The sequence below is a fragment of the Cottoperca gobio genome, chromosome 8 (assembly GCF_900634415.1).
Source record: "Cottoperca gobio chromosome 8, fCotGob3.1, whole genome shotgun sequence".
Classification (NCBI taxonomy): Eukaryota; Metazoa; Chordata; class Actinopteri; order Perciformes; family Bovichtidae; genus Cottoperca; species Cottoperca gobio.
In genome coordinates, this window is record NC_041362.1 from 21,752,779 (window position 1) to 21,822,138 (window position 69,360).

A 69,360-nucleotide genomic window follows, 5' to 3' on the forward strand; every position below is an offset into this window, starting at 1 on the left:
TCATAATGGGCCTTTTTTTTAATGCAGAACTTTATTGACTTGATATGTTGGTTCTGTACAACACAGGAACGATGGTAACCATTGGTGACACACTATACTGAGTTCAGCTTTTCAAACCTCTTCACACAGTCGGCACATCAATAGATCACTTTTTATTTGACACAAAATGCATTCAATTACCACATCTTACAATATTCATGAAATTACTTTTAATTAGTTCCTCTTCGTACACTTCAAGACATTGGGCAGCATCACCCCTCAGTTTCACATTACATTTGATGATATATTTTATATCTGTAGCAATACATTTGAACAAACACGTCTGAATACCAAACACAGTTCAGGAATGAGACAAATGTTGGTATTAAACTGTCCTGTCAGCAGATTCTTCTCTCACATCCTGGAGGTGAACTCCACTCTCCTGACCAGGGACCTGCTCACCTCAGATACAGAACGACAACCTGCATGCATACACACACACACACACACACACACACACACACACACACACACACACACACACACACACACACACACACACACACACACACACACACACACACACACAGAATTGAGAAAAATTGTTGATAGGCTCCCACAGAGTAGATGCCCTGTGTGTGTGTGTGTGTGTGTGTGTGTGTGTGTGTGTGTGTTACCTGACAGAGCCATAGCCAGTCGTAGCTCCTCTTTTAGAAGTTCCAGAATCTCTGAAACTCCCTGTTCCCCCTGGATACAGACACACGCACACACACGTTTATTTAGTTGTGTGTCACGTTGTGTAGTTTTGTAAATTACATTTAGATGAAGTTCTTAATAACAGCCATCTTTGTTCTGTTACACGCTCATGACTAAATAACAAATGTCAAAAAGGTGAAGCGCTCAGTTTCTCTGCATCATCAGATTTGTTGGGGTTGGACCACTGAGGCTGTAGATGAGTGTGGTGCGTCACCTGACAGGCGAGGCCCCACAGCACCGGTCGGCCGATGAAAACAGCCTTTGCTCCCAGAGCTAAGGCCTTTAGCACGTCTGAGCCTCGCCGCACTCCTCCGTCCATGTAGACATCACAGCGACCCTGCACAGCCCTCACCACCTCCTCCAGGACATCCAGCTACACACACACACACACACACACACTTTACTTGACATTTATATTGACACATGAAGTACATTTAAAAGGCGTCTGGTGATACTCTATGTTTATGTTGTCAACAAATTAAAGGGTTGGGGTTGAGGAAAAATAAACTAAAGCACTAACAAGCAGGTTCTGTGTGTCCGTGGACGTATATATCATATTCCTCTGTGTCATAGGGTTCCACTGTTCCAAACTGCAATAATTAAATAAAAAATAAAAACACACCTTTGCCTGATTTTTGGACTTTGGATTCCCCTTCCTGCCCCTTGTCAGATATGTTTGCTTGAACTTCTGTGACCCCGGCTGCCTTTGAATGTAGTAAAGCTGAACTTTCTACTACATTGATTGATCTCTGGGTCGGCTATTTGTCTCAAGTCATTGCAGAAGTGGCTTTAGACCGTTGGCTAATGGAAAACAAAAAAAGAATGGTTCCAAGCCTGTTAAATCGAGTGGAGCCGTACCGGTCCCATGCAGTTAAAATAGAGACATAACTGAATGAGGGTGAAGTAAGTAGCCCAAAGTGTGCAGCCAAGCTAGCTGATTGTGTTGAGGTGGCTCACAGTGGCAGGACTAAAAGAAGAAACCTAAAGGATCACAGGAGTGGACAGAACAGAGCAGTGTACCTGGCAGGGCATTGAGGAAGTAACACACTACTGATTTTTCTGTTTTGAAGAGATTTGTTGACAATAAGAAAGACATAGAATAATACCATACATTTTCTTTGAAGAGTGACACCTGTTATTAGTGTATGTGTTAGCAGTCTATATATGTACTGTGTGTCTCCTGTAAGTCTACAATATGGAGTAATTGTAGTATATAAATGTCCAGATAGGTACAGTATTATTAAAAAACATTTTTGCAGGGGAATTTCTGGACTGTTGCTGATATGATGGAAGAAGTCCATCACACATACACACACACACGTATGTACAGACACACACAGACCGTGGCAGGAACCCCATCCAGTTGTCGAGCTCCGTGATTGGACACCAGGACACCATCGACACCATAGTTTACAGCCAGGACGGCATCCTCACCTGACCCCACACACACACACACATACACACACACACAACATCAACGCTGCTGAACAAGTTCATCCTGAAGTCATAATGACTTTGATTCTAATATTTGTAGAGATATATCAGCATAGCTAATAATTGGGATCCATTTATTTCCTTAAAAACAGGAAGGGAACACTGACTATAATAACTCACTTTCCCTTTAATGTAAAGCAGGGGTGGGGAACCTTTTTCCTATCAAGGACCATTTTTTTTTTTACAACATCCTTCGAGGGCCGTACTAATTATTGAACTCATAACCTCTGCAAAATGTTTTTAAGACACAGCCCATTCATTTCCCCTTTCTTTTATGCTGTGCAAAAAATACACTTTTTTATCTATTATTGATTCTTAAGACTTCAGCGAAAACATGTCCCACTAAGGAAAATGCTAATTCCGTTGAAAAGCAATAACATTTTCATCCATCCATCCATCCATCGTCTACCACTTATCCGGGGTCGGGTCGCGGGGGCAGCAGCTCCAGTAATAACATTTTCTCATTTAAAATAATCAGGGTTGATCATCTGAGGGTCTTTTGCACAAATGTAAAAAAAATGAATATGTTTGTCTTTAATTTTATAAATTATATGATTATATGATCGCCCAATACCCAGAAAACCAGTTGTCCCTAGACAAGAAATTGTCATTTCAATTCGATAAAGAATTGTGAACAACTAATTTAAAATGTATAATATATATACCAAATGAAAGAGTAGAGTCCAATATTTCTTTAAAACTAAAAGCAATGAATGTTCAAATATATTCACTTTATTTTGTGGTTGCTCAAAATGTGTCCAAGACCGTCAAATATTCATAAAAAAGCAATAAAAATCAAGCAACCACATGATGAACTGTACTCCTGAGGACTCGCTGTCCACCCTCCACATCTGCTAAATGCTACAAGAGCATTCAGGCTCCTGTAAGTTTGCTATTTTTCCAAGAAATCTTACATATTTATTGATGTTGCTACTGTGACAACCATGATGTGTCAACACTGTCTCTTTTGTAAAGAAATAATTATTTTATATTATGACATAAATGTATGCATTTTAAGTAAAGGCTAGAGGCAGCTAGCAACAGAGAGGAAACAAGATGGCTCCTGTTTACAACTCATGCATGACATGTCAAAACGTGAGTTTTTGTCACCATCGTCAGACGTCAACACTGTCAGGTTTTCTGTCTTATTTATGCTTAAAACATTGCAGTTGTACTGTAGTTTTTATCTTACTGTTCACCATTGTTAATGTTTACAGAAAGATAACATGTACATAACAAATACTTTGTTGTAATTAGGCCACCGTCAGGTCTCAGTCACCACCGTCAGATGGAACTTTCTTTGTTTTAAATGAATATGACTACAATATGTTCCTCCAATGCAGTTGATGTATTGAAGTAAATGTCTATTTAAAATCAAAAGAAATATTTTTTTTATGTCCACAATTATTATTTTGTATATTTAATGCTAATGATGATACTAAGCAATGACAGGAAAAACACATCATTTATGAATAAATGACAAAATCAGGAGGTTGCCCAGAAATATTGCTTGATTGCTGAGACCTTGTCTTTAGATTTCTTAACAATAAATATATTTTCTTTTCAAATTTAAAACTTGTTTTATCCAAATTCTCAAGAATCAGTGCCATGTATCTTTCCGTTTTATCAGAAAACAATCCTTTATTAGTCCCACAACGGGGAAATGTATCTTGTCACAGCAAAAGAACATATGAAGTAAAAAGGCAGTACGCAATAATTAAATAGAATAAAAAATAATATAAGTACCAAGTGGTTGATAGAAAATAAAGTGAGTATTGCACATGGCAGTGATAAATGCACAAATTATAAAAAGTGAGTATTGTAAATGGCAGTGATAATTGCACAGCAGTGGTGGAACAGTCTGTTCTTGGTGTGGTGGTCTACCTGTCTATCTTTCCATGTTTGTATGTTACGCTCTGGAGAGAGCTGCTTGTTGGGCCAAACTCCGCCGAAGAGCGTTAACTTTATCCAAACACTCGTCCTTTCAGCTCGTGCAGTTTGAAAAGGTTTTGTGCTGTATTGACGCTCAAGATTATTTTTCACCACCGCAAGTACGTCCACACAAACTAGGCACACTGGCCTTTTACTTCTGCAAAGAAATAATCGTTTGTCCATTTCTCCTGGAAAGTGCGACATTCCACATCCAGCTTTCTCTGTTTTACACTCGCCATGCTGCGTTCACTGATGTCAACGATTTAATATTGAAGTTTTTTGACATGACGTGACCATGTGATGACACGTTCCACTTGTGTTGTGTTCAAGGACCCTGACCTTGGCCAGGAAAATCAGTCAGTCGCCCGTTTAAAATATTGCCGTCTAGTTTTTTTTGCTAGTGGATTTTTTTGCGTGCGTTTTACGAATTACTCGCGGGCCGTATATGGCCCGGAGGCCGGAGGTTCCCCACCCCTGATGTAAAGTAACAGCACTTTGGCTGTAAAACCAATGGTAAAATCAATTTTGCAGATGAAATCTGACATTTTACTTTTTTGAGAATCCCATTTAAATGTATTAACTAACTTAATTATATTATTGGGGCAAGCAAAAGGTGTGTATGTATGCGTTTACCATTAAGAACTCCTTTCACGATCACAGGTAGGTGTGTGTGTTTTTTCAGCCATGTGATGTCGTCCCAACAGAGAGTGGGGTCTATTGCCTTTGCAGCATAAACAGCCAAACCACTGTCGTTGCCATAGTTTCCCTCAGAGAAAGCCAGGGAGGCTGATGAGAAGTTAGACATGCTGGACGCACACACACACACACACACACACACACACACACACACACACACACACACACACACACACACACGCGCACACAGTGAAGAGTTAGAACATTGTGGTGTGCATGGTGTAATCTGCTGTGATTGGTTCCTACCTCAGGTGTGGGGGCAGTTTAAAGTGGTTGCGCATGTCATCCAATCTCCTTCCCAGGTACGGCGTATCCACAGTAACAAAGATTGCCTTATAGCCCGCCTCTTCTGCCCGGCGGACCAATGACAGTGTGAGCTCTCGGTCTTTATAGATGTAAAGCTGCAGCCACATGACACCGCCTACTGAAGCTGTCATCGCTGACATCACTTCCTCTATAGTGGAGGTGGCCCAGGAGCTCAGCATCATCCCTGTCCCCACTGCTCGGCATGCTGGGTAGACACAGATTACTGTTGTTAATGGTCCGATGAGGAGTGGTTTAAAAAGAGGTCTAAAGATAACTTGGAAACATATGGGACCCAGAACCTCTTCAAATAGGATCAGTTACCTTAGAACAAGTATTGTTTCTTTTTCTTTTCTTTTTTGTCTTCGTCAACACAGGACAGAAGGTGAGGATGAGAACTTTGGGTGACCAGCTCTGTTGTCATACCTTACCTAATATGTAGTGAATATGTACAATACGTTTTGTATTGCATTACTGCTATTACTTTAGTCTTATTTGTGAAACAAAAAAAAGACTATAAATCTGACTGTAATCTATATAACAGTGGTTTACTATTGGTAGGACACATTTCTCACAGTCCACTCACTCTTCACACAGTCAGCACAGCACACGTCCATGTGACTAAACTGATCACAAATACATCCAATGAGCATGGTCCATCAGCTCAGAGGTTGTGGCAAAATCAAGAGAGAAAGAGAGAATGTAAATAAATACAAAGTAAGCATGAAGATAATCTTCCTGATTGAACTTTGCTGAGCTTCATTGTAGATCTATATACACTAGTTACAATATATACTCTCAAGATCTATGTCATATGAACGGGAACCCCACATTTTATATAATTCTATATTCCTATTTACATTCTGTATTTCTCTATATAATCAAAGCCCTTTCGCTATTATTGTTTACTCTCTAGTTCCATTCTATATTATTCTATTTTCACAATTTCCACTCTGTATTAATATATACTATCTTCTCAGGTTATATTTGGTATTATTATTAATTCCTAAAGTGTCATTCTGTATACCCTGTGTGTGTGTGTGTGTGTGTGTGTGTGTGTGTGTGTGTGTGTGTGTGTGTGTGTGTGTGTGTGTGTGTGTGTGTGTACCTCTCACTGTAGCTGTCTCTCCCTCAGGATGAGCCATCCTCTGCATAGCTGTGGCTGCAACACAGATAGGCATGCTGAGCTTCTGGCCCAGCAGAGAAATGGAGAGATCCACTGTGGAAACATCCCTCAACACCCGAGGGATAAGATGCCACCTGCACACACACACACACACACACACACACACACACACACACACACACACACACACACACACACACACACATATGCTCACTCAAACTGTACCACCACCAAACCTCTGTGTGTTTACGCTGCATTTTTCACATTTATTGTAACAACTCTTAAATGTTCCATTCAAAACCAAACAAAGTTAGCGAATTTTGCTACATTTACTTCTAGAAAAAAACCCACAGACGATTCACATTTTAATTGGCAATTAGGTGATAATGCTTTTCAGTTTACCAATGTTACCAAGGGCCAATATTTGGAATATTACGTTTATTACAATTGCTATGTCACATTTCTCTCTATGAGTTAAAACCTCTTCACACAGTCAGCACAACAGAAGTCGACGTGGACCAAACTGTGGATCACATTTAATTTCTTCCACACAGTCATTGACAGCGTCTTCCAAAATTCATACTCAACCACCACCAAACCTCTGTGTGTTTTTTGCACGTTTATATACTATTGTAAAAACCATTACATTTATGTTTAAAACCTTCTATTGCACGGTGTCGCCCTCAGGCAACCTCACACCGCCCCTTCAAGGTGTTTAAATAAATACAATATATATATAATATCACCAGACTTGTCTGAAGTGGGTTTGACCTTTAGACTGGGGGGGGCAAGTCCTTTCAGGAAGTAAAGCTGCATGGGACACACTACCATAAATGTATGTTTAAACATTGTGTGGGCAGAAGGTACAGGATCCAGTGGACAGTGAGTCAGGACAGTGGATCAATAAATCACGTTAGAGAGACAAATGATGGGTTTATTATCAGGGACCCCAAGTTCCAAGAGTGAAATATTTTTTCACACCAAAATAAAAATTCATGACATACAGGACTAACATGTTTAAAACATGTTTAAAACATGCATACAATCCTAGTTGGGCCATTATTTTTTACCAGCTGTTGTCATGTCTCGTCGAATTTGTTGAGTTGTTCATGTTGTCTTGTCACTTCCTGTTTTATTTTGTACCTACCTCTTGTTTCTCAACCCAGATCCCTTTACTTCCTGTCCTGGTGTGGTGTCCCTCCATCGTCAGCGTCTGCCTCGCCCCTGATTGTTTCCACCTGTTCCCACTCACCTCTTGTATAAATTGTCCTGTCTCCCCTTGTCGTGTGCCAGTTCGTCTAGTCATATCCTTGTAAGAGCCTATGCCTGTACCAGCGATCCATGAAGTGTGCTTATCTAATAGTTTTGTATATCCTCCTAGTGAGCGTTTTCATTTGTTGTTTTGATTTATGGAAGTAAAGTTTTGTTTATTCTACACTACCTTTGTGTCTGAAGTCGTGCAATTGAGTGTTCCTTCCCTCTGTCTGAGTCGTAACAGCTGTATTACATGTGGTGTGATGTGGATGAGACGCTTGACTGACCAGCACTGTTGTTCTCTATATCTGTAGCTATCCTGTACAAGTATGTAGACTGACTATGTACAGGTTGGGACTGGAGTTATAGCCATACACTGTAAGGTAGCACAATCCATGCACTAAAGAAGTGCCAGTCTTTTGTTTGTAGTAATACAGTGACACACATTGTAATGCTACATGTTAGTGTTTTTAGGTCATTGTATAATGAGTGTCCTGGTACCACAGCTGATCCTGAGACGTGTATCAAGTGTTTTGGACATGAGCTGCATGCTTTGTGTATCGGTTGAGTGTTTGACATGTAGTGACACTACACCAGGGGTCGGGAACCTTTTTGGCTGGGAGAGCCATAAAAGCCACATATTTTTAAATGTATTTCCTTGAGAGCCATATATTTAATAAAATTGAGTTTTAAGTATATCACGTCTCCGAGCACTAAAAGCGGTATCAGTGTTTCCCCTACCATTGTCTGTGCCCCCCCCAACGGAACCCCGCGCCCCCCTCTGATTTTTATTTACAGTATATCTCAAAAGTGAGTACACCCTTTAGATTTTTGCAAATATTCTGTTATATCCTTTCAGGGGATAACATTATCCTACTGAAACTTTGATATAACTTAAAGTAGTCAGTGTGCTGCTTGAATAACAGTATAGATTTATTGTCCTTTGAAAATTACTCAGTACACAGCTGTTAATGTCTAAACAGCTGGCAACAAAAGTGAGTACACCCCATAGTGAACATGTCTAAATTGTGCCCAAAGTGTCAATATTTTGTGTGACCACCATTGTTATCTAGCACTGCTTTAACCCTCCTGGGCATGGAATTCACCAGAGCTGCACAGGTTGCTTCTGGAATCTTCTTCCACTCCTCCACGACGACATCACGGAGCGCACGGATGTTGGACACCTTGCACTCCTCCACCTTCCTCTTGAGGATGCCCCACATGTGCTCAATTGGGTTTAGGTCTGGAGACATACTTGGCCAGTCCATCACCTTAACCTTCAGCTTCTTCAGCAAGGCCGTTGTCATCTTGGAGGTGTGTTTAGGGTCATTATCATGTTGGAAAACTGCCCTACGGCCCAGTTTCCGAAGAGAGGGGATCATGCTCTGCTGCAGGATGTCACAGTATATATTGGAATTCATGTGTCCCTCAATGAAATGCAGCTCCCCAGTGCCGGCAGCACTCATGCAGCCCCAGACCATGATGCTGCCACCACCATGCTTGACTGTAGGCAAAACACATTTGTCTTGGTACTCCTCACCAGGGTGCCGCCACACACGCCGGACACCATCTGACCCAAACAGGTTTATTTTGGTCTCATCAGACCACAGGACATGGTTCCAGTAACTCATGTTCTTGGATTCATTGTCTTCAGCAAACTGTTTGCGGGCTTTCTTATGCATCGGTTTCAGAAGGGGCTTCTGTCTGGGGCGACGGCCATACAAACCGATTTGATGCAGTGTGCGGCGTATGGTCTGGGCACTGACAGGCTGACATCCCACTTCTGCAACCTCTGCAGCAATGCTGGAAGCACTCGCACGTCTATTTTTGGAAACCAACCTCTGGATATGACGCTGAGCACGTGGACTCAACTTCTTTGGTCGACCCTGGCGAGGCCTGTTCCGAGTGGAACCTGTCCTGGAAAACCGCTGTATGATCTTAGCCACTGTGCTGCAACTCATTTTCATGGTGTTGGCAATCTTCTTATAGCCAAGGCCATCTTTGTGAAGCGCAATAATCCTTTTTTTCAGCCGCTCAGAGAGTTCCTTGCCATGAGGTGCCATGTTGTCCAGCATTCAGAGAGAATTGTGCCCAAAACACCAAATTTAACAGCCCTGCTTATCATTTACACCTGAATCCTTGTAACACTAACGAGTCACATGACACCAGGGCGGGAAAACAACATCATTGGGCACAATTAGGACATGTTCACTATGGGGTGTACTCACTTTTGTTGCCAGCTGTTTAGACATTAACAGCTGTGTACTGAGTAATTTTCAAAGGACAATAAATCTATACTGTTATTCAAGCAGCACACTGACTACTTTAAGTTATATCAAAGTTTCAGTAGGATAATGTTATCCCCTGAAAGGATATAACAGAATATTTGCAAAAATCTAAAGGGTGTACTCACTTTTGAGATATACTGTATTTAATATTCACAACTCACTTTTCACATTGAACAGGTGATCTTTTATTAAATACTTAAAAACTAAACGCTTATGTTATTTATCTAATTTATGTGCACGTTTCTGTGTCTACTGCACAGGTGTCAAACTCAAGGCCACAATTATATCCAGCCCGCGAGAAAATATAATTTTTCTATCATAACTGGCCCGCCTGTTTTGGTAATTAAATCAATGCATGGCACAACCACGGGAAAATACATATTTGAGGAAGTATCTAAATGTGTGAATGAAATGAAACTGCCCCGGGACAAACTGACGGGACTGACGATGTGATGAAAAGAGCGGATTAGTGCAGGATGCGGGAGAAGATGCAGCGGGAGAACTGTGCAGGTGAGCTGACGGTGTATCACCGCATCATACACCAGGAAGTGTTGTGTTGTAAAGCTCTGGAGATGGAACATGCAATAAGCACCGTAACACAGACAGGAAACTTTATAAGAGTCAATGTAAGTCTTTTCCTGAGGAGATACATTCTGAACATGACGGTGCGATGGCTGAGTCGATGGCCTGTCCTGGTGTGGTGTCCCTCCATCGTCAGCGTCTGCCTCGCCCCTGATTGTTTCCACCTGTTCCCACTCACCTCTTGTATAAATTGTCCTGTCTCCCCTTGTCGTGTGCCAGTTCATCTAGTCATATCCTTGTAAGAGCCTATGCCTGTACCAGCGATCCATGAAGTGTGCTTATCTGATAGTTTTGGCGGTGCGATGGCTCAGTCGAGGGAAAGTGCTGAATAGATTTTTCGAGTTGCGTGAGGAAATCTAGCCATTTTTGGAAGCAAAGGGAAACACACCACAGATCTCTGGGACGATGTGAGCTGGCCTGTTTGTGCGACATAACGAAGCATCTCACTGTTAAACCTCCAGCTTCAGGGCCGTGTGATCACGGACATGTATGATGCAGTGAGAGCGTTCCAAGCCGAGCTGCCTGTGGGAGACTCTGATGCAGCAAGGAAACTTTGGTCACTACGTGTTTCCAAACACTGACAAACCATCTCCACCGCTGTGTTCCCGACTGCGCATGAACTGCTCAGCAATCCGTTTGCAGTTGACGAAAACAGCACATGTGAACATCCAAATGGAGCTGATTGAGCTCCAGTGTAACGACACACTCAAGGCAAAGTGTGACTCTGTGGGCGCTGCAGTTTCCAAGCTTCACCCCCGAAACGATGCCTTAATGTTGGCCCTCTCTGTGATTGAGTTTGACACCCCTGGTCTACTGTTTCTCCTCAGCTGTTTCGCGAAGGGCAGGGCTCCGCCCCCCCCCACACGTGCACACATAGTTACAGTCAGAGACAGAGTGGAGGAAAGGAGAGGGGATAACTAAAACAAAATCCGCTGCTAAATGTTTTACTTTAAAATGACACAGTATAATTATTTATTACTTGTTCAACATGTTAAAAAATGTCAGCTCAAAATTGTCTGCGAGCCATATCGCGTCATCAAAAGAGCCATAGGTTCCCGACCCCTGCACTATAGATCGTGTGCATGTGACGTCACGCTTACGTCCCAACCCGTAAATCAGCCATGTTCGATGATATACACAACCAAGACGGCGCCCGTTCACGTGTGTGTTGCTGCAACGCTTCGTAATTTTCTTTGTATTTAAACGTCTAAGATTGAAAGAAAATGCCAATCATGTGCGCAGTGTATAATTGTGGTAATAACGCTACTTGTGACCCAGAGAAACAGTTCTTTAGATTTCCTACAATCATCAAAAACAACGATCCACAAAAGAGGGATGAATTGCTGTCTACCGAACGCCGTAAACTGGTTTAGTAACATAACTCGTAAGGATTTAACAGAAGAAAAAGCACAATTCACTCGTGTGTGTGTGGCGTCCACTTTATATCTGGTAAGAGCTCATGCTAAAGCTATGTTTTCAATGTTTACGTTAAACATTTGTGCTTATGATATACCCGAACACTGTAAGACCTTACTTCTCGTCACTAGGAGAAGCGGCAAAGCTTTATGATAGCAGCCATTTGCTCTTTTCTTCTGTGCATGTTTTTGTTTGGCTTATTCTTGAGCCTACTACACTTGCGAAAAGCAAAGCACCAATGTGAGAACATGCTTCGTTTAATCCAGCCATATAATCACAGTGTGTAAGGATAACATCGTCTCACTCACAAACCACGACTTGAGTATCTCGAGCTCTTTGAGAGTGATTTACACGGGCATGGACGAGCACCCTGTCATCTTTCACTGGTTTGGTAAGAAGACTACCAACCCAGCCAGAAACAAAGAAATTATAAGCATCTAAGCTCTTGTATGCCTTCATTTGTGCGTTGGTTGCCCACGACGTTTGTAGCACAAGGTAGTTCACAATATCCGAATATTCAATCGGCGGTAATGAATCTAAATCCTCAATATGATCCGACGGCTTTAGCGTGTATGGGTCACGGCCGCAAATTTGGACTTTTTCCCTCTGAATCTTGCCTTTGCAGAGGACTCCAGAGAGTCAAAATACTTTGAAGAAGTCGGAGTTTTAGACGCCATTGTTGATTTGTATATTATCCAACATGGCGTCGCACGCATACGTCACACAGTTTTGTCACGTGTTTGCACACTATCTATAGGAACCCTGAGACTGTCGAACACCTGGGTCCCAAACAGTTGAATGTTGAAACGGCTGGTTTTGACCCGCTCAGTGTTGTGACGACTGCCCTGTCCAATGCTTAGTATTCACACAGCGTTCATCAAACTCACTGAGCTAAATCATGACTGCTTAGTTATCAGTCTGGCTTGAACTCGTCACATGAGACATTATCATTGGGATCAGTGTACCAATGTTGATGTTTGCTGAACCAGTGATGATGTAACAGTCAGAGTTCAGCACACAAAGTTAGAGAGTGGATTTTAATAATTCCCCGGACGGAAATGAAATGGCTTGGAGTGGAGCCTGGACACAGTAAAGTGTGACAGATTGATATTGTTGAAGCCAAAATGATAAGTTTAAACATTTATTTGATTTTGATTAATTATGTATAAAAACAATCAAATATAGGAAATAGGAATAGGCAGAATATGGTGTTGATTGTTTATTATCAGCACGTGTGGTGCAGACGCCACACCCCTTTTTTGACCATCAGCTGATTGATCGTATCAGCTGGTGTATATAACAAGGAATCATTAAGACAGTGTCTTTTTTGGTTTGAAGTTATACAGTTTTGTGTTACACTGAGAAGGAAGGAGGAAGGAGCAAATTCGAGGAAAGAAAAGTTGCTCCAATAGATATGTTCCACAGAGATATTTGTTATTAAAAGTTCAGGCAAACATGTCATCTCACTGTGTCCTCACAGGACATTTAAACAGTTTGTTTACACTGTATACAATGGCTCAGATACAGTGGGACTATGGACCCAACGCACACTTAATGAGTGTAGAATAGTCGGAGCTGCTGTTATTATATTAATCTTCTTTTTAAAGTTGGATGTTTTGATGTGGGGTTGTATGAGGTACATATCCAAAGTCTGTGTGTTCCCTGCAGTAGATGACGGTCGGCACAGCCCAGTTTGCAGAAGCAGTCAGGAGTTACTGCATGGAAGCTGAACAATGTCCTGCTGTGGACAGGAGCAGCAGCTACATGTATTTCAGCCAGCTAAAGACACAGACTGCACAGCTGTCTCACATCAAGGTAAAGCAGAGAGAATATCCCAAATAGATTATTATTTTTGGGCCATTCTTTCAGGTGGCTAAAATAAGTTTTGCTGCTGCCCCCGTCCACAGCCGTATATTGCTTTGCTCCTGTCCGTTTCTCCTAACTGTAGATGATACACTGACTATGGATAAGTACCTCATACAGCCCAACTTCAAAACCTCAGCACTTTCCCTTTCATCAGGACTTCTGCTCTTCTAGAAGTGTGGGCATCATGTCCTTTTGTACCTGTATATCTCCACATATACTCACATATCCAGGTACACACACACATGTATATACTGTATATATATTTATACATAGTGTTCAGTGAGGAACGTTATTTAGGGCTGCTATGGCAGATAAACTCCAGCAGGCCCACTATATATATTATATGTCTTGGTATTAAGAGCTATACAAGATAGATGCCAACATCGTTTAAAAACATACAAAATCTCCTAGATGATCTCATTAAATATGCATATTGTATTAATAATAAAGTTATGTACTTCTTTATGTACAAACACAAGAATAAAAACAATAGGAAGAAGTAGGCATGAGTGTGACTGCTGCTTACAGAAATACAAAACACATCAGTCACAAACTTTACATTGTGAGGCCCAACGCTGCGTAGCTTTGAAACTTCCTGCTAAAACAGTGTCTCAACATGTGTGTGAGTGTGTTGTACCTGTTGAAGGCAGCGACATTGTCGGCCAGTGTGTTCTGCTCATCAGCTCCTGAGCGGTAGTAGTCATAAACAGCTTTAGGAAGAACCTTCTTGGCTTCCTCCTCAAAGTCCGACACACACACACGCTGCCCTGACATGGCTGTCCTGCGGAGCACCTGAAGAGTGAGGAGACTCCCCGTCTGTCCCTCTGACACACGGGACAGGGTCGGCTGTGAGAAGCAGAGCTGCTGTAATCATTAACCTGCTGCACGCTTCATCAGCCCGAGCCTCGTCTCTTAACCCTTCTGAGGGGGCTCCTGTCAGTTTACACAAGATAAGAGCAGAACAAACCCAGAGGATTGTGGGCAGTGTGTTTATGACATGGACCTTTATACAATGTGTGTTTGGACTGGAGAGTGCTGGCTGGTTTTATTATTTATTTGTTTTAACAAATCATTATATTGTGACATTAATGAGGTAATATAGGTCGATGTTTCCACAATGTTATACTATAAATCCTTAAATAGACTTTATGAATCCCATAAAATTCTTGGAAGTAAAAGAAAAAAGACATGAACCAAAAGGGCTGCAAGATGCTAAACTACTCGTTTCATGGTAGCATTAGATTAAATCAAACATCCACTAATGTAAAGTGCTCATAGGGGCCTCTAAAAATCTTACAAATTAAACAACCTAAGAAAGCCAACTGTCCACACCTAGGACATAACCCGGGACACTGCTTCACTTTAAACTAAAGCACAGTTTCAACCCAAAAAACAATTAACGGTGGAAAAAAGTGGAAGAAATCTCAGAGAGAGACTGAGGAGGGATCCCTCTCCCAGGACGGACATACGTGCAGTAGATGACGTGTGTACAGGATAAACAACATAGTACAAATACAACATCCATGTGACAGAAATGATGGTGTGATCATATATAAAAAGATGGATCCAGGAGGAAGTCAAAAAGCTTCCATGTCCAATAATAACAAAAACAAATGTCTAAGAAAAGGAATGACAACCATAACTATAAACATACGATTAATAATAATAACATTAGCAGTGGGACTGTGTTGCAGGACCATGGCAACAGGCACAGAATTAATTAAACATGGCGACCTGCAGGACGAGGCGTGATGTCCCGCACGCAGTTAGTAACATGTATTTATGGGACCAGGGGTGAAACACCAGATTCAGGCCCTACACACAAACAGTCTCTCTCTTTTTCTAAGTCCTTATGATTTTGCATTCACAGCAGAAAAGTGAATACCAAAAGACATAGGACCTCATTTATTTTACTATTGGACTGCAGCATAGGTCCAAGTACAGAACCTTGCTGGACTCCAAGACTGACTTTGGCTGGCATGGAGGATTCATCATTAACACATACAAACTGAGATCGCTCAGATAAATAGGACTTGAACCAGCTTAGTGCGGTTCCTTTGATGCCAATACAATGTTCCAGTCTCTGTAGTAGAATGTCATGATCAACAGCATTGAGGTCGTCTAACAAGACAAGAACAGAGACAAGTCCTTTGTCTGATGCCAATAGAAGGTCATTGGTAACTTTCACCAGTGCCGTCTCTGTGCTATGATGAACTCTAAATCCAGATTGAAAAACCTCAAATAAACTATTATTATGTAAAAAATCACATAACTGTTTTGCGACTGCTTTCTCAAGGATCATAAGGCCCTGTCACACATATCCGTATGGCGGAAACGTATACGAAACATAGCTCACAATTTGTCAGAGTCCAAATACGTCCAACTTTTCATCGGCTCGGAAAAGTGAACGTATACAGATACACGTCTAACCTATTGATAGCGTATCACTTACTTATACAAAATGTATCAGACGAATACCCAACGAATGCATAACGTATACAAAAATATGGCGTATACAAAATATGGGCTGGTGTACGTTGATATAAGGTAAGGCATAAGTAGTATTCGTGAAGAGCTCACTGTGTTACTGCTGGGGTGCGTTGTTGAACGCTGATGTTTTGAGCATGTTCAAAATTACCGGACGTACCCGACATGTGCTTCATAAGATATGCAGATGTTACGTTAGACATACGTGAATACTTACCTACGTAAATATAGTACGTGAATACTTACCTACGTAAATATAGTACGTGAATACCTACGTGAATACCTACGTGACTACGTTAGAGGTATGTTATAGGTTACGTCGGCAGACGGTGAACCCTACGGCCAAGTTATTGATAATGAGTGGATAACCTATTCCTACACGATGTTAAGATTATCCCTGACGACGGAGTAACTTATTAAACGTGTTTCTACAGTACAGCTAGTGTTCACCTAGCGTTTTGGGAGCTTATTGGGGTTTGAATACAGTATATAGGGTCCCTGTGAGTAGCTCATCCTCACTTCTTCACAGCACGTCTTGATGAATACATCAGCCCATCATCAGAGAGCATGGAGGATGCTGAGAGGCTGCGACAAGAGTACATTCTAGCCGTTCTCCAGCATCAGCATGACGTGAACCAGATGGCACTTTTCCAGCTCCGTTGGCCAGACGCTCTGATACGTTTTATATAAATAAGTGATACGCTATCAATAGGTTTGACATATGTATAATAATTTGTTATGTATAACGTTATGTATACGTCAGCTACAACACCGCTGTGGAAAAGTTGGACGTATTTGGATTATGAGCAAATTTTCATATACGCCGGCATATGTTTCTGCCATACAGAACTGTGTGACAGGGCCGTATGTCTGGCATGTTCGGCGTATCGTCTGCGTCCTTCAAACGATCACAACTTACCCTTAATTTATATCAACGTATTGCCGATATTTCGTATACACCAGCATACGTTTCTGTCATACGGATATGTGTGACAGGGCCTTTAGTGAGAAAGGGAAGGTTAGATATCGGCCTATAGTTGGCTAAAACCTCTGGATCAAGACTAGGCTTTTTAAGAAGTGGTTTTATTACAGCTACTTTAAAGGATTGTGGTACCTAGCCAGATAATAGAAACAGGTTGATCATATTTAATAACGAAGTGTTAATTAAGAGTAAAACTTATTTTACAGCCCCTGGTAGACCACCACACCAACAAAAGTCTATTCCGACAGTGTGCAATTATCAATGCCTTGTGCAATATTCACTTTTTATAACTTTTGCAATTACACTATCATGTGCAATATTCACTCCTACACTTTTTTTCGCTCCAATGACTGTACTTAGAGAAGTGGATCAAATCTCCATCTCTGTGTGGTATGCTGGATGTTCAGCTGTGGACAAGAAAGCCCAGCAGAGAGTGATTAGGATGGCAGAAAAAACCGTTGGCTGCCCCCTGCCCTCTCTGGAACACATCTCCACCTCCCGCTGCCTCAGCAAAGCAAACAAAATAATAAAGGACAGCTCTCACCCAGGTCACAGACTTTTCTCTCTCCTGCCTTCTGGGAGAAGATACAGGAGCTTCAAATCACGGACAAACAGACTAAAAAATAGTTTCTACCCCTGGGCCGTCAGGCTGCTTAACCACCAGACCTAATGCAATAACCATAACCATCTTCTCACACATACACACTCTGATTGCACTTTAAAAAGTATAAACTATTTTTATATCAATATTTCTAACTATTTATTCCCCCCGTATGATTGCTTATGTTGTCTGTCCTACTGCCATGTTTTTAATGTTATGTATGTCTTTGAATTTTTGTATAATGACAATTAAAGGCTTTAACTTTTAACTTTAACAAAGATGGTCGTCGTTAAATAATACACTCAACACTTCTCAGTTCCATGTTTATTTGTCATCCAACAAAATCCAATAAAAGCTTTAAGAAATAACATTTTGCACCATCACCAAAAAGATAACTTCTCCCACTAAAAATGTAAAACTAGAAGATCAAGATTAATAAAATGTAAGCATTAGGGCTGGGGAGTGAATATGTATGAGGCAAGAAACTGCTTCTGACAGGCAATTCAAAAAAGCCAGAAATCTACTGGTACAGTTGTAAAGAAGGACTGAAGACAGCTCAACACAGACTAAAGATACACACCGAAGAAAAAGAGTTAGACGGAGGTTGTCCATCGTCTAAGTGACTTCACCTTTACGTGGCCGTTGTACGCTCACAAGTGAGGCATCCAAAATTATTTCACATAACAGAACGTTTCACTTTTATCCACAAAAGCACAAAGAACCTTCCTCAGAAACTCCAATTAACAATTTTTTATTCTTTAAAAGTCTTTACTGTTTATCAATCAACATACAGTTTGATTGTTTTCCACCTTCATTTCCTTTCATTTCAGGTTTCAGGTGAGTGTCCATGTAGCCTTAAAAATCCTGTTGAACCTTCGCTCTCATCATTCCTGCCCAACCGTGTAACCCACTGGCCAATCAGAATCACAACGCCATTGAGGAAAAGATTAGAGAAAAACAAATGTGACCATATGAACGGCCCATCCATCTGAGCTTTAGCCCCGGTGAAGTCCCACCCACAGCGCGTTAGCTGTGTGCTTCAGAGGGAAACGGCTCACTTCCTGTTTCATCCTGCCCTCAGGTGGAGTTTGATTGGCTCAACAGGATGCAGTGATGTTTATGGGTACAATTGACAGTGAGCTATGCAGGTGAGGGGGGAAGGTATTTCTAAGTCGAGGGTGAGGAGGCCTTTGCCCTCCTTCCCCCCTCCCCCATTCGGCGCTGCGTTGCCTGGTCAAACCCCAGAAAGGAAGGCGGGGCCGCAGGCCCACTAAGCGTTGTGTTAGCCCGATCGCCGGTGGTTGGGGGAGTGTGGTTGCAGCGGTGCTACGAGGTCGCTGCCCCAGTTTGGGTGCCCAGGAGTTTGGGAGGGCGGACTAAGCATCCGCTTCCCATTTCCTCCCCCCAGTGTGGCCCGGTGCTGCTGTTCCGACACCCCAGACCTGCTGGACTCTGGTGGATCTCCAAGCCTTCGCTGGAACAAAGACATGAAGTAGCATGGCGTTCACACCCAGGCAGTCCAGCCCTCATACAGCTGGGCCAGGTTGTCCATGTTGGTGGCCTCTTTGATGACGACGTCCACCTGCAACGAAATAGGGCACAGTCTTAGCCCAATCACAGATCCACGCCTCGGTCTTATTATGACAACGCTTCTGTCATCACAGCGAGTCACAGTGAACGTTACGATCATGACTCACAGTTCAGTGTATTTAATATTAAATACTGGCATATTGCCAATAATATGAGTCGCTTAACTGTAAGACTCATGGCCAATGTTGAATGTAAGGTGTGTGTGTGTGTGTGTGTGTGTGTGTGTGTGTGACCTGCTCTGTGACGCTCATCCTCCTGTTGGGATCGATGTCTCTGCCCTCCAGCTTGGCTTTCACCCTCTTCCACACACTGACTGCGTACGAGTTCCTCTCCTGGACAGCTGCAACACAGCAAGCAGTAGGTTCAGAGCAGTGCGGTGGGATTTCACCACAATACGTTCATTCACTTGAAGTTCAATCATTCTCTCGCAAGCCTGAAATCCAGGTTGATAAATCCCACCCGTGTTTCAGGTAAAGTCCACCCCAAACATCTCTAACTACCTAATGACCTGTCAGCCTGCTCAATGGCAGAAAACGTCTGCAAGCCAATCACTATTAATGTTTATTATATTTATTGATTTACTCTACAGGTGTAAAAATAAATATAACTTTAAGGTCATGTGATGCCTGAGGGTGATAGACATGTAAAACGTATTGCTTCGTAGTGTTAGCTACTTGAGCAGGAAAGATTAGTAACAGAAGCCGTCATTGTGGAGCCGCTGAAGAACAGTACCTCGTCCTGTTTTGGGGTCTCGGACAGCCCTCTTGGGGCTGGGGTTGAGGCCTTTGCTGTTCATCAACAGAGTGCTGGGTGGGGTATCAGTGGGGGTTCCCAGGTTACGTGGCAAAGCCTTGCGTGCATTCTGGGACATTGAGTCTGGCTGGGTCTTCACTCCACTGCATTTAACAGCTGAAGTCAAAGCACATATGACACGGTGTAAGAAACAGACACTTGATTAGTATTCCATGGTGGAGAACATCAGCTGTGGTCAGCTCAGAGTTCCTTTTGCACATTTGCTGTTAGTGTTTCCACCAATCTATAATCTAAAGTAGGGCTGCAGGATATACTGTATATCTTTTCAACATGGACTTCCCAATAGTCACATCACAGGACGTGCGATGTCAAGTAAGGCAAATCAAACATCATGCTTCAACATCTTTGCTGCTTTTCTGTTGATACAAAATGGAAAACTTGCACAGTTCTCAATTTGAATAACTAATCTACAAGAGAAGATCATTTACTCATATTTTAGTGAGTTGTTCGTGACGTGGAGGTTCTGCATGCACAGCGAATGCTTTCTAACTGAAGACAGCTGCTGTTCTAAGCGGAGAAGGAAGCTGCAGTGTGTCTCACCTGCTGCGAAGCTCGTCTGTGCGGCAGAAACAGGACTGGCACATTCACCTTCTCTGTCTGTCACCAGCGGGGAGGCAAAACTCACCAGGCCATTATACACACTGTAGTGAAGCACACACAATATTAACACAAGATCTATACAGTGTGTGTGTGTGTGTGTGTGTGTGTGTGTGTGTGTGTGTGTGTGTGTGTGTGTGTGTGTGTGTGCGTGTGTGTGTGTGTGTGTGTGTGCGCACCTCTGGCTCTGGGAGTGTAGCTCCTTCAGGGTAGCAGGAATCTCCTCCAGCAGGACGAGCTGCTCTTGGTTGCGAGGCTGCCCGCTGGCCTGCACCACAGTGAATAAGACCAGCTGGATGTTGTCCTGCCAGGCCTTGTACTCCAACAGGAAGTGACGCACGCTGCCTTCATAGGTCACCTCTTCACCATCCGCCAATGCCGCCTCCTCATCCTGTATGTAGAATCAACACAAGAAGATGACTCCTCGGTCACAGCTGAAACAGACTTGAGGTCAGAGACGTGTACTGCACCGCACGGCTAACAGAGACTGACTGTGTACCTTGGACATGGCTTTCAGCAGGTGCTTGACGTCGGCCAGTTGGCGGTTGTGGTTGGACAGAGTAGTCTTGATGGAGTCGACCAGGAGTTGCAGTGTCTCTCCGCAGGACTCCAGCTGCTGCTCCCGCTCCTCCTGAGTCCTCCGCTCAACGCTCAGCTCCTCCTCCAGCTGCCTCTGGGCACAGCTCAGCCAATCAGGACTGCCTATAGGCAGGTCCAGCACTGGGCTCTGTAGTGATCAACAAAGAGCTTAAATGTACTGTGTGGACTTTTTATCCTCTAGTAAAAACTATTTAAAAGTTTTCTTGAATGAGTGGGCCCCTGTTTTTTCTTGCACGTGCACAAGGATGCACACATTCACGATGTAATGCACATTACAGGGAAGAAGAAGAGTAAACATGGATGTAACCAATGCAGGATTCAAAATACTTTTAAAAATCTGCTTTGCAAATGTTGTACGAGGAAGGAAATGCATTCAGCATGTTTGTGTTTCTCACCAACATACTTTGTGTATCCTTGAGATCTAACAACGTAAACCTGACTTATCTGTTCACAAGAAACTTCACAGGGCCCCTTTAACAACACACTTGATTTGAAAAATGCTTTCAAGAGGATTCAAAGTATTGAAATTAACAGATCACCCAGAGACAAAACACTTTAATGAGTATCTCATTAAAACTAATGTTATTAATGTATGAATGCGGTACTTCTAAAGTAACTGCCTCATATTTCTGACAGGAATAGACTGTCGAGGTCAGAGGTCAAACCCACCAGTCTGTGCAGCAGCTGGAGCTCCAGTGGAGACACTGTGCTGCTAAACTGGGCAGCGTAGGAACAGGTTTGCTGGCAGCGCTTCAGCAGCTCAAACAACGCTGCATCCATGTTGAGGGCCTCGGGGGAACGTGTCCGAAGGCCTTCAAAGTTCAGGATGGTGGAGCACAAGAAGGTGACCTGGAAGAAACGGCAAGGAAAGAATTGGTCATCTATCGAGTGCTGGTGAGAAAGAGTCCACTCACTGAGGTTGGATCAACATGGCAGAGCTGTTACCTGGCTGGTGCGCTGGTTCTCTCGGGCCACCATGGCGCGTCTCTCCCTGATGGTCATCTCAAAGTCCTGTAGGACGGGGGCCAGCGCCGGGTTGGCTCCACCAGCCCACTTCAGGCGTTGCTCAATGCTCGCCTCCAGCGCCACCAGCTTATCCTGAGGACACACACAGTCCAACAACACACACCTTTTGGTTGAAATTTTATTTTTACTCTTAGGACATCAAAAAAACAAAAAAAAAACATATTTTTCCCCCACATGAAAATTGTGGTGGCAGTGTAGCGATGGCTTCAAAGAGCGTGCAGCCCTTCATGTTGTGAAATAAAGTTAACAATAAATATAATTAAACTGTCAACTGAATCAATTAAATGTGAAAAAAATCTAAATAATTAACATTTAATATTATTTTCATGTATCATGAGTTGGTGGAACTCATGATCAGTGTTTATAGAATGGTCCCAACAACGCACCCCGAGCAACAGAATTCAAACTGAGTCTGCCGTCCCCTTCATAGCATTCACAACATCAACTACTGGGTTGGTGATTCAATGTTGCTTTGTGCAACTGTATGTAAAACGAAAAGAAGCGACTCTATTCAGATGTAATGTGTTAACAGAAATAACAGCATTCAGTGGAGATTTAAATGGTCCGAGTTGAATTTTAGCTGCAGTGCTAACTATTGTTCACAATGTAAGTATGAACTTTTGTTACAATAACAAAATGCCAAAGTAAAGCACAACAACTCCTGGACGTTACCATCTCTGGCTGAGGGATGTTGATTGATGGATTAAACACAGGATGGCGTTTGGGCTGAGATACTGACCTGAATGGCGACAATGGATCCCTCATCTTGACTCAGCTTGTACAGCTTCTTCTTCATGTTGCCGAGGATGACGGAGCGAGGAGGAATGCTGACACTTAGAGGCTGATTGTTGGGGCCCAGAACATCCTCATGCTGCCACTGAAGGGAAGACGCATTAAAAAACACATTTAACACCTGAAAGAGCCTGAACAGACTACATTCATTCTCTAGTCTGTAACCTTTTTACATACCTGACCTCAATAGTCACAGTTATGCCATGTTTCATTTAGTTAGCTGCTAACAAGCAAGTATTAACAAATACATAATAACCCTAACCCTTTAGGTAGTAACTATATGCAGAAAAAGGGGATTTTTAAATTATTTTATTTTCTGAATCACAGATTTTGGATACGATTATTCAGTCTGTACCTGAAACATGGCAATGTGCAGCTGGCTCCTCTGTAGGCTGGCCTTGGCAGCTTCCAGGTTGGCATCCAACCTCCTCAGCAGGTCTACTTTCTTCCAGGCTGTGTCGTAGGAAGAGGCCAGCACTGTGGCTCTGTTCAGCAGCAGCTGGGAGCCCCGGCCTGACACCAAGCCCTGCTCCACTGCCTTCTTACAGAGCTCATCCAGAGACACCTGCAGGGCCGGGACAGACAGGGGTACTGGTCAGATAGACATATGTGGGGATCTTTGTGTACACACGTGGAACACTGAAACAATAATAGGGTCTACGTGTACTATCCAGACCGACTTTAACAGTGTAAATACATATGAGGCATATCCTTCTTAGGATCACTAGTCGCTCACCAGAATCTAACTGTCACACTGTACCTTGCTCTCTGCACCAAAGTCTTTGGCCTCCACCTGGGCGACCACGTCCAGGCCGAGGGCGGACAGAGTGCTGCAGAGGGCCAGACCAAGTGTTTGGCTGGGCAGACCCATGAGCATCTGCCGAACAAACTCTGCTGTGAAGGCCTTGATGGGACGGGTCATCTGTTCCTCACTGACCACTGCCACTCCTGACCCTGTGGCGCTGGGCCGCCGGTACAGCGGCTTACCCAGACCAATGGGTCCATTTGTAGGCAACAGATCCTCAGCCGGGGGGCAGGTCCCTGAACACACAAGACGTCATACACTCGTTAAGACAGCAGGCTGAAGAACTGACCAGTGAAGTTCCAACAATGATGGTTATATGACTGGATTATTAAACTGGATGAATTATTAAAAGCAGAGAAGGTAGAATTAACCAAGCTTCATTTCCTCTGCCTGGAAAACCTTCGTGTTCAGCTTGATATGGTCTAAAAGAGCATTTATATAGTGAGATTTTACTGCAGAAGAAGAATAAAAAACATGTCTTCCACAGCTCCTGTGTAAAGTTCAGCTAAAAAGGTCTAATTTAGCAGGTGACTGGTCATCAGACAGTCACCAGATCACTGTGGTGGTTTTAACTTTTGCTCTGAAAAAACATGATGGGTTCATTGCGAGTCCTTAGCTACTCTGTGGCAGTGAAGAAGTCTCACCAGACAGAGTCTGAGCAAAGGAGGCACACAGCCTGAAGAAATCCCTGATGGTCTGCAGTCTCTTGAGGAAGAACACCTCCTCCATGAGCTGCCGCTGATTCAGGTTGTCGAAGAAGTGCAGCTGTGCGGCTCGAGCCTCCCTCAGGACGTCCACCTTCTTCCAGGCCGACGGCAACTCCAGAGAACTCAGCTGAAGAGAATGAGGAGAAGTTTTATATTGTAACCACTCAATGTTTATCACTGGACAAAATGACTCTCCCTGTGTGTGTGCATACGTCTGAGACCGGGGAGTTACCTTCTCTGTGAGCTGTCCAAAGGCAGTCTCTAGCTGGGTGAACATGCCGTCCAAGGCCACCAACAACATTTGACCCGCAGACATCTTTGGTGTGTCCTGGCCCGGTCCATCCATGCTGCGAGGCTGGATCAGCTCAGAGTACTGAGCACGCAGCATCCTGAGCACAAAAAGCTACAAGTTATTCATACATCACACATGCTTTAGCTTTTAAGAATGTGCAGGTAGGCATGGGAAGATAGGAACATTTCATGTCAGGATTATCCTGGCCAAAAATAATTGTGATTCTTGATGATATCCCAATAATTATTACAATAATGGAAATCCAACACAATCTATTTATTGTGTGTTTTGTTCCACGATAAAATCCTATATCGTCCCTACTTGCAGGTTTTTAATCAGTTAAGCCAATGCTGTGTCTGATCAAGCTCATGTTAAGTAGAATGCAGTGCACAACCATAGCAAGCCTTCACCTGGTGATGTGGAGGCAGTGGTTCTGTCCATCATGGTCCAGGCCTGTGGTAGCCTGCAGACTGTCAACCAAACCCTGCAGGCCGAGCCCGTCGGAGCTCTGCTCCACCAGCTGCTCCAGCTCTGCCAACATGGACTCCAGGGTGGGCTCTCCTTTCACCATACAGCGCAGAGCTTCAGGAAAGATGATCTGACGAAAGTTGGTGTTCAGTTCCTGCAGTGAACAAGGAGACACAACAAAGTCAGACAGTGGAACGTCCTGCTCTAACAGCCACATTTACATAACCATAAAAACTCAAATGTGAAAAAACTGTAAGAAGCTTCTCATTTCCATAAAAACAATGTTTTGAGGGTACACCTACCTGCAAGCAGGTATATACAGCATTGGCCAGGTACACAGCCTGGGTGGTAGTTGAGGGTGCAGGCAGATCCAGGTCATGGGGCAGGAGTGGACAGCGTTGCAGCAGTGTTGCAAGGGCACTGACATTTCCAATCATGCTGCAGAGCTCCTCCAGGAACCACGCCCCGTCCCGAGATATCAGGTCCACCAGCTGCTCTCCAGCACTGGCTGCAGCTCCCTCCATTACCAGGTTCCGCCTGGAAACATAACACTCAGTGACTTCCTTCCTCTTTCACCTCCACATTTCTTAAAGAGTAGGTTGGATTTTACGTATTTGTGGTGTTTTAAGGTTTCAGAAATACAGTTAAAAAAAGAGAAGCTTAATTTGGCAACACAGCCATTTATGGGTATTGTACCACAAACTCTATTTTCCATTAGTGTGAGTGGAGAAACAGCAGAGTAAAGATGGAATGAAAGATAAGTGTTAAACCTGCAGAGTGTGCAGAGGGCAGATGTGATGATTCCAGCCAGGCTGAGGGAGCCCGGCTCTCCATTCTCCAGCAGGAAGACTGTAATGCAGTGCTCGATCTCCTGCAGCTGCTCCTCGCAGGCAGCCACTGTTGTGCCCTCAGCCTTCAGTCGTTCTGCCTGGTGCATCACGCGCTCATTGGTGTCGGCCACTTGGTGCTGCAAGGTCAACTCCACACTGGACAGGAACTGGCAGGAGGCAGCAGGAGGCTGCGGGGCGAACAGCACCTCGTATCTGTAGAGGGAGGGGAAACAGAGACCAGCTGTGTGAGCATGATACATTACATCATCTTACTTATATTATTATGGAGTAGTCACTGCCTGCTACTGTTCAGCAGACCACCTGACTCACCAGGATCCCCACAGGTGTGTATTAATACATAACGCTTGTTCATTCAGTGGCAGCTGACAGTAACTGTGACCATTACTTATGATCACAAATGTATGGAACATTTGTTCAAACACTGGACAGAGAATGTTATGTTTGCCATAAATTATACAATGTATGGCTCAATAAAGTACTTTAATCAATCAAGTGAAATAAAATAGCAATCAGGCTTATACATTTCAATTATAGCACTGCATGTAATAACAACAATATTTTTTCCATTAAGCACGTATTGATATTGCAATATTTATCGTTTGAAGCGTGACTGACTCAAAGACTTCAGGGCTAAGCCCCAGATCACCACTGACACAACCAGCCCGAGTCAGATTGGTAGGATCCTCGGAAACGAAGCACAGATTCCACTCAGGAATGGAAATGATATCAGGGATCTTAATATTCTCAGAGCTCAACACTAAGGATTGCCCAGGGCAAGTCAAATGCCACGTCGGGAAAGTAAATCTAGCAACTCAGTAGTAAAGAAAGAATTAAACAGGGCTATTGAGTGAGCCAACCTGCTTCCTTCTCATCTCTGTTGAGTTGCACATGGGCAGTAACGACCAGATAAGGGGTTCATCATACCATCTTCAATATGCAAGAATGTTTGGTGCTTCACATCTATGACATGGTGTCATCACTCTAATCTTTATTTAAGTAAATAAATCAATCTTATTTGATAACTGCTAATAAATAAAACTATTTGTATAGGGGCAAGTAAAAATGTACTTTGTCGAGAAGATAACAGTGATGACAGCGTAAAGGCCTGCTGCAGTTCCTTACTGTCTGTAGATGTGCTGGCAGTGCTCCACTGTCATGTCTCTCATCAGTTCCTCCAACCAGGCCTTCCACTGGTGGGCCCGATGGAGCAGCAGGGTCGCCCGTGGGTACAGCAAAGCAACTGTAGCATAGCTGTGCAGCTGCTCCAGGCAGCCACGCAGGGCTCCACGGCGCTGCTGCAGCAAGGCGCTCACCTCCGCCTCCAGGCTCTCACACTGGCTGATCAGGTGGGCCTGGCCTGCATTCTGCAGGAAGGCTGTAGCTGGCACATAACTAGGAGGACCTGAAAGATTTGGAAAACCAAGAACACAGCTCAAGGAAACGCTCCATGTGGCATTTTAACATTACATTTTTTAACCACGCAGACATTACAAAAGGCCTGAACAACTAGTAGCATCCTGCAGGGAATGTGCTAGACGCTATGACACACAGGAAGAGGGCAGTGTTATTCCTGGAAATAGTTGAATAAATATCAAATATTGTCACGGTACTCTTTATAATTAAAATGTATGTTAAGACTAAATAATAAAAACACCTCATTAAATACATCATGTCCAGAAACAGAAGCTAAAGACTGAGGGAAAATCAAGACGCGTTACAAGACTCACTTTAAAAATGGCTTATTTTAACAAGTTCACTCATTCATCCTGCTCGCATCATTTCCAGTGGGACTAACCGAGATCTATGGGGCTGCTGATATCCTGCAGCAGGCTGGCCAGCTGTGTGGCCTCCAGGTTGGAGAATGCAGCCTGGTACTGGGAGATCCATTGATCCAGGTCAGCCAGCTTGCTCTGAATGGCCTCCTGCACAGTCCGCTGCCGCGACTGCAGCTGGTTGTGTTCAGAGTACCTGTGACAGAGGGCTGGATTAATAAGCTTCCAGAACGTGCTGCTACTTATTGTTGCACACAGTAGACCTGCATGGAGCAGCTCATACAGATAAAGAGAGGAAATGTGGAACTTAAAACCTGTGGAAGGGAAAGTGTATTACCCTCAAAATGTTTGTTTCTTACAATCTGAATTGTAATTAAAAATGACTTAAATATTCATTTAACATGGATTTGGAATAAATGAGTATTGTGCCGTGTCAGACCTCTGCTCCAGGGTGAGGATCAGGTGGTCCGGATGGTTCTCTGCCCCCTCCAGGAAGGCCATCTCCTCCTGAAGTTTGGCTTGTAGTTTCTCCCCCTGGCAGAGCAGCTCCTGCAGGACCAAGTACTCCTCCACAGCCTCTTCCACTTGTGGCAGCACTGCAAGCATCTCGTCACGATTCTTAAACCAGTTCACCTGCACACAGTTTACCAATTACACTCTGAATCCTCACAAGCGTTGCTTCTTGGTCCTTTATTGACTTTACTTTATTACTTGTTGTCAAAGTAGCTGAAAGTTTCCTTTCTCAGGGTTTAAATCATAACCTTGCCCCATCCTGGACCCAGAAGGTCGTAGAAACATGCATTTAAAAACCAATGAATCATCATTTAGACCATTTGAGAAAACTAAAACATTTCCTGGAAACTTGTTCACGACTTTCATGAAATCAAAATATTCAAGAAATGAAGATAAGATTTCAGAGAACCTTAGAAAGGAATGTCCATCACAGCAGAGCTGTACAACACTGATGATGTGCAGTTAATAAAGACTGCGATGGGCTCATGAAGGCCATGGAGCAGTCTGCTGCTGTCCTGACCTCACCTTAATCTCAGCCACCCTGGAGGAGAAGAGAGAGCGTGTGATGTCTCTCTCCATCTCCCTCTTGCTCTGCTTGCTGTCAGCCTGTTGGCCTCCTCCTCCATACACGGCACCAGCGAAGCCCACCTCCCCCCCAGCAGTCCAGTCCACCAGGGGATCGTAGACAAAGGCCTCCAGCAGGGTGAGTAGGGTCTCTCTGCCCCGACGCATCATGTGAACCACCTGAAACCACACATCTGACTTCAGCAGAGCAGCAACTATCTGCACACATTTAGACATCAAGACTTGGGCCTGCACACTATTTGCCTTCAGGTTTTACCGGGCGTACAAATGGTTTTACAATGAAGTCCTGAACAATTCAGTGTGAATGTGATGGGGTCCAGTAGTGTGTGATAGGACAGTAACCTGTTCACAGGACAGCCTGAAGATGCCCTCCACCCCAGTGACTCCTAGAGCAGTCTCAATGTTGTGGGTCATCCTGAACGGGACCTTCTCCGGCACGCGCAGGCTCTTCCCTAGTGATACAGACCACAAGGAAAACCAGTTTAGTTTGTTTTAGATGTTTTTATGACATGCGGGACAAATTATCTGAATATATTCAGCACTAACAAATGAGACAGTAGTTGATGAGGCCGCACGTTTGACATGAAGTGGTTTGTCATTAAACTGACTCAACACACATTCAAGCAAAGCACTTGAAACTGACCTTTTTCAAAGCAGACATTGTAGTCAATGTGCACCACCTCTCCAGTGGTCATGTCAATCAACACGTTGTCAAGGTGACGGTCGCCAAGGCCGATGATGTATCCCACCATTGACATGACAGCAGTTGATCTGGCGTAAGACTGCAGCAACAAAGAACAGGATGTGCAACCAATCAGAACATTTACAGTGTTTCTGATACTCCTGGTTTAACAAAAATAAAAAAGATCAGTGAAAAGAAAATATAATCATAGTTTTAAAAAAAAACAACAACAGTTATGGACAACATGTCATTGTTTTCAAAAAGCTCTGCGCCATGGTTACCTGAGTGACCCTCCACCACTCACTCGGCGTGGTGCAGGAACACCACAGCTCCTTGGCCAGCAGGTTGGAGGGCGTAGCCTCCATCAACTCTTTCAGCACCTCCTTCATGACGCTGAGAGGCCAGTCCCGTCGAGTCACATCCAGACTGAGCCCCACTGCCTTCAGAGCTGGCCCAATGCGGCTGTAGTAGAGCTCACTGGGGCGGGGTACTGCAGGCACCGGCTGCTGCTGGAATGAGTCTTGAGCCTGGTCGGAACAACAAACGCATCAACTTAACGTACATTACAATGTTTCTTATTGTAGGGTTGCAACAGGAAGATGGCCGGGTGCAGTTTTGATAAACAAATTATTGCCGTTCACCTGATGGAGTGTACGTTTACTATTGCAGAGGAGAACGTTACCTTTTGAGCCTGCAGCACAGCCTCCCTCTGCTGCCAGCGCTTGTAGAGGCCAAAGAGTGGCGTGGCTCCGTCCACCCACTGAATGAGTCCTGATCGGGTTCCGAGGGGGGTGACGGAGTAGTGGCGTGCATGGAAGTGCGGCTGCTCCTGCTGGTTGATCTTGGTGAACATGGTGTTGACAATTGACAAAAACTGCATGATGCGCTCATCCAAATGCAAATCCTCCAGACCTAAGAGAGGGACAAGGTTTGAGTCACGACTGCATCACTACAGCCACACTTCAACTATGTTGTGGGAAATGCACAGGAGGCGCAAAGAGAAATAATCCCTGTGAAAACTGTTGACAGTGACATCTGTGGATTACCCACAGTTATAACTCTTTTAGAGTGTTCTTAAACTGGCACTTAACTAAAAGTACAAAGGTAATCACATCACAAATACTTATACCGAAGTAAAAACACTCATTATGCAGAATGATATATTTGTGTTAAATGTGATAGAATAAATGTTTCCCCCCCCCATACTCCCTGCTGAGCTGCGCTCCTACCTTTGAAAAGATATGGGTAGTTGCGTCCGTCTGAGCCCAGGAAGAAGAGCTTCTTCGGCTTGGTCTTGGTGGGCAGGATAGTGATGGTGTTGCCTACGCTCTGTATGGTGACGGCGTCTGATGCCGACACCTCGCCTGGAAGGGCCATCTCTGTTGTGGTCATGGACACGAGGCGAGGACTGATCTCATCCAGGTGAAGCAGATAGCTGGTTCGCTTCTGAGCACGCTGCTGCAGGCTCAGCATGATCTAACACACACAATGTATAATGATTGTATGCATCTTAATACAATCATGCAAATGGCTCCGTCTGAAATCCTTAGTAGAAGTACACACACACACACACACACACACACACACACACCTGTTTGAAGGGAAGCCAGCTGCTGGCGGGGTTGGCGGGGTTGGCGGGGTTTCTCAAGCGCTCCAGGGCAGAGGTAATGGCATCACCGTAGGTCTGCTGGAACCAGGTCTCATGTGGAGTCTCCGCTGGAGCTGCGGTGATGCTGCAGACGTGATCCAGGGCGAAAACCACGGGCCGCATCAGAGCCGAGTGCTTCTCACGCATTATGGCAATCTTTTCATCCCTGCAGCACAACAAAGCGTGAAACCAGACTTGCAAGTAAAATGGGCTCCAAGCACCCCAATTCAGTTTGGCCCCGCAGGCTGGAGGACACAAAGCCACTGAGAAGTCACTGAAGAATCACTGAACAGTGCAGATACTGAAACTTTATCCTGCAGGTCACGAGAACATTCCTTTATACAATGATCACAAATATTTACATATTAATATTTGACAAACACTAATATTTACATATAATTACAACAGGTGGCATTCATTTCTAAATTATTGTAACATTTAACAAGCTCCAACAGCAAACAGAATATATAGTATAAAGCAGAAGCTACCACTACTGTGTGGCATGTTGTTGTCCTGCATTGTAGCGCCTTGAGATTGCTTTTAACTTGGAAAGGTGCTTTACAAATAAAATGTATTATTATTATTATTATTATTATTATTATTATTATTATTATTATTATTAGCCAACTGAGGACACGACACTGAATGAATGAGACAAAAGGTCTCTGGGGAGAGGAAAGCCCAGCAGAAGACAGTTAGTGAATCTCTTGTCTGCCATTTGTCCTTTTCCTACAATGATTTTTACACTATGGAAACTGAAATCATACTGAATTTTAAACAATGTCATGCGATATATATAGATAAATAAAGTAATATTACATATATTGTTCATTTAAAAAAATGTTTTAATATCAAATAAGCAAAAACATGTTGATTTAAAATGCGAATGACTCCGTGATTTCTTGGGTTTGAATCCGGTTAGTTTTTAACAGTTCAAATGCAAGGAGGAAATCCTGTCGCAGCAACTTTTGGGTTTCCCCCAACATCTTTTAAAATTTATTTTTAAGATGTTTGTTAACCCAAAGTAATAACCCTGCGCGCACGTTGTTTAACACTAGCGAGTGCGGTTGAGAGATCGAGCGATACACACAGAGAACAGAGTGTGTGTGACGGTGAGTTAATAATTAGGATTTTAATAAACTGCCGATCTGTCACCACTACATGCAAATCATCGCTATTCAACTCGCAGTAACGTGGTGAGAGATAGAAGTGTGTCAGTCGAGGGAGAGAACAAGCGAGGGGGCGAGCGTGTGTGTGCAGTTCATCTGTTAGTGGATAAATGCTACAACTCCACCAATAAAAGAGAAGGGGCTCTGGATAACCTTCAAGCTAGGACCACACCCACACCCACACCCACACACACACACACACACACACACACACACCTCACCTGCGCAGTGTGTTGTTGTTCTGCACCCTCTTGACCTCGTCCTCCAGCTGTTGGATCCTACGCAGGACATGCATGTGTTGCTGTTGTAACACGCCCAGCCACAGCTCATCCCACAGCAGGGTCACTCTGCGCAGCTCACCCACCAGCTGTTGGACCTGATCATCACACAGGACGAGTTAGCAACTTCTTCATAGGACAGCTTGCATTTTAAAGGCTCTACATAGTGCACTGACACTTTTCTTATTTATCCTGAGTAGACTTCTTCTCATGACTGTGTGCACAGCACACAATTTCAACACAGATTTGTTGTATTTTTAGGGAAAACATAGAGAAAGTCAGTTTACTGACTTATCTTTCATTCCTCTTGGGAAGTTTATAGTTGATTTTTAGATGTACTACAGATGAACAGTCTGGTGATATGGGTCCTCTTTTGGGCCCCAGCTGATTGAATAAGTAGCATGAACACATAATGTAATGCTGTAACTCTGCTCAGGTAAGACTTCTGAGAGGGGCCTGCCTAAGACCATAAGCGCAACAATGTTTCTAGAATGAGACAAAAAGTAAAAAAGTCCAACTGTGTGCAGCCTCCTACCTGAAGCACCATGGTAGGGTTGGCAAAGGACAGCTTCTCCACGATCTTACTGTAGCAGTCCTGCATCATGGCTTGGTCCTGACTGGAGCAGAAGGTAGCCAGCTCTTCTGGAGCTTCTCCTTGGCCGCCACTCTCCGGCTGCTCCTCCTCTCCACCCAGGCCCTCTCCCTGCATGCTGCCCAAGAAGGTGGGCAGAGCTGACGGCAATTTACTCCCTGTCAACACATGTCAGGTCTACAGTATTATCCCCATTAAGACTACTGAATGGATATTTTCACTTCATGCATCTAGTTTTGACCAGTGGTGGTCATCTGCTCCACTGTCAACAACAGACAAACTTGACATCATATTTGTGAGTGTCTAGCAGCACACAATAAGAACAAAATCACTTGTAATGAAATAAAGAGAAATGTTTGAGACTTTCTGCACATAGCCGGTTCAACACAATTAAAGTATACCTGCATTCTGAGCCTCTCCACCCAAGGAGAGTGAACCCACAATGGCAGGGTAGAGGATGAGATGTGGAGAGTCTTGGGCCACTCGACATAGCAGGCTGCATATGCTCTGTCGGATGTAAGCTTCTGGATGGTTGAGACGGGAGAAGAGCTGGGGGATGATACCTGAGGAGGACCCACATTATGGAACAGTTTATAAAAAGGCAGTAGGAAGAGCCGGATTCTGCTAGGAAAGAACCCTTTAGTATGCCATGTTGTCCGACCACGTCGGAAGGAAAAAGTCTTTATAGTTCACTTAATTCAGTTTTACCATTTTTTATGATAAAGTGTTTATTATTTTTATGCTATATCCCTCTATGGGTGTGCCTCCTTCTATGCACACGCACCCCCCCCCACACTTATCTAGCAGTCATACATACCTCTCCAGGGTGCTGTAGGAGTGGAGGCTAAGCCCAGCTCAAGCCCCTCCCTTAGTTCACCAGCATGCTTCACCAGCAGACGGAGGAGACGCAGGGTTGCCATGACGATCATATCGTCATTGCTCTGTTTGCTATTCTGACAGGACAGCAGGAGTTTGGGGTCATCCTCATCTATAGGGACCTAAAAGCACACAGCAGACACTGAGGAGGAAGCACTGCACTCCCAGGCAACAACATCAACACATGCTTCAGTCATTAAGTTCAGAGAGTGGAACCCTCACCTGTCCAGCATTGAGCTTGAGGAAGGTAAAATAGGCCTGGCAGGAGACCCGGTAGAGGCCAAAGATGCGGTCCACCACCCGTCTCCAAACCCGGATCAGACCATCTGTGACAGGCTGGCCTGCCTCCCCCAGCCAGGGGCACGAGCCAGTGAGCTGCCGCCAGATCACGTCCACCAGGTCGTCTTCATCGTCTTCCTGCTGGAGAGCCATGTCCTCATCCTGACACACAGCAGCAGCAGGATCAGAACAATCTGCACTGCTCAGCAATGAGTCTAATGAAAGCCCCGGTGAAGATAACCCCACAAGTGCATATTTATGCTTTTCACACAGTTACTTTAGGGAAAGTTAAGGACCATACCCACTGAGGTGAGTATGAGAGGTTCTAACACACACTATTTGAGAGGCTACTTGAGAGCAGTAACCTTTTTAATACAAATACTAAAGAGGCCATCAAGTTTACATGATCCTTTTTCATCAGCTCATGTTTGCTCAGTGTGTAGACAGTGTGCAGGGGACTCCAGCACAGGCTGTTGAGTATTTACCAGCACATAAACGTCTGATTGTGTTCATGTGTGGCATATTCCCAGAAACCTAAAAGTCCCAGTTATAAAACTCAACAATACAATAAAAAAGTAACAGTGGAAGAGCCCCCTAACCTACGTTTCTTTCACTCACTTTTTAAAAATGTAATTTCTTTGCCATTATTAATATAATAACACATTTTCTCACATTGTTTTTGTTTACTCATTATCAGATGACTATATTCTGTGTTTGTCTGCAAGATCACAAATCGCAAAGAAAGTTTCTGAAAAACAGAAAGTGTCAGCTCCAAAAGGCAGACTCTACCTGTATGCCAGTAGGTCGGCACATGGCCTGTCCGAGAATGCTGAAGATGGTGTCCTTGTCTTCTTCGCTGGTGGTTGCTGGCAGCAGCTCCTCGATCTCATTCTTTTCCCCAGGAAGAAGAGGCAATCCCTCCCCTTGGCTGAGGAGAAGAAACAATTTAAACCAGATGAAATATTCCTTCAGTATGCTGTTTCTAGGGCTGAAACAACAGAACATGATCTACTTTACAGTGGTAGAATTAATTGCTTTACATCATACAGGTGAAGCTCTAAGCAGGTAACCATGCATGCGCTGTACACTGGGTCCACTAACCTGGCATTATCCACCACTTTCCTGCCCCAGCGGTAAGCCCAGCTGGCCAGGGCTGCCCAGGACTTGGCCATCTCTGGAGCCAGGCTGGTGGACAGCTGGTAGAGTTGGCCCAACACAAAGTCTGGCTCCCCAACGCCCACACTCACTGCACAGGGAAGACCGCCAAGATTAAAACGTAGCTAGAATCAAACAACGCTGCTATACTTTTTGATTAAAGTCTTAACAATTGTACAAGACACTGGTGGTTAAGATGATGTTGATGGGTTTATATGGACACATCTTGATGCATCTATTTCAGGGTTCCCAAATGTTCTCAGCTTGAGACCCAAAACAGAAAGTTTGTGTCATCCCTGGAACCAAACTTACAAAAACACATACAGCATCTGAGCTGAACAGACCAGCGTAGCAAACAATTATTCTCTTTTTACTTCTATTTTAATTAGGAAAATGAATTCACACATCATATCATTGTCATTTATTTGACTTTATAAATAACGAGTCTGCAACCTTTACTTTGGGAAACACTGGTCTAGAGATACTCAGACTTTCACGTGTCGAGTGTGGGCACTTCACTATCAATGTGTCCTATTATGGTAGATGTGCATGTGCTATGAATGTTACCTGAGGTCTCAGTGATGATGTGGGGAATACCCTGATCCTCGAGGGGAAGCTCCAGCAGAGCTGCAATATTCCGGCTCAGAGGTGACATGCTGCCCACAGCATTGGAGGAGTTTACGGCTCCTGACCTCTTTACCACCTGGACCAAGACATCACTCAATTTATTAATAATACAACCACCCAGTGCACACTTGGTGTAGAGAAGAGATTGTAACTACATCACAATAAGCAGCGCAATTTTAATGTTTAACACAATTCTGAAAAAAGGCCTTTGTATCAATAAATACCTCAGTAACAAAATGTAAATCCCAGGCTTACGTTTCAAAACATTGAATTTCAGACAAAGTACAGTAAAAGTAGTGCTGTGTTAATAGCTGAGCATGCCTGTTTAAGCTGAGGCGTCATGTCCTTCCAGTCAGCCAGCAGCCACTTGCAGAGAGTCAGCAGTGAGCGGCAGGCGGCACCTTCATTCTTCCCCACATGGCAGTAAGACAGAGCAGCCTTGCTCAGCATCTCCATGGCTGCCATGGACTGGCCTGTGGACAGAGACACAGCTTAGAGGAAACTGAAGACAACATCAACACACTGCAGACATACAGGCGAGAAACTGCGGCCACCTGACATGTATTCCTGAAATAGTAGTGTGCAGCGTTAGAATGTCTCTTGTTCGTCACCTGCAGTTCTCAGAACTTTGGCTTTTTCGATCTGCAGCTCTGGTCCCCATTTCTCCCCCAGAGTGCCCTCCAGGGTGAGATGCTTGAAGGCCTGGCTCAGCTCGTCCTGCTGCTCCTCTTCTTGTGTCCCGTCACTGCATTGGCTGAGCAGGCGAGACGCCAGAGCAATGTTGCCTTTTTTACGGGCAAATTTGACAGCAGTCAGGCAAAGCTCCATGAGGTGGCCGTCTATGGAGGAAGAGTAACCTGAACAAGAATGGAGAGTCAGAATCTCAGAGCCTTATGTGGATAAATTCACTTTAGAGATCAGCCTTATTTGACCAATTACAGATGCTTTCAGCCATATGAGAGCTGTGTGAAGTTACTGCAGAGGGAACACTGCACACTACAAGTTCTTACTGCTGCTCATGCACTGTCAACATATCATCCGCATAAAGCCCTTATTTCACCTCAACATGCTGTACAGTGGAAAACTATTTGTATTGTGAAAGCGTGGCTCAATTGATAGCAGATATTCACTGCATGGCTTGGTGTTCAGTGTGTTGCCTTGAATTTATTGAAATTCCAATCTCCAGTGAACTACCAGGACCATAAATGTTGTGTCGACTGACATAACACACTGTTATTAATATTATTATTACTACTACTAAACCCTTTCATGTCAACATTTTGTTGCTGCTGTTACATGAAACAGCTAAAGTATGTAATATGACTGGCGTATGTGCACGGAGGCTGTTGCAGACATATAATAAGGTCTTTGCTTGTTTCTGTGAATTCTACCGCTGTAATGTTGTAATGAACTTATTCATCACAGCAATAGAACACAGTACATAGCAACACAAACACTAAAACATGTTGACAACTAGATATTGTAAAGAACTTGGCTAATTTAAGTTCAGCAGGTCAGACGCCATCACTAAATCCACAAATATGTTTTTAGCGGTCACAGGATGTCTTGTTTTGAGCACTGTGCCATTGTTAAGAGTCTGGATTAGTAAAGATCAACAGATCATATGTTTCATACCCTGGAAACTGTCATTTACATTTAAAAAGATAGGATACAGGGAATCAATCCGATACATCCACCGTATCTTTTTGGGAATGTACCACTTAGGCCATGTGGTCAATTTTGTATAATTTATTTTAATGTAATAACAATAACTTATATCACCAGGGAACAAACTTTTAAACACAAAAGGAAGAGCCACTAGATGGCAGAGGGGTACATTATAACAAAAACTTTAGTTTCTCAAAAAGCCACCAGATCATGAACATTAGTTTTTCGGTCTGTGACGGTATGTTTTATAACTGTTACACAACTGCTTGACTCGGAAAGTGCAGCTGCAGGCACCCGGTAAGCTACGCTGTGATGTCCTTTAGCTGCAGGCTTCGGCAGGCTTCGGCAGGCTGCGATGTGTTGTTGTTGTTGTTTTTGCTTGGGAAGCGCGCAAGTAAGCAAGGATGGAGAGAAAAGAATACTTGTAGAATCGCTGATCCTACTTTTGAGTCTGATGAGCTAATTTCAAATAGATTTAGAATCAAAATCGAGACACAGGCCATCAATACTTAATGCACCTAATGTAGTCATTGGTAAGTACCTTTGAGTTTGTGCAGCAGTTGCCTCTGGAACAGGGTGTGTCTGAGGGCCTGAAGGAAAGGCTGGACGTCCTGTTGCTTACAGGAGCTCAAAGCCTCACTGCACAAAGGAATCACACAGTCCTGCAAAGACACAAACACATAGGGTGGAATTGCTGAGAAAGCAACGCACTACATTTATTTGCCAGCAGCTCCGTCATTCAACAATGTTATTATCTTTAGCAAAGCGCGGTGGATGTTTGATTTGTGCTCTATTTTAATCTCTTCATACTTTACATTTTCTAGTGTCCAAACTAGTAAACACTTTAGGAAAACAAAAGCAGACAATTCAGATATTCCTTGTGTAAATTTATATTCCATTTAGTCAAAAGTGTGGGTGCACATACTTCTTGTCCAGTGAGTGTGTTCTCCAGGGTGGCGGTGCAGTGCAGCTGCAGGGTGGGCAGGGTGGGCAGGGCATCAGACAGAGTGAGAGTGGACAGGCGAAGAGGACCCAAGCAGATCCGTCCAGTCTGTTTCAGGCAACGCACCAACGTACTGCAACATCACATCACATGATTTACTAAGAGTGGAGCTGAACTAAAAGTAAAAGAAAAGCTCACATAAATAACTACAAAAACTATCTCCTTGGTTTCAGTGGGGATCGAGGGTATCGGTACCTAGAAGGTCAAAAATAACCCAGTATCAAGAAGCATAGAAACTTCTCCAGTCAAACAATGCCAGCTTTTGATCCTTTTTGTACGCAGATCTAGAAGAAAATAAATCGCAGCCGGTCGTGGTGTATTTCACAGAGTTGGCAGTTCAGTGGCCAAGGTGCCAGCAAAACATTCAGTAGTATGGCTGTACTACTCGGCTGTGGCGCCTGATCAAAAACAAATGCATAAAATGCATGTAACTCATATTCCCAGTTTTTCCTGGGAATATGAGTTACATGACTTATCAAGCATGGAGAAAACTTGAAGATGGACAGCTGCATCGTGCTTGCAAGGCCTTCTTTGACACCTCAAGAGGACACGCCGCAGCTGTTCATTACTTGGATTTCATTGAAAGGAAATATGCTTATGATTTAGAAGGCAGGTCTGTGTGCTACACAATCTGTTATGGATTCCCAGCTAACTTCACCCTACGTAGGGTCCCTTTTGTACAGTTATTTATTAAATATTTTAATAATTTCAACACTTTCAAAATGTATTTGTGTAAAAATAATTTGGATGGGGAGGAGGCATTTTACACAACTGAATGCTTTAATTTCACACAAATGTTTAATGTCGATTAAACTACTGTTTACTGTTTTGGTATCAATATCACTTTAATACTCGCATTGTGAGGTTGTTTTTAACGATGCTCAGCCCTAGGAATGAGCATGGACATTTTAAACATACTTTGAACCAGAGGAACCAGTAAGACCTGAACAGTGTTTTTAGACCACTTGTTGCAGAACTGACACTTTTCATGTTTACAACCAAGAGCAATACTACGACTGCCTTCCAGGAGAGACGATAGACGGACAACCTTTCACTCCGCCTTCGAGTGTGGCCATTCAGAACAATGATAAACACTTACATAAATACAAACCGTGGTGGGGTAGGACAGCACGTCAATGACGTCATACAAACTAGTTGTGTTCAATCATAACCACACCCCCGAGGGTAACCTGGATCCTGAGCCCTTCAGGACCGGATACTGGTTTCTGTTTTACACCTTAAGAACTATGACAGGACATCAGATACACATTTGCAAGTATCCATGTGAATACTCACTCTGGATTGGCTGTGGTCCTCTGGTCCTGCTGTTGAAGGGCTTTCGTCATGGCGCTTACAGAGCTGCGAAGGAGCTGCACCTCGATGGCTCTCTGCAGCTCAGTTGGATCTGGACTTATGGAAGGCAGAAGCCTCTTCAGATCTGACAAACACACAAACACACATGGGAATGTTTGACTTGTTTGACTTTAGAACATTTGATTGCACAATCTTACACTGAGTACCAGTTTATTTGATTGATTGTATTTAGTTAGATTTGTGTCCTATAATGCCCTCACTCACCAAGCTTGTCCTTGTTGCTGGAGAGCGAACTGCAGTCTTCTCCGGGCAACAACTCCAGCTGAGCTCCACACTCTGCCAGATCTCCCTCCTCAAAGCAGCTCAGAGCCTGGATGTAGTTGAAATCTGTCCTCAGGTTGATGCTGACTGGGTTGGTGGAGTTCTGTTTGAGGGCGTGGACGGTGGCCTGCCACTCCTTAACAGAGGCCCAATCGCAGAGTGCCACGTAACACTGACACGCTTTGTTGGCCAGGAAGTTGATCACCTCAGGAGAGCACTCACCGGACTTTAGCAGCACCGTCTTCCTGCTGTCCCCTTTACAGAGGAAACCCCCCCAAAAACACTTTGAGAAGCAGTCCAATGATCTCCAATGCTGCAGCATTACAGCATCCACAGTCGTATTTAACAGCACGACACCAAAGCACATTCTAAATAAAAACTAATTAAAGAACATTCTTTTGCCATGTCAACCATCAACCAACTAATGACGCAGATGTTCTCCACAGATACATTTTACACCAACACAAGCCTGTTATCTACGAGTTGATCTCCAATTCTAATTTTTGGGTCATTCATTTCAATTTAGACACAATGACTGAAGTGCAAACGTTATTACATGGTAGTTAAACTGCATTTAATGTGGATATTTGCTGGTTACCGTTGCTGGTGTGTTTGGGGCTGCTAGTGTTGCTGGAGAGCTTGAGCAGACAGCATTCAGAGCTTTTGATGCTGCAGTCCATCCCTGTAACCGCAGACAGCTGATCTTGATACTCCAGAGCTGCCTTCTCAAACCTAAACAAACACACACACACACACACACACACACACTTACTATTAAGTAGAGGACAACCAAAGAGCTGAACCAAAGACAAGGATCTGAAGGGTTTAGTTGAGCATATATTTTTTTAGCTCTGAGGATGTATGGTTAAGGCGGTGTTGCTCACCGTCCCTCAGCCTGCAGGGCGACTGACGACAGCCAGCCCAGCCCCCGCCCGGTGGTGATGAGGCTCCAGGCTGCCAGGCCCTGGATGGCCTCAGGACAACGCAGCTCACAAAGAGCCTCCACCAGCAACGTCAGAGGAACCTCCATCTCCGGACCCTGATAAACAAACCAAAAGATGCCGTTCATCTAACCAGTTCATACCACATACCTGTATATTATACGTGCACACAGAGGCTTCAGAGGCTCAAGCCCGTGTCCTTTGTGGAGCCTCTGCTCTACACCAAAATGTCTGCACACAACATTTGATGGTATGTAAGTGTGTGTTGCTCACCTGAAAGTATAATAGAGTGTTTCTACTGACCTGGGTATTGCTGTTTTTAATCTCTGTAAGCAGGTCGAAGCCGTGGCGGATGGTTACTGCTGGTTGGCCGGACAGAAGACCGACTCTCATGAGTGCCAGGCGGATCCTCGTCAGCCAGTCTTGGCATGTCTGCCGGTTGGTGTAGAAGAACGTCCTGATACCCTGAGACACAGAAGGAGGGATTCATCAGATTTATAAACCGGCCAATAAATATGACTAAACTTACTGGTATGAACTCATTTATTGATAACTGCTGTTTAAACTGTGCTCCCTGGTCTCAGCACTCCTTCTGGATGGTCTCATTTTAAACTCTTGAACCAGCAGTGGACTGTGGAGAGTAAATTGCACACCTTTGGTGGGGCAGTGAGAGCGTTGGCGCAGCCCTCATAGGCGTTGTACATGAGCTTCTCCAGGTTCTCCACATACTGAAGCAGCAGAGCGAGGCGGAGCTGATTGGAATGGTGACCATCCCCGTCACCTCCAGCACCAGCCCACGCTCCAACATCCTGCTCTGGGTTCAGACTGTGGGCAGCCAGGCTGCGGATCATACCTACACACAGACACAGAATGGAAGGCTGCAGTGCACTGTGAACCACAACGTCCCCGGTTCATGTCCAACAGGGGACCTTTGGTGCATCTCGTCTCTCTATACTACCGTAATTTCCGGACTATAAGCCGCGACTTTTTCCCCATTTTGCGACCCTGCGGCTTATATAACAGTGCGGCTTATCTATGGATTTTTACAGCTAACGGCCACTAGGGGAATTCCTAAATCTATGGATTTTACAGGTTACAGTCCACCGGATGCAGGGAAAGAGCGCGCAAAAGTAGCGAGTGGTACGAGAGACAGACGGACATTACGAGAGCGAGGCAGTGTGTGAGACACCCTCATTATGGAAATATATATATTTATTTCGAGGAGTCTTATTTTGTTAAATATGCTTTTATGTTGATACTCCTGAAACCGGATACTCCTGAAACCGGCACTTTCTGGGGGTTCGCGCCACTTTTTCGGGAGACGGAAAGAAGGATACGCTGAAGAGAGGGGTGCATGTCCAAAAACCCCGACTGTGGAGTTACCGTATGATGATGACTTCCATGTGTTTCTTCTGTTTCAACGGTAATTTATGGACAAATTAAGGAAAACACCAACGGTCAGAGACAATAAATGCTGATTGAACAGGCAGAAGTTCTCCATCGTTATTTCCTGGTTCTACACAACACAACGCAGAGTCGATCGTGGTGTCAGCTACAGACCGGCTACATACACATCAGTCAATTTAGCGTCTGCGGCTTATAGCCCAGTGCGGCTTATATATGTACAAATTAGTCAATTTAGCGTCTGCGGCTTATAGTCAGGTGCGGTTTATAGTCCGAAAATTACGGTATATAAAATATTCAAAATATACTTTTTTTTCAGATTTTATTTTCATTAAAAAGTGGCTAATGGCTATTGACCACAACACATGCCTTGTTGGATGTACTCAGAGCAATGGACTCTGCCACGTTATAGTAGCAAAAAAAAAAAAAAAAATAGATTACCTTCAATGGTCTGGAAAGTGTCCTGAGCTCGGCCCAGCGGTGTTCGTAATTTGGAAAGTACAGTGAACTGTGCGGCCTCCCACACTGCCCACTGCCACAGCACCGCCTCAGTTTTCAACAGCACCCGTGGCACTACACCTGTCCTGCTGCTGTCTCCACCTCCTCGGCCATCCCGCTTCTCCAGCCGCTGGCAGCTGTAGTACAGACGCTCAAGCCACGGATCCTTGCTGTGGATACAGGAATGTGAAGCTCAGCATTAATGACATACTGCTATAGTACACGCACGTCACATCATTTATCTGCAGAGGAACCTGCTGGAATCCATGACTGAGGCATTCAGAAACAGAAATATAAATCAGCATTAACAAAATAAGTAGAGAAGTAGTAAAAAAAACTACATCCTGCCATAGTTACACATTTCTCGTTTTGGGGAAAAAACTATTATGTTGTACTTAAAAACATCACTTCCACAACATCACATATGTTTTCTCTCTTTCCACATCAATGTGGAAAGAGAGAAAACATACTTATGTTTTAATCTTCTAACAATTAATATTACACATTGGACAATGGAAGGACCCCACTCTTATTTTTCTGAGTATCATTTGGCAGGCTGCTATACAAAGGCCCTGGGACAGTAAGAGAAACGCTCCGGTAACACAGGTTGTCTGAAATGTCTGCAGTTGATGCTCCGTCACTGTCACGTACCCTCCACGGTGCAGGACTCCATACAGGATGAAGCTGATGAGGTCGCTGAAATCCTGGGGGTGGAAGGTGCTGCTTGGTGCTCGGCTCATGTTGTGGCGGATGGCCAGTGAGATCTCCCTCATCTCAGGGTGGCTGTGGTTACTGTGGACACACACACAAACACACGATTAAACAGGCATACACCAAACTGTGTGGACAAATTCAATGACATCTGTAATGTGTTAACCTCTTACAGGGTGGGGGAATTTACCCGAAAATACCTGCAAACGTCATACCCAAAGTAAATTGAAAGCTGCTCTTCAACCATTTGCACCAGCTGCATGATTTTGGTCTCATTCAAAAGATAACTCTCTTATTGTCCTTGCAAAACAGTGAAGAATCACTCCAAGTGCTTCTGGCACTGAGTAATAGTGGTCTGAATATACTAAATTTGAAGAAAATAAACTGAATGTTGTTGTTGAAAAAGATGCCTGGAGATGGGTATAGGTGGTAGGTAAGAGCTGGAAACCACATTAGGAACATAGCATCAAGTGTTATCAAGCGCAAGTTCAAATTTCAGAACTAAAACACAACATATTAGACAGGTTTTTCTAAGAGTAACACAAAACCAATTTGGAGATATTATAATATATATTAATAAAATATTATTTGTTTTGCTGACAAATAACTATTATATACCCATATTCCCTGTCAGTAGTAATGACACAGAGTAAGTGAAGTATAAGTTTTTTTATGAACTTCAATATAATAAATACAATTTTGAAAAAAATAAAAAACATTTGTAAAAAATAAACCAATGAAGTAGCTCATCAAATTTCTCAGCGTTTCATTGGCTACACGATACGCCAGTCATCGGGACAATCGGTTGCTATTGGCTCAGTCTGTAAACAAAAGAAGAGGGGCTGGCACTTCCTTATTAAGATGACACTGATTGGCTATTGATGGCTGTAGATAACGCATGGAAGCTCCGATTGGCTCAAATGAGGTGTCAATGGAACGCTTAGAGTCCGCTCTAGATTTGGGAAGCAGGCGCAGCGGGAGTAACGTTTTTACAGAGTACAAACTAAATATCTCACACATCGATCAGCTGATTTCAAAGATTGCAACAGCTGTTTATGGGCTTTTATGGACGTGATGATGTTGGCGATCAATATCTTTTTAGCGGAAACGATCTTTTGGACCTTTGGCAATGATACAGGAGCGTTTTTTGGATTATTACTGATTACAGGATTATTATGAGGATTCGTAGGTGAGTTGGCTCAAAGTTATGATTTGGATTATTTTGTTTAATTGCTATTTTGAGGCGCTGATTGTACCTGCTGTTGTGATTGTGATCTCAAAATCTAAATAGATGAGATCCAGCATGGTGGACTGTACACAACACATGGCAAAATAAAACTCCTGCTGGACACGGTAAGAGGTTAAACCATTGTGATAATATTAATATTCAGAGAGATTAGACTTTCCTCAGAACATGCCTTCCTTCAGTTTGAACTTTCTATTTATTTGATTAGATTATTACATAGCATATCATTTATACAAGATGTCAAACAGACTTGGTATGTGGAGACATAAGTCTTACCTTAAAGCTACATCGAGCGGGATTGTCCTGAGCAGCTTGCCATAGGCCTGCCTCACCCGCACTGCTGAGTGGACCAACTGGACTCTGGACACATCCACACACCTGATGCAAAGTTCAGAGCAGTGAGAAAACGTGCCGACTTTAGAAATCTAATTCAAATTAAACCCTGCCTGAAAGCAATTTTAACTTGAGTTTAAGCATGATGTCACCTCTGCAGCAGCTCGGTGGACAGAGATGAAGAGAGGACCTGTAAACTGTGGCAGGTCTGAAGGCAGATACTTTGATCTTCATTAAGACCTACGCAGAGAAAACAAGTAGGGAAACACATTGCACAACATCAAATGACTATTACACAGCCTGCCGGCCTGTGGAAATCACAAGGTGAAAACATATTGGGCTCACCGTTAGCCAGCAGGCCCCTGCAGAACTTGTTGAAGGAGGGCAGGGAGAAGAGCGGGCTGTAGGTGTCCGACTTCTTCATCAGCACAGAGATTTCCTGAGCCCAGGTCAGCAGCAGCCTCCTGACAAAGCAACACAAAGCTATTATAGCTTTGTGTCCAGTAATGTTTGGGTCTTGCTGAAATGTAGTTTTAACTTCTGCCAATGTTATAGCATAGCTATCCGACACACAAACATCAGTGGCTTCTCGTGAACTTGTTGACTAGCTAACTATGTGTATTGGCTCAAATTAATACATCTAAAATGTGCTAAAGACATGTGAACCGAAGTGAATGTATGCCGTTGACCGTGTCGTATTAAATGTTTAATATAAGTTCATAGGCTTGTTTTGTTTCTTGGTTGGACACTTTTACAGACAAGAAATGCAATAGAGCAAATGGCACCTAAAACACTTTTCCTGAGCATTGTGATTCTCATTTTATCACGAGTCGTGCTGCTCTACCATGTGTGCATGTGCTGACATTATTGTTGGAAAGCCCAGCAGCATTCAGCTGTTGTGCATTGATAAAACTATGCAAGTAGAGATTATTTAACTGTTAAAAGACATGTCCTGAAAGTCCATTGTTGAGATGTGGTCAAGTTTTAGACGTGGTGTAAATTGGTGTGATGAAGAACCTGGCCTCGGGGTAGAGGTGCTCCTTCGCCAGCAGACCTCCCAGAAGATTGAGCAGCGTGCTGAAATGTTTCTTTGTTGCTGTGGTCACGGTGCTGATGACGGCGCCATCGAACAGAGAGGGAGAAGATGACAGGCTGGATGAGATGAAATGATCATGCCTAAAGAAACAAACAGAAGAGACACGATTAGGAAAAGCAACCACAGAGCAGTACCAGCAGCTTCAACATGTTGCTGGTATTCAGTGCATTTATCTTGACAAAGCGTCCTCAGGGAATACATATAAAAACATGCAAGAGGAACACATTTCTGAAGCCACCACAAATAGCCTCGCTATCCTCAAACAGATTGCAACAGATCACAGATTACACGGCTCCTTATTAATCAACTCATTATGATAAAGTGCTGACTCACTGGCCGCCAGCATGGATTGTATTAAACACCACTACGAGCATGGGTTTCTACACATGAAGCTGCAATGGACAGCAAAGTTGCAGGTGTGTGTATTACCTGGTGCAGTGAGAGTACAGGGTGTAGAGCACAGCATACTGGATGGCAGGGTAGTAGACGGCTAACTCCGAGTGGACCAGCATCAGATTGTGACTGAGCAGAGTGAAGACCGTAGGAGACAACGCCCACATCTAAAACATATGAAACACATTTCAACATGAACACGCATGGCCACATGAAACTGTTCTTCATCTTCTGATGCTGCTCTTGACCAGGACAATGACACGACAATGTGTGAAGGTGAAAGGTCAATTTCACTTTCATCTGGAAATGCTTTGATTGACTTCAGTGAAGCATGGAAACTGTTAGCAGAGACTCTATTCTGCAGAGTGACAATATGATCAGGTCCAGCGTGGCTTTAGTAGACCTGCGTCATACGCACATCTCCTGTGCGACCAGTGTCACGGGCACAGGTTGTCATTCATGATTGGTTGCCAGGGGCGGTAGAGTACAGATATGAAGATATGGCTTGAGAGCGGTGTGCTACAGAGGAATGCACAGAGAAGCTTTTTGAGAATGTGATGGATAATGTACGATGACCCCATCAAGTATAAGTGCTATTTAGTGATCATCAGCATAGAGAGACAGTGACCCACCCCAATGAGGGAGTTCTTGGTGTTGCCGATGGTGGTTAGGGTGCTGAGGTTGAAGATGAGGATGAACTGCGCCTTCTCCAGGGGAAGGGTGAGAGAGGCAAAAGCAGGGTGCTGGATGCTGGGGCCACCGAGGGCCGGGGCACTCCCACTGGCTTCCATGGTCACCGACAGGCTGGACAGGGCACATGCCATCTCACCCAGGACCATTTTATAAGCTGCCTCCAGTGTTGGAATGTTCTTCAGGCTTAGCAGTGCCTTGTACACACTATGAACTGCTGACATCACCTGTGACACACACACAAACACACACTTCCTTTAAGAGTTGTACGATATTGGAAAAAACTGACATTGTATCATTTTGTTTTCCCTGTAATATATAAAAACAAATGGTAATTTTCACTCTAAATTTTGTACATTTTAAAGTCAAATGCATCCATCCGGTACACTTGCACTCATATTTATTGGTTGTATATATATATATATATATAAACGACTAACAAATGAATGTAGAACAGCCTGGATGTAGGAGTACATTCATTCATTCATTCATTCATTCATTTATATATATATATATATATATATATATATATATATATATATATATATATATATATATATATATATATATATATATATATATATATATATATATATATATATATATATATATATATATATATATATATATATATATATATATATATATATATATATATATATATATATATATATATATATATATATATATATATATATATATATATATATATAGTTTTTACTGGCCAGCACAGAGCAAAGAACCCATCACCTTTGAGGTATAAGGCGGGGCATTATAGGCCAACCTCAGTGGCTGCTGGTGGAGGAGACCTGGACGCAGGTTGTATGAACAATTAAACCTGATGCACACAAAAAAGAAAAAAAAGAAGACGTCTCTCCTTGGACCCAGCCTGCTGCAAGAGGCAGAACCAGGTTACCACCAGGCTTATATTGTCTGATCTGCAGCTGAGACTCTCCCACCTCTCCACCAGCAGCCGGCGCTGTAACCCCCCCCCCCCCCGCCACACTGTCCGCGCTATGTTCTCCTGGTTGAATGGGAGCAAGTCCCTGAAGCCTTCCAGAAGACTGGAGCTCGTAATATCAGTAGATGTATGCTGTGCTATGGTTCTTCCCCTATGATGTATGGCTGGAATGTTTGTGTACACAAAATATTTTGGCGACATGGTGCATTAGCTATATAGAAAACATGAACCAAACCTTACATGGTAACAAATGAACCTATAGCTCACCTTGTCATACTCTCACAAAGTTTTTTGACAAAGCACAACACACTTGCACACCTCTTTCTCACGATGGAAGCGCAGCTTCAGCAGATGGGAGTCAGGTGCCAACAATTTCTCAACGAAGGACGCAGGCAGCTTTATGTTGATCTGGTCTATAATCTGAAAGCAAACACAGAGGCAAAATGACATCAAGAAAATGTTACAGAAACAGAAAACTGCCCCAGTTTGGTAGAAGGCAAATAATACTTAATCCACAATAGTAAACAAGAACAAACTTCTACAGCTGTATAATAACTTGGTCCACCTTGCTTAGAGTGTGGAACCAAAGTGTCAGCAGATTAGTTTGGGCTGCTGCACTGCCAAGATGAACAATGTGGTTTAGATCAAAGTGAAACAAACTGCAGGTGTAATCAAACTGTAGTAGCAGCGTTACCAGAGTGACGAGGTTGAGCACTGCCAGATTGTAGTCAGGGCCGCAAGTCCGACAGCAGTCCAGCTGGTCCAGTCCGTAGGCTAGGACAGCGTCCATAAGCAGACCACAGGGCTCCACACTGGTCAGCAACACACCCACACACTCATTCCCTGCGGTGAGAACAGGCTCAGAGAACTGAACCTGCTTCGCGGTCGACACACAGGACAGAACCCGGTTCAGAACCTGAGGAGATACAGAGAAAAATTATTATTCTGATACCATAAAAGCTCCAGTTTGGCATTTACAGTCACCGATAAGAGTACTTAACTGTATTACGACATGTTTCCAACATCAAAGTATCAGTGACGTAAATTTAATTCATTTAATTATTTATTTATCTCGTGTAATCAGCGTTTTCACATGTGATCAATTTGCTGCAGCAAATGTTAGAAATAAACAAATGTGTCCTTGCTAAACTTAAAAGTTAATTAACTTCTGTAGGTTTTGGAAGCCACACTATATTTATATTAGCTCTGTTAACCAATAGGAAAGCTATTGCTTGGGAGTGAACATTCACCAATACTTCATATTAAAGCTTACAAATGCACAAATATTAGGAAAATGCATATATATTTATTTTAAAGTTTATTTTCTAATACAACACCAATGTTTAGAATGCCTTCACCATTTGGGTTTCGAGTGGCTCATCAGACAATATTCTATTAGGATAATGTAACTTGTATTGTAGTCCCACTAAAGGGATCTCTCGTTCAGCTTAAATAAATGTGAGTATTGTATGAAGATATGAATAACCATGTCTTCCCTCCATACCTCCACAATAACATAGTTTCATACTGCTTGACTGACTGGATCTACTTTTTAGAGCAACTTTTAGAATAAGATGTGGCTCTTACATCGTTGACGTAGACCTCAGTGATGGGCGGTCCTCTGAAGGGGCTGAATCTCTCTCCGATGCTGCGGACCACCGTACTGAAAACCCTCAGCAGAGCTGCCAGCTTGGGCAGTGACACTGAGGGAGGGGGGATGTCTTCGTCCAGCGCCTCGCCTGACATCACATGGTTCAGATCCTGAACACAGCGCAGACTCAGTCAAAACCCTCATCAGTTGTATGAGGCATCAGAATATCTTTGTATTACAGTATTTACAGCAGCAAGAACAACACATATTTCCTTGCTTCTTCTCAATTCAATAGTATAGAAAACATTGATGTTTAATTGATCATTAATATACCCAATTATTCAATTTGTTGCCCTAGCCTGTGATATAATAAACATTTCCAAACACCTGTAAAAATTTCTGCAACACTAGATGAGCCTAACTGGCATTAAAGCACGACTGTAGAGACGCTGTATGTGGAATTCTTTAACTTCACCTCTGCATATGCCTCCATATCCTCCAAGAACTGTCCCAGCAGGGTGGTGGAGAAGGTCAGGTCTGCCACCCAGAACTGCTCCAGACTCTGTAGCCAGCCTAAACACACACAGGGAGAACAAGGTGGCATATAGCAAAGCAGTGGACTGCCCTAATGCTTGTACGGCTGTGTCGGTCACCCGTGCTCTGGCAGCACTTACGACCTAACACACAGTCACTATTTGTTAGTGTAAAACAAGAGAACATATACCCAACTGACCTGAAACTTGCTGGGTGAGTGCCTGCTTCTGCGTGTGGTCAATGTGCCACCCCACCAAGATGTCCACTGTGTCCTGTGGGAAAACAGCACATACCTTAGTTGACCCTGTGTGCCTCAAACATATTCAACACTAAATCACTGGTGAAACACTCACCCTGAAGTTGGTGCTGAAGACATGCGGGTAGCAGCGAGCCACCTGAAGAATACACTTCACACTGTGACAAAGCAGCTCCGGCGTGTCCACGTTCTCCAGGATGGACTGCATGTTGCTCATCACCAGCTGAAACACACCAAGAGCTCAGTCCAGAATACGCTTTGTAGTAAACTACCGTAGTACCACAATCTACATGCTCCGTCTTCATAAAGCTGCCTCCGTGTGTGGTTACCTGCATGACGTGAGAGAAGGCCTTCCTCTCTCCAGCAGCCTCCAGAGCGCGCTGCGCTGCCACAAGGTACAACAGCTTCACCTCATCACGACTGTTGGAAGTGAACTTGAGAAAGAGCCACTTGAAGACCCGCTCAGCCTCGTAGCTCAGCACTGTGCAGAGGAGACCCAGACAGGCTGCCGCGTCCTGACGCAACTCCCACAGCAGCTTACTGCTGCACACGTCAACAACACCGGGGAGGAGACTGCAGGTTAGAGGCCGCATGGCATATGCTACTAGCAGAGTCATCATTGTTGCAGTTACAGGAGTCATGTTGTGCCTCTGAGGCAGAGCTGCACTTATTGAGCCTGGTGTGCAGAACATTTAGTCACAGCTGAGCATTTACCGCTTTCACTCACTGGAATAACTACATTAGGTTGTTGATATTTAATAGTAATTACATTGAGATGGTTATGCTTAATTTAAGTACTACACACTGCTATGAAGCAAAACTCGAAAAGTAATCAACAGGACAGAACTTCCACTAAATTCATTTGTAATGCAGCTTCTTCATTGAGCAAAACCTCAACATTATTATCAATACCACAAAATGATCTTTGTAAAAGCATGTACGTGTTTCCTAACAGGTTTGAAATGTTCACTCTGCTGCCCACTCTGGCCCGGCCCCAGTTGTGACAAGCAGATTCTTCCATGTGAAGATTGTTTTGTAAGACTCCCTGACATGTTTTCCAACAACAACTCCTTCTTCTTCCTGTGCGTTCAGAACGTGTTTCTCGTACCTCTCATTCAAAATGTCATTCAAGGTGCTGAGGATGGTGTCCAGCTGTTTGACCAGGGTCTATGCAGGAGAAAACAGACTTGTGTCAGCACTTTGATTTGTTTCAACACATGTCACATCAAATTAAACTAAACTATGGAGCTTGACTTACAGCCGATTAAGATTTGGTGTGTCCACATCCATACTGAGTGAACATTGCAGGACAATGATCATTTAAAAAAGGAAAATTCCATTATATTTTTATCCTGATTCTTCAACCAACTTTGCACTTGCCCACACCATTGTAGAGATTTAGGTAAAAGAGTGCTCACGCAAAACTATACATTTATATATTGGCAATGGCATGTAACCAATGAGTGATGTTTTACTGCAGACAACGTAGATAAATATAATATAAAGTGAAGTGTATTGTGATGGCCAGTCTGAGGCAGCTGCTCACTGTTGACTGACACTCCTGAACACTTGCAAATATTGAAAATGAAGAGCTTGGGAGAATAGTGGATAACAGTTTTCACTTGGTCTTATTTCTATAATGAAGTGGGACTGACCACTTTGCTTTCGCTGTGGCTGATGAATTCCTTCAGCTGCTTGAGGGTGGCCAGCCTGCGGTCGCGATCATCCTCCCTGGAGACCCGGCGCAGGAGGTTGGCCAGCCGAGACTCCTCCGAGTGAGGCATCCCTCTGTCTGCAACAGTAGCACAGCATGTGAGTAACACTCTCCCTCCACTAATTCTCTGTTCCATCGCATGCTGCCATGTGCAGGTTCAAAAGGCTAATCATCACACTCCTTGACATCAGGGAATAGGCTTAGCTATGAACTAAAAAGATCAACCACAAATGAACTGCAGTTGTCAGAGCTCCTTTCTGAATAGATAGTAGTGTGGCTTTGAATCCAAACTTGGATTTATTAAAAAAAAAAAAGTAACTTCTTGTGTCTGCACTCCCTAGGTGTCAGCTTGTATTTACCGTTCATTATGTCAGACTGGCATACATTGGTTTGTTACATTGATAGAGGAATGCAGCCGAAACGGTCAAAACGACTAACAAATGAATGTAGAACAGCCTGGATGTAGGAGTACATTCATTCATTCATACATACATACACACACACACACACACACACACATAAATATATATATATATAAATAATATATATATTTAATATAAATAATATATATATTTAATATAAATAAATAATATATATATTTAATATAAATAAATAATATATATATATATATATATATATATATATTTAAAAGAGCTTACCCTGCGATTTCCTCATGTCCTTTGAAGCTAAAGCACGGTTTCCATGCTGAAAAGGAGTCAAATCTGTTGTCACGTCATTGGGCCTCAACTCTTGCCCCACCGACTTCCAACCAAATGTAGTATCACAGATACCCTGACCAGCTTCATATCCATCTAAAAGGAAACCAGGGATCAAACCAATGTATTAGATAAAAAGCCAAGACAGACATAAGACACAACAAAGTAAACAGGAGAAACTTTTGTTACAGGGAAGCTTGAAATGTTCAATAAAAGTTACAAACTACATGAAAAGTTTTGTTTTTAACATGTTCAACCTCTGCATCTAGTGATGGATATTCAAGTCAAGTTCTTCGCTTTTAAGTGTCTATAAACAAAAGTCATGACCACAATCATACTAACATTTCTGTTACACTTCTAACAGCTCAAATCTGAATCACATACCACCCGATGCACCTAAAGGCTGCAGCAGCACATTGGCTATCACTCAATTATTATTTCTTAGTTTAATAAAACAGGAAACACTGAATGAGACAAATTGAGTATCTCGCATGTCAGATCAGTCCATACATTTGTTTTTGCAGTGCAACCACAATGGTAATCTCATCACATAAATATTTTTGATTTTAAGAATGGATAACCAAAGCACGCTACACACACCAGATGAGCTGCACAATTGTGTTAATAAAAAATGAAATTGATGACAATTTATTAGTGGATTCACTGTGAGAGGTAAGAAGGTCAAGCAGATGTAAATAAGCTACATTAGAGCTCTGATTTCTGCCCAACCTTAGCTCTAATCGACATTTCCATTTGCTGTTCTTAAAGTGATTTAAGGGCAACAGTACAGGGTTAAAATGACCATGTGTAATTCCCTCTAAGGCCTTTCTTTGAAGAAAATAAAAGCAAAGTTTGTTTAAAGGGCAACTACACCCTGACATTCTGCTAGAGTTCTCACTCCCTGCACATTTATAAAAAAAGAGGATTAAGGAGCAACGACAGTAGGACGCGTGGTGACCAGGTCAAGGGACACTGACTGACCTGCGCTGTGTAGCATGGACCGCAACATAGAGCCGTTAGTAGATCCTTTAGTAGCAATAAGCTACGTTAATATGTGTACAGTGCAGACACACTGTAATGAGACTTATGATCCTGAAATCAGAGAAAACATAACATGCTTAGGAAGGAATTCAGTTTGAGGGCCTCACCCTCATCCTGGTGTGTATCTGCAGGAGGAGCATAGGTATCGCTGGGCACTGCTGGCTGGTCAGGGCAGCTAGAGGGCAACACGTCATACAACACTGCTGAACCAAGCTCTCTGGACTTCACTCCGTCCTGGCTCGATGACACACTGTCAACTCTGAATGCATGGATAGACACACATGAAAAACACAAATCCTATAACTGAAGTAACTGCATGGTTTCACGTCGGATCATCAGCTCATCGATTATAATAAGGATTTACTCCACAACTGAAAGGGGGTAGGAATCTGAGAATCTCACAATTCACTGTTGATTTTTTATTCTTTATGATTTAATTCAGAAATCAATTCAATAGTTAGTCCAAGCAATAAAGCAAAGAAACACGTAGTGGTGGATTATGCAGCTTTTAAACTTCCTGTTACAGTCTTCTGCCTGAATGTGACAAATCAACTGAAAGTCCACTTTACTGAGCTGCACCACTCGCAGGAGGTGTCGCTTTATCTAGGAGTCAGAGCGCTCTGAAATGCTCTTACTAACATGTTCTCTACAGCAGTGGAAAACACTCTTTCAGCTGCAACACGACCACCAGGAACACACATTGTTGATCAGAACACAGCTTTTAAAATGAAGACAGAGTTATGTTCTTCACCCAATCATAGCGGTCTGGAAGTCTTTACAGTGCAGTACAGTATTGAACTGGTCGGCTGGCTTGTTTGTTAGTGCCACTCCACAAAGTCTCTGGGTGATGGTGTATGAAGTCTGCAGTGCGACCAAAATGTGGATGCAATTTATATAAAGCAGTGTTTCCCCGACCATTACATTACCACTCTTTCTGATTAAAAAAATGTGCTTGAATCGCATTTGGGAAGAAATTAAACAGAATCTCAGAGAATTCAAACTTAATTGTTTTCCATAAGGCCCTACAACTACCTACACAATGTGCTTGCACATTACTCCTCATTTACTTCTGTGTTGACTGTTTCAGATGTGGTTGTTCAAAACCTGTCTGATCACTCATGATGCTTGCAACGTTTTAATTGTGAACTCAAACTGAACGCAGCAGACGCCCCATCCTCAGTTGTTAAGTAAAGTTAATAAAACTGATGAAAGATAAACACAACTACAAAAGAAAGAGCCTGATTGTAAATAAATATATGTGTGATGCTGGCTGTAAAATAAGTAGTACAACAGCAGCAATAACTTTCCTGGTTGGACCTCTTGCATTCAACAAGACACTGGCAGTTAAGACAATTCAACTATGTCAAAATGAATGCATTGCTGTGCACATGGATTGGTGTGGTGGTGAAGAGTGAATGTAGGGAAACCTATAAAATGGCAGATTTTTGTTTTCTAACTTTCAAATTTAGTCAATTGTAAACAGCCTTGGACAAGGTTCAACAGTTCAGAGTTCACATGTCTATATTTAGAACTGGATACACCCCTGTGCAGTATGACAGGGGAAGTTGACCAATTATACCAAATTATAAAAAAGGCACCATATGGCAAAGTATAGCCATGTAAGTTAATAATGTTCCTCTGAAAAATAGCCTACACACTCCATCTAACAGTTATCTATAAAGATATCTCTGTTACTTTGCTTAATGTATAGGGTCACTAAACTCTTGAAAAGAAAATATCGACAGTGAATGCTGGCCACACAAAGTTACCTACTCTGCATTATAAGCTATTTGCATGGAAGTGGTATTGTAATTTTAGCATTCATGTGTTACTTTAATTATACATCAAATAATGTGTGTATGTATATGACGTTTTTCTTCTTATGCATTCAAGATTTCTGTACCATGAAAATATATTTCATAATTGCTGGTGCAGAAAATGTAGGATCATGGGACTGATGCCACTGCTATTATGTTCCTATGTGAGCAGCCTGACTGATGTACACGTTGTTGCTGCTTAGTAAATAGGTCACCAAATTCTTTGGTTTGACATTTCTGGTTTTAATATTCCTGCTAGGTTTGGACGGTGTGGGGGACCTGTGTGTATTGATCCCACTATTACCTCAACCCATTGTGTCTAATTAAGTGTTCAAAGAACTGAAAGTAAACTCAATGCATGTGGGGTACAGTAGCTGATTCCACCAAGTAGAGAGCCAAAATGAAAAAGGTCAACACAGACTCCACATGAGGCCTGAAAGATATTTGATGAACCAACTGCACTTATTTTTGTATTGTGTTAAACTGTGGCCCTGTAAGGTTTAGGCCCTTGCAAAAAAATAAGCTATGGAGACCGTGTCCCCAATGTTATTTGTGATCATTTATGACACTTTGGTTACACCAGAGATGCGTTTAGGAATGTGTGCACTGCACACTCAAAACATCTAAAGAGAAAAAAAGATATTAATTAACAAGACTCGTGAACAATTTCTGTTGTGCATTAGAGTAACATGTGCAATTCATTTTATATATATATATATATATATATATCCGGAAGTTCTTTAGGAAGTTGATAACGTTGAATAAGAGTGGCGTCTTCCCCCGGCTAACTGGTTATCGTTAGCCAGCGCGAACAGTATCGTGGTAATGCTAACTAGCTAAACTAATACAGCTCATTAAGAATGTGTATCACCTTGTGGTTAATTCAAAATCACTCACTTGATTTATCATGGCGGCACAAGGGACGTCATTAGAGTTTTTGCCAACATGTCTAGTATCGCTTGCTGTCAATTAACGTTAACTGAGTTAGCAGCAAGCTGGCTACATTTAGCTAATCAATGCTCTCTAAACAAAATGAGCTAACGTTAGCGCGGGGCTCAACAATCAACAGCATTTTGGCTTAACGTTAGTGTATATTGCGCGACAAGATTGCAGTTTAGAAGTGTGATCATCTAATGTTATAGTCAAGATACATACAATATTTCCCTCCTATATGACCACAACTTAATAGAGCAACACAGCATAGGCCCAAAGAGTCCCCGATGTATTTTAACTAGCTTCCTCCGGAGTAGAGCACCAACCTGGGCTGCCAGTCATTCCAGTGTGGCTGCAGTTTGTGGGCGCCGCTGAGCCGAGACCCCGAGGCTTTACGGCTCATTACCTTTTAGAGAGCTGCATGACCCGCTGGCCGCGGTAACCGTGTCGTTCCTCAGGGATACTTTTCTCTATTATGTTTAGTCAAGTCTCACAAATCGGTTAGCAACTCGTCGTTATGGCTAGCTTATGGTAGTGTTTCTTCTTCGTTAAGGTTTTACGGCAGTTGGCATTCTTAACGTTGCATTACTGCCATCTTCTGGAGTTAACGCTAGTTCGCCTCCAGCCTCCAGTGTTTTTTTCTTAACGTTTCCCCATCAGCACTATTCTCATAGAGAAGCTAAAATAAACTCTTCCGCTTTGTTTACTTTCACCAGAAGCCTGTTAGCCCTAATCTTTTCATTTCTTCCATCATGCCCTTTCTCTCTGATGTATATTTCCTTCAACTAACAAGCACATGCTCCAGTTTCTGGTACCTGACAATGTTCACAAAGACTGGTTGGATGCTTCTCTATAATGTTGCCTAAAGTTTGCAGTTTATATTAATGTGTCCATACTTAATCTAGTCATTACCTCGTCTTTTCCACTTTCCCCTATTTCTCACATATCCATTCCATTGAATGTAAATGTTATCCCTGTATCTCTTGATCCCAGTGCTTTTGCCACTTTATATTGTTCTTCTTCAATACAAACCCCCCACACTGTCTGCTCTACTGTTGGCTACTTTCTACACCGGCCTCTTCTAGCCTTATTCCGTATTTTTATGATTTGTATGTATCATTTTTTGTCTATCTTCTGTATTTTCAGCATGTTACTAGGATATGCTGTTCTGCCTCGTTTTCATTATACTGGACACAATTACCTGTTGGATCATTTCCCATAATAAAAAAGTGTAGTTAAGGTTGCTGTGTCCAGTTCTCAGACTGCTTATTATTTATTTTTATTTTCTATATGTCCCCTTACTTCATTCAGTGTAGATGTCTTCCTTTTGTTGCACTATCCAATAGTGTTGCATGCCACTGTTGATTTAGTCTCCCCTCTGCAAAACCTGCTCTGTTTATCGATCCTGGGATTAATCTGCAAATAGTCCTCACATTTACGGTCCCTATTATTATAGTATTCACTAATTAAATAAGTGATTTTATTACTGTTCTTAATACGGTAGTGTTTTGTTAACCTTTTTTGATTTTGAGGGAGCAACATATTCTCTTCAACTTTATAACGGCATCACGTTTTGGCTGGCGACGTTAGATAACCTTTCTTTACTTTCTTACATAGGGCTTACACGAAAAACACAGTGAGAAAACAGCCCCATCCCACTTCTTTGTGTTTAATGGTAAACATTAATACATGAAGTTTTGAAAATAAATGAGTGGTGGCCGATGGTTTTAGGGTTCTGGAGGAACAAAATATAGTACATCATCTGCGTTTTATTTTGTGAATTCCTTTAATAAGTAAGTTAACACATGTTTCACTGTCCACTGTGGTTGGAAGTTTCAAACCTCTTTCACCTCTGGGTGTGGGCGGAACTGAATGTGCATTTTGTTAGAGTAACAACCAATTCCCATACTGCAGCAAGGTCAGCAGTATCAAAGCTCCCACAAAACCTTGAAAAACATCATTAGACATTAGTATGTGTAGGAAGCGTTTCAAAATAAAGTGTTATTAGATCTATAAACTTGAATTTTTAAATATATATTATTATCAACACTGTCCGGCAGTGGCTCAGTCAGTAGGGGCTTGGACTGTGAGCTGTAGGTTTGCTGGTTCAAGTCACTGACCTGACCTAAAGAAATGGAGTGTGACTGCTACTTGGAGAGGTCCCAGTTCACCTCCTGCCCTGCCGTGGTGCCCTTGAGCAAGGCACCGGACATCCCCCTTCCCCCCTCACTCCCATTGCTCCCTGGGCGCTGTACATTAGCTGCCCACTGCATCTAGTACTAGACTCCTGGTACTAGGATGGGTTAAAAGCAGAGAACACATTTCACTGTGTGTGCTGTGTGCTCTGCATGTGTGACCATTAAAAAGAGGGGTTCATCCCTCCGATTCTATCTATATATTTATTGAAGTTGTGAAGCATTTATTTGTAAAAATGTTTCACCTTTGTTCAAATTGGTTGGTTTTTGTTTGTTGATTGGTCAACGTATTTGTGAACATCATAAATGACTCACAGCTTGTAAATATTTTCATTATTGAGACTTCTCTCCACACAGCAAAAACACACAATTACAAGTTAGTCAACACCCGTGTATGGGGGTGTTTTCATTATTGCACCCCCGAGGGGGCCACTTGGGAGCAGCAGAGACAAGTTATAAACAAACACAGTTGCTTATTTACACGTTCAGCAGCTCCAACATCTGCTTCATCAGCCAGCCCCATTCCTTTTCATTTCACAGGATGTAACAAACCATTCTGTGGATAGTATGAGCCCTTGTTTCTTTATCTATGTCTTCTTTCAGGTCCCTTTGCAAATATTAACTTTAAATTCTCACACTTATGTTGAGTCTTATGTTTGAGTCATCACTCATTTTGTAACATTTTGATGCATTTTGCATAGAATAGGGTAGTGCAAAATAGTCTGAAAGAAAGTATTTACCTGTTGAACCAGTTGAGGGACATTTACAAAGCTGCATGTATCTCTAAATATCATTTGGCCCCAGGTGGTAGTCATATTTCATCTTGCCAGGAGTACTTTTGCTGAACATGGGTTATTTTAATGAACCTATGACCATACAGTTTATGAGTGGACAAGAATGAGTTTTTATCTGATGCATGTGTTTTATGTGTGACTGATGACACACAGCTATATATAAAAACCGACCCGATGCCACATGCAGCACCACTGTCGACATCTTCATCATCATCATCATCATCATCATCATCATCATCATCATCATCGTCATCATCATCAACAACAACATCATTAAACACCTGCCTTGAGGAGATAAAGGCTTGGATGAAAGAACATTTCCTTCAACTAAATAGTTCAAACAATTACTGCCATTTAGCTCTACAGTTAAGTGTTTAGCTAACTTAACAATTTCAAAGGCCATATTATAAATGATTCAATATTTGGAAGATTTAGTCTCCTGTTTTATACAGGAGTACAATCATGTTGCATATACATACAGTATGTGGTATCTTCCCTTCACATATAAAATCCTTGAGGATTGTCTTGTACCTTTGAAACACATACTCCAAAACATTAATCGGTAACATCATCAACACATGATTGAATTTAGTTATAATTGACATCTGTATTGTATTAATTTCCCCCCACAGTCTAAGCTTTAACATCCTCCACTTATCTAAATTCTGTAGTATTCTTGCCGAATCCATAATCTCTCCTAATGTTAGTGTTAGTATTAAGCCTAAATATAAAAATGTTGGTAAGTGCTTCTGCTTCTGACTTATGCCAGTTTACCTTGGACCCTGAAATAAGAGGACAACCTATTTTAGGAAGTGGTGATATCAATAAGTATGGGTTTTATAAAAGCAAGAAAATATTGTCTGCAAATAAAAATAATTAGTTTATGTTAATGCTAATGCTAAAGACAATAATAGAGGAGATAATGGGCTCCCTTTGGTAAATCTAGATAGCTGGAAAAAAATTCATCATATTGAATATTTTTTGACAATCATATCTTCGCTGCCATGCATGTACTGTAGCCTTAACTTATTTCTTTCTGCCCTTAGTTTTCCTCTGCAGCAAACCCCCGCTCGGCTGGACTGTGGTGAGGTGATTTACATTAGTGGTTAAACATTTCACTCAGGCGTAGACATAACACAATCTAGTCATAGTTTGATTTTTAATCAAATGAGTTGGAGTGAAGCCACAGCAACGTCTATTACAGCAGAGGGAAAAGGATTTAGGATGCATTTTAACCTGCTGCCACCAGAGGGAATCCAACTACAGCTGTGGGGAGCGCTTCCACCTTCTGTGGGATGAATCAATGAACCAATGCAGGGCCATTTCTGCACATTTCTGGACATTTTGGTGCCATACACGTCTCATCCTTCGACGCCATTGAGGCCTGAATATTTCATTATAATATTCAATGACAATTATAATTATTTATATTGACTTTATCATTGTAATGTAACTTCCTTCTGCTTCTCTCAACTTCTGATCTGTGTTGTCATCAACATCATCACCTTTTTAATAATGTATACAATTATAAGAACACCACATTGTGTTATGAAGAGAGATTGTCAAGTGTTATATATGATGAGTTCAAAGCTTGTTGAGGAATCAGCTCCCGGGGTAATGAAGGAATGGGGACCAGGTGCCCTTAAATTGTGTCATTTTGCCCTGCAAGTACTGCGACTCTTTCCAGAGTGGAGTATTAATACATTGAGCCAATGAGTGATGAATAGTTTAGTTCTATCTTTCAAGTTAAGTAATATGATCTTCCTAGTCACAGGTTTTTACGGTTTAGGCTGTGAAGTGCTGAGAGGTCATCTTGGAGTGAGGCCAAAGATATATATATATATGTACCGGTATACAGTATATATTCCCCTCTCCGCCCATGCTGGAAAGACAAAAGGCCCCTTATGTATTTGGATCATGGGATTGAGACAGATTGGGGTGAAAGCTGAAGGCAACAGGATCATACTACTGTTTGCTGTTAGGGTGGTGTTGATGGTCGGACATTTGGATCAGTTGGGATGTTAAATAGTATTGTCAATAAATGGAATGGTTTTTGGAGCGTACATTTCAATTAGAGGCCTTTTACCTTTCCAGTAGAAATGATTAACTGTGAAGTTTAGAGAGGGGAGCCAGCTCTGAGGGGGGTTAACAGGAGTCATGTCAAAGAACTAGTTTATCTTTGGAAGCATGTTTATTATTACTGTGCAGATACGGCTTAGTGATAATGGCGTTTATTCCATTTTTTAAAGAACTCTTTAATAGTCTTTAACAGCAGACTGAAGTTTAGTTTAAGTGTTTCATTCAGATTTGATGACCCTTGGTAATTTATGGATTGAGATGTACATTTAAAGATTTGAATTGCTCCACATATCTGGAACAAACGGCCAGAAAACTGCATCTCTGCTGCAACTCTTGGTTCTTTTAATTCAAGGCTGAAGACTTGCTCAGAGACTGCTTTTATTAAATCAAATAAGTATTCATTGCTTACATGGCATTGTAACTTTTATTCTTTTTTTTTTACCTGAGTTAATGTTCTAATCTCTTGGCGTTTTTAATTGTATTTAAATATTGTTTTTTAAAATGTGTTCCTTTTCAACTGTGTCTATGTACAGCTCTTTGAATTGCCTTGTTGCTGAAATGTGCTAGTAAATAAACTTGCTTTGCCGAACCCCCAGCCTCAGCATCACATTGGAGATTGGTTAGAGACAGAATATAGGACTTGGCCCAGGTGATGGAAGAGCTGGACACCTTACTAAAGCTGTTCATTCAGAATGTGGACTGGCTGACGAGATCTTGAAGGTGAAATGAAGTATAACAGGATATCATCAGCATATAAAGTGATTTTATGTGGAAGGTATTTTGATTTAATGCCTGATATAGTGTTACTTTGCCTTATGGATGTAGAGCAGAGAGTAATGGTGATAGTGGGCATCCCTGTCTCTTGCCTCTTGTGCATGATTACTGTTTCTTCTGTATTTTTGATGTGCATAATATCAATATATTGTCTCATTTGGGAATTCATTGATTGAACTTTGTATGTGAAATGTGCTTTATTAATAAAGTTTATTATTATTTTGTATTACAAAGCGCCCAAAGTCCTGAAGGAAGCTTTTTTTTTTATCGTGTTTGCGGAGGAGAATATCTTGTGCGCAAAAGATAGAAAAAATTGCATTTGTCAGGACTGTTGGGGCTTCTCATTGATATCTGTCAGATGTTGTTATATTTGTGTGATGCATCGGCACTTGAGCCTGGGTTTGTAGTGGCTGACACAGAAAAATTAAACGTCATTTAATCTGAATCATCTGAATCATCTAAATCAATAATGACGAGACAATAAGTCAGTGCACAGGAAACAGCTTCAATTCCATAACAACGGAGCAACTCCATCTGCTGAGGAAGATCATGTGACATGATCTAAAGCTCCGGAACAGCTACTGAATAGACCTTGAGGTGAGAGTGTTCAAGTGTAAAAGTGCTATCAATTAAAAGCCTAATCACGAGGGTCCGGTAGAACCAGGGCTGGAAGCTACAGCTTGACGCCCTACATGTCAACTGTTGCCTTTATATCTATGTAAAATGTTAACCAAATAAATAAAATAACAAATAAATAAATAAAGTACCTGTATCCTCTGCACTGGAGTCCTATCTCAAATGAGCACTGTGACTCTCTGATAGCAAGCAGTGACAGAATGTTATTCCGCTGTTTACTCAAAAAGCTCCCCCCACAACCCTCCCCTCTCCTCCCATTCTCTCTGTGTATCTCTTCCTCTGCTGGCTAATAATACCTCTGTTCAAGCCTGAGCATACAGGCCTTTGATGGAGCCGGCCACTCCAGGCAGCCGTGCGTCAGCCATGACGTCAATGCATCCAAACACACGGGGCTCTGTGTGGAGGAGAAGCCTGCTGTGGGTGGGTTAGCTGGGCCTGTTAGCTGCTGCCTCCCTGACAGTAGCTTTACTTGGTAGCCTAGCACAGTTTGTTAAAGGCTTAGAAAAAAATTAAAAACGCATGAATGGTGAGCAGGAGGGAGGGGACAAAGAGGAAGGAGCATGAGGGGGAGGTAGGGTTGTTATAAATGCTATTTTCTGCACATATCTGTGCTGATTCTGATACAGTTGTTCTGTTCTGCTGATATACAGCTGCTGCTATTGGACAGACTAGTTTCATTCAAAGTGTCATTAGATGTAGAGTGGATAAGTCAGTTGCAGTTCTTTATTAAGTGTTTGGTTATGAATCATCGCTATATATTTATATTTAGATGCCTCTAAGAAGAGTAGTACGGTTACCCACATGACACCCATATGGTTGGTCATGCTTTAAGATTCTTTCCTCTTTTGGTCACGAGAGTTACATAATATTACATCAAATGTAAACATAAGCTAATTTCTGTAAATGTCTTGTTTTCACATTCTGTAATGTTGCAGCCTTATGCTAAAATCCTTCCCCCTCGATCTACACTCAACAAAGCAATAACAGGATTTCTTTTTTTTCAAATGTATAAAAACATACATATTCAGACCCTTCACTGAGTGCAGCCTTGAGTCATCTTGGCTATGATGCGACAAGCTTTGCACTCCTGGATTTAGGGATTTTCTGCCAGTCTTCAGAACCTCTCAAACTCTGTCAGGTTGGATGGGGACAGGGTTCATGTACGGCTGCTGGGCCCCTCGAGGACATTCACAGAGTTGTTACTAATCCACTTCCTGTTGGAAGGTGAACCGTCAGCGCGGACTGAAGTCCTGAGCTCTCTGAAGCAGGTTTTCATTAAGATAGCTGTGTTTCAGCTTTGACCAGTCCCCCAGTCCCTGTGTAAGAATGCTGAGAATTATGGAGAACTCTCTTTTTGATTGGTGCAGATCACAGAGAGACATAGAAATAAATGGATGGAAAGCTTTACAAGCTACATGTAACATGTAACATTACCTATATACAACATTATATTATTATATTAAAAAAAGACAATATAATAATATGCACCCAAGTTATCGTTGCTAGGAGTGGTTATTATTATGGTTATTCAGAAAACTGTATGTGTATGAGCGAGTGTGTGCATGTGTGTGTGTGTGTGTGTGTGTGTGTGTGTGTGTGTGTGTGTGTGTGTGTGTGTGTGTGTGTGTGCGTGTGTGACAGAAGAGAGAGGGAAGACTGAGGTGTGTGGTGTTGAACATGTGTACTCGGTGTATGATTGTATGCTGAATGAGTTGAATTTTTAGAGTTAGAGGATATTGTGAAAATATAAAATTTTGGATTCTGAGAAAGATTTTGTCACAGGTGTTCCATTAATTCTCTCTCTCCAGATTCCTATCTTCACAGTATTTTTGAATAAATAAATAGACAACTGATTAATTCTTTAGTCTTGAAAGTCTTCAAGTGCATATAGAATATATCTGTTCATAATTGCTCAAATTATTCAATCTACTCAATGAACTTGCCAGTTACATCAATTGCTAAGTGTCACACACACACACACACACACACACACACACACACACACACACACACACACACACACACACACACACAAACACCCTTACACTCAGGTTCCTGCCTCGGCAACTGCACAGTTACTAAGAGACTGATTGCAAAGAGGCGGTGTTTCCATGGCAACACTAGTGGCTGAGTCATCTTCACTGCAGTGCTCTCATACGAGCGCACATGTGTTTGTCTGTTTGTGTGTCAGTGTTCATTCATTTATCTTCACATAGTTTTGAACATGATCATTAAAATGATTAAAACACAAATAATGGTATGTTTTCAAAAGGTCTGTATAATGTCACATGACATCTCACAGCCTTGGAAGCTCTTAAAGTCACCCTAACCCCAGAAGAATAGCATTATTTTGAGTGATGGTAGAATTATTAAGTGTTCTTTTATGGTTGAAATACTGTCTGACAGATACAATACTATTATTATTATGGCTGTCAGTATCATCCTTTAAAAGCTCATTTTTGGTCGAACCCTACCTCAAATAGCTGCCAGGGGGAAGATGAGTTTGGATTCCTTTTATTCATTTATTTGACTTTTTCTCCCAATTTGAATTGCCAAATACTGAGGAAGTTATTATAAAGCTGTTGTTGAGCAGAAACAACAGAACAAACTGTAGGTTACAGCAGCAGGCAGCTGTTTCATTGAAAGAGCTGTAAAAAGCCACTGTACTGGACCTCAGCAGCAAACAGCAGACACAGAGAGGCTGGAGCTGATCAACACATTGAGCAGCTAAAGAGATATTTTAGTGACTCACATACTGTTTTCATCTTTCATTGAAATTCATTACATAATGAATTTAATACAACAAGATAGTAGAGACACATTCCTTCCTCACCAGTGTAAGTGTTAAATACAGAAATAAGATTATTTTTTTATTTTATCATTGGCCAAGGTACAGTTGAAACAGATGGGTTTTCAGTCTGTGACAGAAGGTGTGAAGACTTTCTGCTGATAAAACAATTCAACTTGCGCAAATTTGCATCTTTGCATTGACTCTGTATGTGATCATGTGAAAACACACCCAGGGCATACGGAATAGTAAAGAAGAGGATATGTAATTGTCATGCTACATTGTACAAGCTGCAGAGAAGAGGAAGCCCCCTCCCCCTCTAACATTACAGGGAGTGTTCCTCTTCCTCCACTAGGAATCCCTGCATTATTTATACTATAGTATGTGCAGTATGGAGGGTATTTTTTGTAAGGCTTTGCACTGACTTTTTTTACATCTGCATTTGTACACGTGTGCACACTGTGTTCCTGTATGTACAACGTAACGCTGAATTCACCTTCTGTTGCCATATATGTGTGTGTGTGTGTGTGTGTGTGTGTGTGTGTGTATGTGTGTGTGTGTGTGTGTGTGTGTGTGCATTACTGTGCAACGCCCTGTGTGTTGTGCTTGCATGCGTGCTGTCCACGGATGCTTTGTGTGTGACTGTGGGTGTATCTCTTTGTGCCGAAGGGGGTGGGAGGCTGAACAGGCGGGTAGGATTCTATAAATAGAAACTCTCCAGCTCCCTGCTTCTTTGGACTCAGAGAGAGAGAGAGACACACACACAAAGAAAGAAATGGAGAGAGAGAGTCAGAGGCGGCTGTGCTATGCTCGCCTGGAAGATACAGAACAGAGGAGGAGAGGCAGTGAGCCTGCCGTCACTTCCTGAGCGAGGTGATGCCCATAACAGGGCAAACCTCCGAAAGGAGCTTTATAGCAGTGATTCCCAAACTACCCTTTAAAATGAATCAATGACTTGTGACCTCACATCACAGGGTAGCCTTACTGTTCCTTTCTGGTGGTTTCATTTGAGTTCAGTTTATGGTTTATAGTTCATTTAGTCTTTTATTCAATCATTAGTTTTGAGTGTGTTTGGACTAATTGCATTACTTATTGATCAACTTTTACTTTACATTGTAAAAGTTCACACTATTTTGGTCAGATTTTAACAGAGAGTCGAGGAATATAAACAGCATTAATAACCTACTTTGCTCCTGTGGACAGCAGCTAATTAATGCTGATACACTTAATCTCCTCTGCTATTTGAACTATATTCATTTCTCTCTCAGGTTCATCTCTCCTCCTCCAAAGCCCCGCTCACAAACTAAAAATAACATTTAAATTAAAACATTAAATCAAGTAAGTTGGTTAAATTGCATAAAAAGCACTCACTAAAAGAATAACACATCTACAAATATAAGATATCTCTCTCCCCACAGACATATCTAAACTTCATTTTCACTTCATGTCTTGTTTTCAATGTCAATATGTCCTCTCGTCTACAGTCTGTAAGGTGAGATGCATCGACCTTGTTTTACATAACTTAATAACTAGACAGCGATTGATCCCATGGAATGCTGTGATAACCAGAATAAAACATTACAGTCATCAGTCTGCTGGAGAGGGATGCACTTGTATAATGTGACATTACAGCTGATTCAGAGTTAACCCTCTCAGTCCCAGCATCCTGCCCACTGGGCCTGAGTTGTGTATCATGCCGTCAATCAGCATATCAATGCTCCTTATCAGAGCACAATGTGTTAGTGGTGGTGTAGTAGTGTGTTGTTATGGCAACCCAAGTATGTGCACATCAAGTTTGTCTGAGTCCCATTCTGCTGAAGAGGGCAAAGGTTGTAAAGCATTTGGTAATGATTCCTTTTACAGGTCACTTCCTAAATAACTATTGTATTTGGTCCAAAGTAAAAGCTCCCCTTCAGCCTTCGTTATTGCTGTTTGTATTGTTTGTCTTTTTACAAATGTCTAATTTTTTCATTTCCACATTATGGTGTTAACTTGGTTGGACTGGAATAAACGTTGAGTAAAATGTTGAGGTTTATTATTGCACTTTATCCATTTCCTGCCTGTGTTGTTTGCGGTTTCTGATGATAACTCTATACATTCATTTAATCTTTTATAAATCTTTTCTGCAACTACTCACGTCAAATGTTTCTTCACTCTTAAGTTTGTATCCTGAAAAAGAAAAAGTACAATACATTCTAATTGAGGCTGATCAATACAAAAATGAACACTTAGGCTAATATCATGAGATTCAAATTAAATGGGAGCACGATGGGTGATTAAAACACTTTTCACTATGCACTAAATGTTACCCTCTTAGTAAAGCCCTTTCAGTCAGCGTCCTCTGTGTTGGCCCTGGGGACCAACTTAATCTGTTTTTATATGAGCTGCAAGATAGAAAACAGGAAAACTTGTCAATTGTATTGACATTTTCATC

General features: G+C 42.6%; 2 protein-coding genes across 2 annotated transcripts; both read right to left on the minus strand.

Annotated features, from left to right (window-relative positions):
* Positions 1 to 225: 225 nt before the first annotated feature.
* On the minus strand, positions 226 to 14,466 carry hao1 (hydroxyacid oxidase (glycolate oxidase) 1). Its single transcript, XM_029437110.1, has 8 exons — positions 14,330 to 14,466; positions 6,269 to 6,420; positions 5,104 to 5,368; positions 4,795 to 4,967; positions 2,078 to 2,169; positions 950 to 1,108; positions 657 to 726; positions 226 to 461 (listed from the first exon to the last, which is right to left on the minus strand). The coding sequence occupies exons 1-8, from the start codon at positions 14,464 to 14,466 to the stop codon at positions 394 to 396; spliced, it is 1,116 nt and encodes a 371-aa protein (XP_029292970.1). The 3' UTR covers positions 226 to 393.
* A 3,605-nt stretch (positions 14,467 to 18,071) lies between these two features.
* On the minus strand, positions 18,072 to 58,063 carry smg1 (SMG1 nonsense mediated mRNA decay associated PI3K related kinase). Its single transcript, XM_029437195.1, has 64 exons — positions 57,987 to 58,063; positions 55,018 to 55,169; positions 53,813 to 53,965; positions 53,095 to 53,231; positions 52,548 to 52,606; positions 51,769 to 51,982; positions 51,537 to 51,662; positions 51,383 to 51,455; positions 51,125 to 51,222; positions 50,646 to 50,819; positions 49,753 to 49,974; positions 49,377 to 49,478; positions 48,040 to 48,324; positions 47,444 to 47,574; positions 46,936 to 47,094; positions 46,264 to 46,382; positions 46,071 to 46,158; positions 45,862 to 45,963; positions 44,280 to 44,420; positions 43,572 to 43,798; positions 42,380 to 42,579; positions 42,030 to 42,191; positions 41,670 to 41,824; positions 41,384 to 41,517; positions 40,729 to 41,040; positions 40,447 to 40,588; positions 39,073 to 39,223; positions 38,689 to 38,809; positions 37,091 to 37,336; positions 36,801 to 36,952; positions 36,420 to 36,555; positions 35,799 to 35,943; positions 35,487 to 35,625; positions 34,641 to 34,859; positions 34,360 to 34,540; positions 33,944 to 34,105; positions 33,486 to 33,700; positions 32,894 to 33,048; positions 31,447 to 31,669; positions 31,085 to 31,331; positions 30,538 to 30,767; positions 30,137 to 30,382; positions 29,817 to 29,955; positions 29,516 to 29,625; positions 29,114 to 29,332; positions 28,515 to 28,708; positions 28,099 to 28,271; positions 27,426 to 27,705; positions 26,223 to 26,495; positions 25,755 to 25,989; positions 25,395 to 25,606; positions 24,925 to 25,081; positions 24,630 to 24,819; positions 23,941 to 24,221; positions 23,536 to 23,745; positions 23,128 to 23,265; positions 22,308 to 22,460; positions 22,032 to 22,211; positions 21,262 to 21,489; positions 20,942 to 21,153; positions 20,706 to 20,806; positions 20,085 to 20,261; positions 19,586 to 19,692; positions 18,072 to 19,344 (listed from the first exon to the last, which is right to left on the minus strand). The coding sequence occupies exons 1-64, from the start codon at positions 58,061 to 58,063 to the stop codon at positions 19,267 to 19,269; spliced, it is 10,959 nt and encodes a 3,652-aa protein (XP_029293055.1). The 3' UTR covers positions 18,072 to 19,266.
* Between the last annotated feature and the right edge of the window lie 11,297 nt (positions 58,064 to 69,360).

What these genes read in the sequence shown, in the direction of transcription:
- hao1 (XM_029437110.1), bottom strand. Translation starts at nt 14,466, where the DNA reads ATGTCAGGGCAGCGTGTGTGTGTGTCGGACTTTGAGGAGGAAGCCAAG. An exon ending in TGGATGGGGTTCCTGCCACG is followed by an intron (nt 1,109 to 2,077) that starts GTCTGTGTGTGT and finishes GTGTGTGTGTAG; the next exon opens with CTGGATGTCCTGGAGGAGGT. An exon ending in ACTGGCTATGGCTCTGTCAG is followed by an intron (nt 462 to 656) that starts GTAACACACACA and finishes GTATGCATGCAG; the next exon opens with GTTGTCGTTCTGTATCTGAG.
- smg1 (XM_029437195.1), bottom strand. Translation starts at nt 58,063, where the DNA reads ATGAGCCGTAAAGCCTCGGGGTCTCGGCTCAGCGGCGCCCACAAACTG. An exon ending in CATCATCACTGAGACCTCAG is followed by an intron (nt 35,944 to 36,419) that starts GTAACATTCATA and finishes TTCCCTGTGCAG; the next exon opens with TGAGTGTGGGCGTTGGGGAG. An exon ending in ACTTTGGTGCAGAGAGCAAG is followed by an intron (nt 23,746 to 23,940) that starts GTACAGTGTGAC and finishes CCGGCCCTGCAG; the next exon opens with GTGTCTCTGGATGAGCTCTG.